We start from the raw sequence: 60,948 nt of genomic DNA, 5'->3' as shown, positions 1-60,948 counted from the left end.
GGGGGTGGGGTGAGGTAATTACCTTTTGACTTCTGTTACTATGTTCAGAAACTGCCTTTTCGATTGACTTGAACAGAAACTGCATTTCCAATAAGCACCATGGAAGTTAGCAAAATTTATTGAATCCCTTCTCGTCGATTCCCGCACAGGTTTCCGACTCAGTTGGTATCCACGTGGCTCATGTCCAGGAGTGAACATCTCTGCAGCAAATTGCACGGTTAAAGTAAAAGGCACGGAAAGTGGCATCTCGAACCGGCCCCGAGGTCAGAGCATGCTCACAATGTGATCTGTCGTTCTCGGATTGTAATGCGACCTCCGGTTTTAGGGTGGAGAACATTCTTTGGGACCCTTCTTCTGCAAAACAGACACAGTGACTGAATAAATGCTGCACGGTTTGATGTGGAACACGGCCTGCTCAGCTTTGTGCATTTTCCCTGTAGTCAGGTGTGTTTCGTGTTCCGTGTAAACGTGAAAGTCGTCCTGTTTCGAGCAATGTGTGAAATCATTTAGCAAAGCAAGAATCGAAATTGTAGTAATGTCTAGCAGCTCATGGTTATTTGACCGAAGTGTCCAAGTGTCTCTGCTGTCATGATCGCGTTCGCCTCCCGCGCGGAAAATCGCAAACAGCTCTGCTGTTCCAAAGCGATTTGTGCTTTTACTGGAACCGAATGGAGACTATTATTTCATCGCTGTTGTGAAACAAAGTCCTGCGGTGACTCGACTCGTCGTTATTTGGTTTTCTGTCCAATGGGAAAATCGTTCCAATGAATTTCGGTGTCATATGTTATTGAATTTCTCCCATTTCCTTCATTTCCGTCCTGGAGTCATCAGAAGGAAAAGGTAATCTAATCGAGACTGTGATTGGTGAAATTCACTTTTTATGGCCCGTTCTTATGATGTTCTTTCAATCTCTCTTTTCAGCATTGTCTGGAAAGTGGTGGTGCACTAACGCTGCAGTATGTTTGAAAGAGTAGTTTGGAATTGCCCTGTTTTTAGTTGTGAGATTACTTTATGACTCATGCCCTCGGACTGTGACACATTTAGCATTCATGCATCTCTCTGTCTGAAAATGCATTCGGCATGCCAGTTTTGTTTGTGTTCCGTGAAAAATGCTTTCTGTTTTGCGATTCGCTCAGCACATTACGAGTTAACAGGGTTTCTGAGGTAACTTCGAGCAGCAAAACTCCTCAATTGAGGTCTGGGAAAATTTCACGGAGTATGGTCAGTCGGGGCAAAATTAAGGAAGTTGTTCGTATCTGCAGTGTTTCACAATACTACCTTTCCCGTGAGCAGTCGAACAGACTAAACGATTGTGCCACAGACTGCGATGGAAAACTCCGCTAAAAAGTAATCCTTTACAGCCAGTGTTAGCAACAAGACGTTATGGGGGTACACGGCGTGGAAACAGATATTTAGGTGTATCTCATCCATGCTCACCACATAACCAAAATTAAACAAGTCCCGTTCCCCAGCATTTGGCCCCAATCCCTCTAAACCCATCCTGTCCCGAAACTCATCCGATTACCTTTGCAATTTTCTGAGTGTAATAGCCTCCTCCACTTCCTCTGGGAGCTCATTCCATTCACGCACAACCTTCTGTGTGGGAAATGTGCCTCAGGTCGTTTGTCAATTTCAGCCCACTCACCTTAAACCTATGCTCTCGAGTTTTCAACTCACCCCAATTTGGGTAAAACACAGAAATACTCAGTTTACAACCCTTCCATAAGATCATATCGCAGCCGTTACGCTGCAGGGAAAGTCGTCCCAGCTTATGCCACCTCGCCCTACGGTCCAAACATTGACGAAATCATTGTCTATATATTGTCATCAATCTCACGGCGACATCGGCTGGTTTCTGTAGTGTAGTGGTAATCACGTTCGCCTAACACGCGAAAGGTCCCCAGTTCGAAACTGGGCAGAAACTGCTTTGTTCGTCAACTGCAGCCTTTTACATGGACAAGAACGGAGCTTTCTTGCTTGCTTTCCCATCTGCAAACCTGCCTTCGAATTTGCTTGAAAGAATCTGCTCTCGTAGTGAAATGTAAGGCAACTCCATTTAATTACTGTGTAAAGCATTATAAAGTTTTTCTCCAACCTGGTTCTGATGCATATGCCATTCTGTTTGAGAGTGTCCTTGCCGCGTTCTGATCCTTCCACGAAAAGCAGTACCGCATTTGCATTCCTTGCGCAGGCGGCCCGGTTCAAAGGCAGGGAAGAAGCTGCTGCGCTGGTGTCACAGCGCACCACGGATTCCTGAACTTGTCTGTCTGTCAAATGTACCCCAGAGTCGTCTCTGAAAGGCCTCATTTGGAAGCTGTCTGTCGTTATTCAACGCGCGAGAGTTGGTACCAGATTCCTGAATCATATTTTGGGGCAGTTCGCACGTTAGTGGCTCATTCAATCAGCAACAGCAATGAAATAATTTACACTCTCAGAGGAACCTTTGAACTTGTGCTTTCATAGCGCCGCTAATATTAAGGTGCGCCCCGAGATCTAAGCCATGTTGGAACTGAAACGGAGGAATCGACAGAGAGGCTACAGAATGACATCGCATCCATTTGGTTTTCTTTAAATCACTGACGAGCAGGAAAATGTAAAAGGGGAGAGCGAGTGGGGAAGTGAGGCGGTTGCAGCTCTGGTAAAAGTCCTTCTTTGTGATTCACTCCGCAAACAGAGACTTGAAGGTGACTCAGAGGCGTGTGAGCTCTTCACATCGAGATCAAAAAGCACTCAAGGGCAGTTAGCACCTCTTCCGGAGTGGGGGTGGGGTGAGGTAATTACCTTTTGACTTCTGTTACTATGTTCAGAAACTGCCTTTTCGATTGACTTGAACAGAAACTGCATTTCCAATAAGCACCATGGAAGTTAGCCAAATTTATTGAATCGCTTCTCGTCGATTCCCGCACAGGTTTCCGACTCAGTTGGTATCCACGTGGCTCATGTCCAGGAGTGAACATCTCTGCAGCAAATTGCACGGTTAAAGTAAAAGGCACGGAAAGTGGCATCTCGAACCGGCCCCGAGGTCAGAGCATGCTCACAATGTGATCTGTCGTTCTCGGATTGTAATGCGACCTCCGGTTTTAGGGTGGAGAACATTCTTTGGGACCCTTCTTCTGCAAAACAGACACAGTGACTGAATAAATGCTGCACGGTTTGATGTGGAACACGGCCTGCTCAGCTTTGTGCATTTTCCCTGTAGTCAGGTGTGTTTCGTGTTCCGTGTAAACGTGAAAGTCGTCCTGTTTCGAGCAATGTGTGAAATCATTTAGCAAAGCAAGAATCGAAATTGTAGTAATGTCTAGCAGCTCATGGTTATTTGACCGAAGTGTCCAAGTGTCTCTGCTGTCATGATCGCGTTCGCCTCCCGCGCGGAAAATCGCAAACAGCTCTGCTGTTCCAAAGCGATTTGTGCTTTTACTGGAACCGAATGGAGACTATTATTTCATCGCTGTTGTGAAACAAAGTCCTGCGGTGACTCGACTCGTCGTTATTTGGTTTTCTGTCCAATGGGAAAATCGTTCCAATGAATTTCGGTGTCATATGTTATTGAATTTCTCCCATTTCCTTCATTTCCGTCCTGGAGTCATCAGAAGGAAAAGGTAATCTAATCGAGACTGTGAATGGTGAAATTCACTTTTTATGGCCCGTTCTTATGATGTTCTTTCTATCTCTCTTTTCAGCATTGTCTGGAAAGTGGTGGTGCACTAACGCTGCAGTATGTTTGAAAGAGTAGTTTGAAATTGCCCTGTTGGGAGTTGTGAGATTACTTTATGACTCATGCCCTCGGACTGTGACACATTTAGCATTCATGCATCTCTCTGTCTGAAAATGCATTCGGCATGCCAGTTTTGTTTGTGTTCCGTGAAAAATGCTTTCTGTTTTGCGATTCGCTCAGCACATTACGAGTTAACGGGGTTTCTGAGGTAACTTCGAGCAGCAAAACTCCTCAATTGAGGTCTGGGAAAATTTCACGGAGTATGGTCAGTCGGGGCAAAATTAAGGAAGTTGTTCGTATCTGCAGTGTTTCACAATACTACCTTTCCCGTGAGCAGTCGAACAGACTAAACGATTGTGCCACAGACTGCGATGGAAAACTCCGCTAAAAAGTAATCCTTTACAGCCAGTGTTAGCAACAAGACGTTATGGGGGTACACGGCGTGGAAACAGATATTTAGGTGTATCTCATCCATGCTCACCACATAACCAAAATTAAACAAGTCCCGTTCCCCAGCATTTGGCCCCAATCCCTCTAAACCCATCCTGTCCAGAAACTATCCGATTACCTTTGCAATTTTCTGAGTGTAATAGCCTTCTCCACTTCCTCTGGGAGCTCATTCCATACACGCACAACCTTCTGTGTGGGAAATGTGCCTCAGGTCGTTTGTCAATTTCAGCCCACTCACCTTAAACCTATGCTCTCGAGTTTTCAACTCACCCCAATTTGGGTAAAACACAGAAATACTCAGTTTACATCCCTTCCATAAGATCATATCGCAGCCGTTACGCTGCAGGGAAAGTCGTCCCAGCTTATTCCACCTCGCCCTACGGTCCAAACATTGACGAAATCATTGTCTATATATTGTCATCAATTTCACGTGTCTTTTTTATATCGTTTTCAAGATGTCAATTACGCTGGACAACAACGAGCGATTGGAAACAGAAAGGTGAAACAGAGAATGGCTTCAACTTTCAGTGCTGGATGCCACTGCGCCGCAGGGCGGTGACATCGGCTGGTTTCTGTAGCTTAGTGGTCATCGCGTTCGCCTAACACGCGAAAGGTCCCCAGTTCGAAACTGGGCAGAAACTGCTTTGTTCGTCAACTGCAGCCTTTTACATGGACAAGAACGGAGCTTTCTTGCTTGCTTTCCCACCTGCAAACCTGCCTTCGAATTTGCTTGAAAGAATCTGCTCTCGTAGGGAAATGTAAGGCAACTCCATTTAATTACTGTGTAAAGCATTATAAAGTTTTTATCCAAACTGGTTCTGATCATATGCCATTTTGTTTGAGAGTGTAGTTACCCCCTTCTGATCCTTCCACGAAAAGCAGTACCGCATTTGCATTCCTTGCGCAGGCGGCCCGGTTCAAAGGCAGGGAAGAAGCTGCTGCGCTGGTGTCACAGCGCACCACGGATTCCTGAACTTGTCTGTCTGTCAAATGTACCCCAAAGTCGTCTCTGAAAGGCCTCATTTGGAAGCTGTCTGTCGTTATTCAACGCGCGAGAGTTGGTACCAGATTCCTGAATCATATTTTGGGGCAGTTCGCACGTTAGTGGCTCATTCAATCAGCAACAGCAATGAAATAATTTACACTCTCAGAGGAACCTTTGAACTTGTGCTTTCATAGCGCCGCTAATATTAAGGTGCGCCCCGAGATCTAAGCCATGTTGGAACTGAAACGGAGGAATCGACAGAGAGGCTACAGAATGACATCGCATCCATTTGGTTTTCTTTAAATCACTGACGAGCAGGAAAATGTAAAAGGGGAGAGCGAGTGGGGAAGTGAGGCGGTTGCAGCTCTGGTAAAAGTCCTTCTTTGTGATTCACTCCGCAAACAGAGACTTGAAGGTGACTCAGAGGCGTGTGAGCTCTTCACATCGAGATCAAAAAGCACTCAAGGGCAGTTAGCACCTCTTCCGGAGTGGGGGTGGGGTGAGGTAATTACCTTTTGACTTCTGTTACTATGTTCAGAAACTGCCTTTTCGATTGACTTGAACAGAAACTGCATTTCCAATAAGCACCATGGAAGTTAGCAAAATTTATTGAATCGCTTCTCGTCGATTCCCGCACAGGCTTCCGACTCAGTTGGTATCCACGTGGCTCATGTCCAGGAGTGAACATCTCTGCAGCAAATTGCACGGTTAAAGTAAAAGGCACGGAAAGTGGCATCTCGAACCGGCCCCGAGGTCAGAGCATGCTCACAATGTGATCTGTCGTTCTCGGATTGTAATGCGACCTCCGGTTTTAGGGTGGAGAACATTCTTTGGGACCCTTTTTCTGCAAAACAGACACAGTGACTGAATAAATGCTGCACGGTTTGATGTGGAACACGGCCTGCTCAGCTTTGTGCATTTTCCCTGTAGTCAGGTGTGTTTCGTGTTCCGTGTAAACGTGAAAGTCGTCCTGTTTCGAGCAATGTGTGAAATCATTTAGCAAAGCAAGAATCGAAATTGTAGTAATGTCTAGCAGCTCATGGTTATTTGACCGAAGTGTCCAAGTGTCTCTGCTGTCATGATCGCGTTCGCCTCCCGCGCGGAAAATCGCAAACAGCTCTGCTGTTCCAAAGCGATTTGTGCTTTTACTGGAACCGAATGGAGACTATTATTTCATCGCTGTTGTGAAACAAAGTCCTGCGGTGACTCGACTCGTCGTTATTTGGTTTTCTGTCCAATGGGAAAATCGTTCCAATGAATTTCGGTGTCATATGTTATTGAATTTCTCCCATTTCCTTCATTTCCGTCCTGGAGACATCAGAAGGAAAAGGTAATCTAATCGAGACTGTGATTGGTGAAATTCACTTTTTATGGCCCGTTCTTATGATGTTCTTTCTATCTCTCTTTTCAGCATTGTCTGGAAAGTGGTGGTGCACTAACGCTGCAGTATGTTTGAAATTGCCCTGTTGTTAGTTGTGAGATTACTTTATGACTCATGCCCTCGGACTGTGACACATTTAGCATTCATGCATCTCTCTGTCTGAAAATGCATTCGGCATGCCAGTTTTGTTTGTGTTCCGTGAAAAATGCTTTCTGTTTTGCGATTCGCTCAGCACATTACGAGTTAACGGGGTTTCTGAGGTAACTTCGAGCAGCAAAACTCCTCAATTGAGGTCTGGGAAAATTTCACGGAGTATGGTCAGTCGGGGCAAAATTAAGGAAGTCGTTCGTTTCTGCAGTGTTTCACAATACTACCTTCCCCGTGAGCAGTCGAACAGACTGAACGATTGTGCCACAGACTGCGATGGAAAACTCCGCTAAAAAGTAATCCTTTAAAGCCAGTGTTAGCAACAAGACGTTATGGGGGTACACGGCGTGGAAACAGATATTTAGGTGTATCTCATCCATGCTCACCACATAACCAAAATTAAACAAGTCCCGTTCCCCAGCATTTGGCCCCAATCCCTCTAAACCCATCCTGTCCAGAAACTCATCCGATTACCTTTGCAATTGTCTGAGTGTAATAGCCTCCTCCACTTCCTCTGGGAGCTCATTCCATACACGCACAACCTTCTGTGTGGGAAATGTGCCTCAGGTCGTTTGTCAATTTCAGCCCACTCACCTTAAACCTATGCTCTCGAGTTTTCAACTCACCCCAATTTGGGTAAAACACAGAAATACTCAGTTTACAACCCTTCCATAAGATCATATCGCAGCCGTTACGCTGCAGGGAAAGTCGTCCCAGCTTATTCCACCTCGCCCTCCGGTCCAAACATTGACGAAATCATTGTCTATATATTGTCATCAATTTCACGTGTCTTTTTTTTATCGTTTTCAAGATGTCAATTACGCTGGACAACAACGAGCGATTGGAAACAGAAAGGTGAAACAGAGAATGGCTTCAACTTTCAGTGCTGGATGCCACTGCGCCACAGGGCGGTGACATCGGCTGGTTTCTGTAGCTTAGTGGTCATCGCGTTCGCCTAACACGCGAAAGGTCCCCAGTTCGAAACTGGGCAGAAACTGCTTTGTTCGTCAACTGCAGCCTTTTACATGGACAAGAACGGAGCTTTCTTGCTTGCTTTCCCACCTGCAAACCTGCCTTCGAATTTGCTTGAAAGAATCTGCTCTCGTAGTGAAATGTAAGGCAACTCCATTTAATTACTGTGTAAAGCATTATAAAGTTTTTCTCCAACCTGGTTCTGATGCATATGCCATTCTGTTTGAGAGTGTCCTTGCCGCGTTCTGATCCTTCTACGAAAAGCAGTACCGCATTTGCATTCCTTGCGCAGGCGGCCCGGTTCAAAGGCAGGGAAGAAGCTGCTGCGCTGGTGTCACAGCGCACCACGGATTCCTGAACTTGTCTGTCTGTCAAATGTACCCCAAAGTCGTCTCTGAAAGGCCTCATTTGGAAGCTGTCTGTCGTTATTCAACGCGCGAGAGTTGGTACCAGATTCCTGAATCATATTTTGGGGCAGTTCGCACGTTAGTGGCTCATTCAATCAGCAACAGCAATGAAATAATTTACACTCTCAGAGGAACCTTTGAACTTGTGCTTTCATAGCGCCGCTAATATTAAGGTGCGCCCCGAGATCTAAGCCATGTTGGAACTGAAACGGAGGAATCGACAGAGAGGCTACAGAATGACATCGCATCCATTTGGTTTTCTTTAAATCACTGACGAGCAGGAAAATGTAAAAGGGGAGAGCGAGTGGGGAAGTGAGGCGGTTGCAGCTCTGGTAAAAGTCCTTCTTTGTGATTCACTCCGCAAACAGAGACTTGAAGGTGACTCAGAGGCGTGTGAGCTCTTCACATCGAGATCAAAAAGCACTCAAGGGCAGTTAGCACCTCTTCCGGAGTGGGGGTGGGGTGAGGTCATTACCTTTTGACTTCTGTTACTATGTTCAGAAACTGCCTTTTCGATTGACTTGAACAGAAACTGCATTTCCAATAAGCACCATGGAAGTTAGCAAAATTTATTGAATCCCTTCTCGTCGATTCCCGCACAGGTTTCCGACTCAGTTGGTATCCACGTGGCTCATGTCCAGGAGTGAACATCTCTGCAGCAAATTGCACGGTTAAAGTAAAAGGCACGGAAAGTGGCATCTCGAACCGGCCCCGAGGTCAGAGCATGCTCACAATGTGATCTGTCGTTCTCGGATTGTAATGCGACCTCCGGTTTTAGGGTGGAGAACATTCTTTGGGACCCTTCTTCTGCAAAACAGACACAGTGACTGAATAAATGCTGCACGGTTTGATGTGGAACACGGCCTGCTCAGCTTTGTGCATTTTCCCTGTAGTCAGGTGTGTTTCGTGTTCCGTGTAAACGTGAAAGTCGTCCTGTTTCGAGCAATGTGTGAAATCATTTAGCAAAGCAAGAATCGAAATTGTAGTAATGTCTAGCAGCTCATGGTTATTTGACCGAAGTGTCCAAGTGTCTCTGCTGTCATGATCGCGTTCGCCTCCCGCGCGGAAAATCGCAAACAGCTCTGCTGTTCCAAAGCGATTTGTGCTTTTACTGGAACCGAATGGAGACTATTATTTCATCGCTGTTGTGAAACAAAGTCCTGCGGTGACTCGACTCGTCGTTATTTGGTTTTCTGTCCAATGGGAAAATCGTTCCAATGAATTTCGGTGTCATATGTTATTGAATTTCTCCCATTTCCTTCATTTCCGTCCTGGAGTCATCAGAAGGAAAAGGTAATCTAACCGAGACTGTGATTGGTGAAATTCACTTTTTATGGCCCGTTCTTATGATGTTCTTTCTATCTCTCTTTTCAGCATTGTCTGGAAAGTGGTGGTGCACTAACGCTGCAGTATGTTTGAAAGAGTAGTTTGGAATTGCCCTGTTTTTAGTTGTGAGATTACTTTATGACTCATGCCCTCGGACTGTGACACATTTAGCATTCATGCATCTCTCTGTCTGAAAATGCATTCGGCATGCCAGTTTTGTTTGTGTTCCGTGAAAAATGCTTTCTGTTTTGCGATTCGCTCAGCACATTACGAGTTAACAGGGTTTCTGAGGTAACTTCGAGCAGCAAAACTCCTCAATTGAGGTCTGGGAAAATTTCACGGAGTATGGTCAGTCGGGGCAAAATTAAGGAAGTTGTTCGTATCTGCAGTGTTTCACAATACTACCTTTCCCGTGAGCAGTCGAACAGACTAAACGATTGTGCCACAGACTGCGATGGAAAACTCCGCTAAAAAGTAATCCTTTACAGCCAGTGTTAGCAACAAGACGTTATGGGGGTACACGGCGTGGAAACAGATATTTAGGTGTATCTCATCCATGCTCACCACATAACCAAAATTAAACAAGTCCCGTTCCCCAGCATTTGGCCCCAATCCCTCTAAACCCATCCTGTCCAGAAACTCATCCGATTACCTTTGCAATTTTCTGAGTGTAATAGCCTCCTCCACTTCCTCTGGGAGCTCATTCCATTCACGCACAACCTTCTGTGTGGGAAATGTGCCTCAGGTCGTTTGTCAATTTCAGCCCACTCACCTTAAACCTATGCTCTCGAGTTTTCAACTCACCCCAATTTGGGTAAAACACAGAAATACTCAGTTTACAACCCTTCCATAAGATCATATCGCAGCCGTTACGCTGCAGGGAAAGTCGTCCCAGCTTATGCCACCTCGCCCTCCGGTCCAAACATTGACGAAATCATTGTCTATATATTGTCATCAATCTCACGGCGGCCGCGGCTGGTTTCGGTAGTGTAGTGGTCATCACGTTCGCCTAACACGCGAAAGGTCCCTAGTTCGAAACTGGGCAGAAACTGCTTTGTTCGTCAACTGCAGCCTTTTACATGGACAAGAACGGAGCTTTCTTGCTTGCTTTCCCATCTGCAAACCTGCCTTCGAATTTGCTTGAAAGAATCTGCTCTCGTAGTGAAATGTAAGGCAACTCCATTTAATTACTGTGTAAAGCATTATAAAGTTTTTCTCCAACCTGGTTCTGATCATATGCCATTCTGTTTGAGAGTGTCCTTGCCGCGTTCTGATCCTTCCACGAAAAGCAGTACCGCATTTGCATTCCTTGCGCAGGCGGCCCGGTTCAAAGGCAGGGAAGAAGCTGCTGCGCTGGTGTCACAGCGCACCACGGATTCCTGAACTTGTCTGTCTGTCAAATGTACCCCAAAGTCGTCTCTGAAAGGCCTCATTTGGAAGCTGTCTGTCGTTATTCAACGCGCGAGAGTTGGTACCAGATTCCTGAATCATATTTTGGGGCAGTTCGCACGTTAGTGGCTCATTCAATCAGCAACAGCAATGAAATAATTTACACTCTCAGAGGAACCTTTGAACTTGTGCTTTCATAGCGCCGCTAATATTAAGGTGCGCCCCGAGATCTAAGCCATGTTGGAACTGAAACGGAGGAATCGACAGAGAGGCTACAGAATGACATCGCATCCATTTGGTTTTCTTTAAATCACTGACGAGCAGGAAAATGTAAAAGGGGAGAGCGAGTGGGGAAGTGAGGCGGTTGCAGCTCTGGTAAAAGTCCTTCTTTGTGATTCACTCCGCAAACAGAGACTTGAAGGTGACTCAGAGGCGTGTGAGCTCTTCACATCGAGATCAAAAAGCACTCAAGGGCAGTTAGCACCTCTTCCGGAGTGGGGGTGGGGTGAGGTAATTACCTTTTGACTTCTGTTACTATGTTCAGAAACTGCCTTTTCGATTGACTTGAACAGAAACTGCATTTCCAATAAGCACCATGGAAGTTAGCAAAATTTATTGAATCCCTTCTCGTCGATTCCCGCACAGGTTTCCGACTCAGTTGGTATCCACGTGGCTCATGTCCAGGAGTGAACATCTCTGCAGCAAATTGCACGGTTAAAGTAAAAGGCACGGAAAGTGGCATCTCGAACCGGCCCCGAGGTCAGAGCATGCTCACAATGTGATCTGTCGTTCTCGGATTGTAATGCGACCTCCGGTTTTAGGGTGGAGAACATTCTTTGGGACCCTTCTTCTGCAAAACAGACACAGTGACTGAATAAATGCTGCACGGTTTGATGTGGAACACGGCCTGCTCAGCTTTGTGCATTTTCCCTGTAGTCAGGTGTGTTTCGTGTTCCGTGTAAACGTGAAAGTCGTCCTGTTTCGAGCAATGTGTGAAATCATTTAGCAAAGCAAGAATCGAAATTGTAGTAATGTCTAGCAGCTCATGGTTATTTGACCGAAGTGTCCAAGTGTCTCTGCTGTCATGATCGCGTTCGCCTCCCGCGCGGAAAATCGCAAACAGCTCTGCTGTTCCAAAGCGATTTGTGCTTTTACTGGAACCGAATGGAGACTATTATTTCATCGCTGTTGTGAAACAAAGTCCTGCGGTGACTCGACTCGTCGTTATTTGGTTTTCTGTCCAATGGGAAAATCGTTCCAATGAATTTCGGTGTCATATGTTATTGAATTTCTCCCATTTCCTTCATTTCCGTCCTGGAGTCATCAGAAGGAAAAGGTAATCTAATCGAGACTGTGATTGGTGAAATTCACTTTTTATGGCCCGTTCTTATGATGTTCTTTCTATCTCTCTTTTCAGCATTGTCTGGAAAGTGGTGGTGCACTAACGCTGCAGTATGTTTGAAAGAGTAGTTTGGAATTGCCCTGTTTTTAGTTGTGAGATTACTTTATGACTCATGCCCTCGGACTGTGACACATTTAGCATTCATGCATCTCTCTGTCTGAAAATGCATTCGGCATGCCAGTTTTGTTTGTGTTCCGTGAAAAATGCTTTCTGTTTTGCGATTCGCTCAGCACATTACGAGTTAACAGGGTTTCTGAGGTAACTTCGAGCAGCAAAACTCCTCAATTGAGGTCTGGGAAAATTTCACGGAGTATGGTCAGTCGGGGCAAAATTAAGGAAGTTGTTCGTATCTGCAGTGTTTCACAATACTACCTTTCCCGTGAGCAGTCGAACAGACTAAACGATTGTGCCACAGACTGCGATGGAAAACTCCGCTAAAAAGTAATCCTTTACAGCCAGTGTTAGCAACAAGACGTTATGGGGGTACACGGCGTGGAAACAGATATTTAGGTGTATCTCATCCATGCTCACCACATAACCAAAATTAAACAAGTCCCGTTCCCCAGCATTTGGCCCCAATCCCTCTAAACCCATCCTGTCCAGAAACTCATCCGATTACCTTTGCAATTTTCTGAGTGTAATAGCCTCCTCCACTTCCTCTGGGAGCTCATTCCATTCACGCACAACCTTCTGTGTGGGAAATGTGCCTCAGGTCGTTTGTCAATTTCAGCCCACTCACCTTAAACCTATGCTCTCGAGTTTTCAACTCACCCCAATTTGGGTAAAACACAGAAATACTCAGTTTACAACCCTTCCATAAGATCATATCGCAGCCGTTACGCTGCAGGGAAAGTCGTCCCAGCTTATGCCACCTCGCCCTACGGTCCAAACATTGACGAAATCATTGTCTATATATTGTCATCAATCTCACGGCGACATCGGCTGGTTTCTGTAGTGTAGTGGTAATCACGTTCGCCTAACACGCGAAAGGTCCCCAGTTCGAAACTGGGCAGAAACTGCTTTGTTCGTCAACTGCAGCCTTTTACATGGACAAGAACGGAGCTTTCTTGCTTGCTTTCCCATCTGCAAACCTGCCTTCGAATTTGCTTGAAAGAATCTGCTCTCGTAGTGAAATGTAAGGCAACTCCATTTAATTACTGTGTAAAGCATTATAAAGTTTTTCTCCAACCTGGTTCTGATGCATATGCCATTCTGTTTGAGAGTGTCCTTGCCGCGTTCTGATCCTTCCACGAAAAGCAGTACCGCATTTGCATTCCTTGCGCAGGCGGCCCGGTTCAAAGGCAGGGAAGAAGCTGCTGCGCTGGTGTCACAGCGCACCACGGATTCCTGAACTTGTCTGTCTGTCAAATGTACCCCAGAGTCGTCTCTGAAAGGCCTCATTTGGAAGCTGTCTGTCGTTATTCAACGCGCGAGAGTTGGTACCAGATTCCTGAATCATATTTTGGGGCAGTTCGCACGTTAGTGGCTCATTCAATCAGCAACAGCAATGAAATAATTTACACTCTCAGAGGAACCTTTGAACTTGTGCTTTCATAGCGCCGCTAATATTAAGGTGCGCCCCGAGATCTAAGCCATGTTGGAACTGAAACGGAGGAATCGACAGAGAGGCTACAGAATGACATCGCATCCATTTGGTTTTCTTTAAATCACTGACGAGCAGGAAAATGTAAAAGGGGAGAGCGAGTGGGGAAGTGAGGCGGTTGCAGCTCTGGTAAAAGTCCTTCTTTGTGATTCACTCCGCAAACAGAGACTTGAAGGTGACTCAGAGGCGTGTGAGCTCTTCACATCGAGATCAAAAAGCACTCAAGGGCAGTTAGCACCTCTTCCGGAGTGGGGGTGGGGTGAGGTAATTACCTTTTGACTTCTGTTACTATGTTCAGAAACTGCCTTTTCGATTGACTTGAACAGAAACTGCATTTCCAATAAGCACCATGGAAGTTAGCCAAATTTATTGAATCGCTTCTCGTCGATTCCCGCACAGGTTTCCGACTCAGTTGGTATCCACGTGGCTCATGTCCAGGAGTGAACATCTCTGCAGCAAATTGCACGGTTAAAGTAAAAGGCACGGAAAGTGGCATCTCGAACCGGCCCCGAGGTCAGAGCATGCTCACAATGTGATCTGTCGTTCTCGGATTGTAATGCGACCTCCGGTTTTAGGGTGGAGAACATTCTTTGGGACCCTTCTTCTGCAAAACAGACACAGTGACTGAATAAATGCTGCACGGTTTGATGTGGAACACGGCCTGCTCAGCTTTGTGCATTTTCCCTGTAGTCAGGTGTGTTTCGTGTTCCGTGTAAACGTGAAAGTCGTCCTGTTTCGAGCAATGTGTGAAATCATTTAGCAAAGCAAGAATCGAAATTGTAGTAATGTCTAGCAGCTCATGGTTATTTGACCGAAGTGTCCAAGTGTCTCTGCTGTCATGATCGCGTTCGCCTCCCGCGCGGAAAATCGCAAACAGCTCTGCTGTTCCAAAGCGATTTGTGCTTTTACTGGAACCGAATGGAGACTATTATTTCATCGCTGTTGTGAAACAAAGTCCTGCGGTGACTCGACTCGTCGTTATTTGGTTTTCTGTCCAATGGGAAAATCGTTCCAATGAATTTCGGTGTCATATGTTATTGAATTTCTCCCATTTCCTTCATTTCCGTCCTGGAGTCATCAGAAGGAAAAGGTAATCTAACCGAGACTGTGATTGGTGAAATTCACTTTTTATGGCCCGTTCTTATGATGTTCTTTCTATCTCTCTTTTCAGCATTGTCTGGAAAGTGGTGGTGCACTAACGCTGCAGTATGTTTGAAAGAGTAGTTTGGAATTGCCCTGTTTTTAGTTGTGAGATTACTTTATGACTCATGCCCTCGGACTGTGACACATTTAGCATTCATGCATCTCTCTGTCTGAAAATGCATTCGGCATGCCAGTTTTGTTTGTGTTCCGTGAAAAATGCTTTCTGTTTTGCGATTCGCTCAGCACATTACGAGTTAACAGGGTTTCTGAGGTAACTTCGAGCAGCAAAACTCCTCAATTGAGGTCTGGGAAAATTTCACGGAGTATGGTCAGTCGGGGCAAAATTAAGGAAGTTGTTCGTATCTGCAGTGTTTCACAATACTACCTTTCCCGTGAGCAGTCGAACAGACTAAACGATTGTGCCACAGACTGCGATGGAAAACTCCGCTAAAAAGTAATCCTTTACAGCCAGTGTTAGCAACAAGACGTTATGGGGGTACACGGCGTGGAAACAGATATTTAGGTGTATCTCATCCATGCTCACCACATAACCAAAATTAAACAAGTCCCGTTCCCCAGCATTTGGCCCCAATCCCTCTAAACCCATCCTGTCCAGAAACTCATCCGATTACCTTTGCAATTTTCTGAGTGTAATAGCCTCCTCCACTTCCTCTGGGAGCTCATTCCATTCACGCACAACCTTCTGTGTGGGAAATGTGCCTCAGGTCGTTTGTCAATTTCAGCCCACTCACCTTAAACCTATGCTCTCGAGTTTTCAACTCACCCCAATTTGGGTAAAACACAGAAATACTCAGTTTACAACCCTTCCATAAGATCATATCGCAGCCGTTACGCTGCAGGGAAAGTCGTCCCAGCTTATGCCACCTCGCCCTCCGGTCCAAACATTGACGAAATCATTGTCTATATATTGTCATCAATCTCACGGCGGCCGCGGCTGGTTTCGGTAGTGTAGTGGTCATCACGTTCGCCTAACACGCGAAAGGTCCCTAGTTCGAAACTGGGCAGAAACTGCTTTGTTCGTCAACTGCAGCCTTTTACATGGACAAGAACGGAGCTTTCTTGCTTGCTTTCCCATCTGCAAACCTGCCTTCGAATTTGCTTGAAAGAATCTGCTCTCGTAGTGAAATGTAAGGCAACTCCATTTAATTACTGTGTAAAGCATTATAAAGTTTTTCTCCAACCTGGTTCTGATCATATGCCATTCTGTTTGAGAGTGTCCTTGCCGCGTTCTGATCCTTCCACGAAAAGCAGTACCGCATTTGCATTCCTTGCGCAGGCGGCCCGGTTCAAAGGCAGGGAAGAAGCTGCTGCGCTGGTGTCACAGCGCACCACGGATTCCTGAACTTGTCTGTCTGTCAAATGTACCCCAAAGTCGTCTCTGAAAGGCCTCATTTGGAAGCTGTCTGTCGTTATTCAACGCGCGAGAGTTGGTACCAGATTCCTGAATCATATTTTGGGGCAGTTCGCACGTTAGTGGCTCATTCAATCAGCAACAGCAATGAAATAATTTACACTCTCAGAGGAACCTTTGAACTTGTGCTTTCATAGCGCCGCTAATATTAAGGTGCGCCCCGAGATCTAAGCCATGTTGGAACTGAAACGGAGGAATCGACAGAGAGGCTACAGAATGACATCGCATCCATTTGGTTTTCTTTAAATCACTGACGAGCAGGAAAATGTAAAAGGGGAGAGCGAGTGGGGAAGTGAGGCGGTTGCAGCTCTGGTAAAAGTCCTTCTTTGTGATTCACTCCGCAAACAGAGACTTGAAGGTGACTCAGAGGCGTGTGAGCTCTTCACATCGAGATCAAAAAGCACTCAAGGGCAGTTAGCACCTCTTCCGGAGTGGGGGTGGGGTGAGGTAATTACCTTTTGACTTCTGTTACTATGTTCAGAAACTGCCTTTTCGATTGACTTGAACAGAAACTGCATTTCCAATAAGCACCATGGAAGTTAGCAAAATTTATTGAATCCCTTCTCGTCGATTCCCGCACAGGTTTCCGACTCAGTTGGTATCCACGTGGCTCATGTCCAGGAGTGAACATCTCTGCAGCAAATTGCACGGTTAAAGTAAAAGGCACGGAAAGTGGCATCTCGAACCGGCCCCGAGGTCAGAGCATGCTCACAATGTGATCTGTCGTTCTCGGATTGTAATGCGACCTCCGGTTTTAGGGTGGAGAACATTCTTTGGGACCCTTCTTCTGCAAAACAGACACAGTGACTGAATAAATGCTGCACGGTTTGATGTGGAACACGGCCTGCTCAGCTTTGTGCATTTTCCCTGTAGTCAGGTGTGTTTCGTGTTCCGTGTAAACGTGAAAGTCGTCCTGTTTCGAGCAATGTGTGAAATCATTTAGCAAAGCAAGAATCGAAATTGTAGTAATGTCTAGCAGCTCATGGTTATTTGACCGAAGTGTCCAAGTGTCTCTGCTGTCATGATCGCGTTCGCCTCCCGCGCGGAAAATCGCAAACAGCTCTGCTGTTCCAAAGCGATTTGTGCTTTTACTGGAACCGAATGGAGACTATTATTTCATCGCTGTTGTGAAACAAAGTCCTGCGGTGACTCGACTCGTCGTTATTTGGTTTTCTGTCCAATGGGAAAATCGTTCCAATGAATTTCGGTGTCATATGTTATTGAATTTCTCCCATTTCCTTCATTTCCGTCCTGGAGTCATCAGAAGGAAAAGGTAATCTAATCGAGACTGTGATTGGTGAAATTCACTTTTTATGGCCCGTTCTTATGATGTTCTTTCTATCTCTCTTTTCAGCATTGTCTGGAAAGTGGTGGTGCACTAACGCTGCAGTATGTTTGAAAGAGTAGTTTGGAATTGCCCTGTTTTTAGTTGTGAGATTACTTTATGACTCATGCCCTCGGACTGTGACACATTTAGCATTCATGCATCTCTCTGTCTGAAAATGCATTCGGCATGCCAGTTTTGTTTGTGTTCCGTGAAAAATGCTTTCTGTTTTGCGATTCGCTCAGCACATTACGAGTTAACAGGGTTTCTGAGGTAACTTCGAGCAGCAAAACTCCTCAATTGAGGTCTGGGAAAATTTCACGGAGTATGGTCAGTCGGGGCAAAATTAAGGAAGTTGTTCGTATCTGCAGTGTTTCACAATACTACCTTTCCCGTGAGCAGTCGAACAGACTAAACGATTGTGCCACAGACTGCGATGGAAAACTCCGCTAAAAAGTAATCCTTTACAGCCAGTGTTAGCAACAAGACGTTATGGGGGTACACGGCGTGGAAACAGATATTTAGGTGTATCTCATCCATGCTCACCACATAACCAAAATTAAACAAGTCCCGTTCCCCAGCATTTGGCCCCAATCCCTCTAAACCCATCCTGTCCAGAAACTCATCCGATTACCTTTGCAATTTTCTGAGTGTAATAGCCTCCTCCACTTCCTCTGGGAGCTCATTCCATTCACGCACAACCTTCTGTGTGGGAAATGTGCCTCAGGTCGTTTGTCAATTTCAGCCCACTCACCTTAAACCTATGCTCTCGAGTTTTCAACTCACCCCAATTTGGGTAAAACACAGAAATACTCAGTTTACAACCCTTCCATAAGATCATATCGCAGCCGTTACGCTGCAGGGAAAGTCGTCCCAGCTTATGCCACCTCGCCCTACGGTCCAAACATTGACGAAATCATTGTCTATATATTGTCATCAATCTCACGGCGACATCGGCTGGTTTCTGTAGTGTAGTGGTAATCACGTTCGCCTAACACGCGAAAGGTCCCCAGTTCGAAACTGGGCAGAAACTGCTTTGTTCGTCAACTGCAGCCTTTTACATGGACAAGAACGGAGCTTTCTTGCTTGCTTTCCCATCTGCAAACCTGCCTTCGAATTTGCTTGAAAGAATCTGCTCTCGTAGTGAAATGTAAGGCAACTCCATTTAATTACTGTGTAAAGCATTATAAAGTTTTTCTCCAACCTGGTTCTGATGCATATGCCATTCTGTTTGAGAGTGTCCTTGCCGCGTTCTGATCCTTCCACGAAAAGCAGTACCGCATTTGCATTCCTTGCGCAGGCGGCCCGGTTCAAAGGCAGGGAAGAAGCTGCTGCGCTGGTGTCACAGCGCACCACGGATTCCTGAACTTGTCTGTCTGTCAAATGTACCCCAGAGTCGTCTCTGAAAGGCCTCATTTGGAAGCTGTCTGTCGTTATTCAACGCGCGAGAGTTGGTACCAGATTCCTGAATCATATTTTGGGGCAGTTCGCACGTTAGTGGCTCATTCAATCAGCAACAGCAATGAAATAATTTACACTCTCAGAGGAACCTTTGAACTTGTGCTTTCATAGCGCCGCTAATATTAAGGTGCGCCCCGAGATCTAAGCCATGTTGGAACTGAAACGGAGGAATCGACAGAGAGGCTACAGAATGACATCGCATCCATTTGGTTTTCTTTAAATCACTGACGAGCAGGAAAATGTAAAAGGGGAGAGCGAGTGGGGAAGTGAGGCGGTTGCAGCTCTGGTAAAAGTCCTTCTTTGTGATTCACTCCGCAAACAGAGACTTGAAGGTGACTCAGAGGCGTGTGAGCTCTTCACATCGAGATCAAAAAGCACTCAAGGGCAGTTAGCACCTCTTCCGGAGTGGGGGTGGGGTGAGGTAATTACCTTTTGACTTCTGTTACTATGTTCAGAAACTGCCTTTTCGATTGACTTGAACAGAAACTGCATTTCCAATAAGCACCATGGAAGTTAGCCAAATTTATTGAATCGCTTCTCGTCGATTCCCGCACAGGTTTCCGACTCAGTTGGTATCCACGTGGCTCATGTCCAGGAGTGAACATCTCTGCAGCAAATTGCACGGTTAAAGTAAAAGGCACGGAAAGTGGCATCTCGAACCGGCCCCGAGGTCAGAGCATGCTCACAATGTGATCTGTCGTTCTCGGATTGTAATGCGACCTCCGGTTTTAGGGTGGAGAACATTCTTTGGGACCCTTCTTCTGCAAAACAGACACAGTGACTGAATAAATGCTGCACGGTTTGATGTGGAACACGGCCTGCTCAGCTTTGTGCATTTTCCCTGTAGTCAGGTGTGTTTCGTGTTCCGTGTAAACGTGAAAGTCGTCCTGTTTCGAGCAATGTGTGAAATCATTTAGCAAAGCAAGAATCGAAATTGTAGTAATGTCTAGCAGCTCATGGTTATTTGACCGAAGTGTCCAAGTGTCTCTGCTGTCATGATCGCGTTCGCCTCCCGCGCGGAAAATCGCAAACAGCTCTGCTGTTCCAAAGCGATTTGTGCTTTTACTGGAACCGAATGGAGACTATTATTTCATCGCTGTTGTGAAACAAAGTCCTGCGGTGACTCGACTCGTCGTTATTTGGTTTTCTGTCCAATGGGAAAATCGTTCCAATGAATTTCGGTGTCATATGTTATTGAATTTCTCCCATTTCCTTCATTTCCGTCCTGGAGTCATCAGAAGGAAAAGGTAATCTAACCGAGACTGTGATTGGTGAAATTCACTTTTTATGGCCCGTTCTTATGATGTTCTTTCTATCTCTCTTTTCAGCATTGTCTGGAAAGTGGTGGTGCACTAACGCTGCAGTATGTTTGAAAGAGTAGTTTGGAATTGCCCTGTTTTTAGTTGTGAGATTACTTTATGACTCATGCCCTCGGACTGTGACACATTTAGCATTCATGCATCTCTCTGTCTGAAAATGCATTCGGCATGCCAGTTTTGTTTGTGTTCCGTGAAAAATGCTTTCTGTTTTGCGATTCGCTCAGCACATTACGAGTTAACAGGGTTTCTGAGGTAACTTCGAGCAGCAAAACTCCTCAATTGAGGTCTGGGAAAATTTCACGGAGTATGGTCAGTCGGGGCAAAATTAAGGAAGTTGTTCGTATCTGCAGTGTTTCACAATACTACCTTTCCCGTGAGCAGTCGAACAGACTAAACGATTGTGCCACAGACTGCGATGGAAAACTCCGCTAAAAAGTAATCCTTTACAGCCAGTGTTAGCAACAAGACGTTATGGGGGTACACGGCGTGGAAACAGATATTTAGGTGTATCTCATCCATGCTCACCACATAACCAAAATTAAACAAGTCCCGTTCCCCAGCATTTGGCCCCAATCCCTCTAAACCCATCCTGTCCAGAAACTCATCCGATTACCTTTGCAATTTTCTGAGTGTAATAGCCTCCTCCACTTCCTCTGGGAGCTCATTCCATTCACGCACAACCTTCTGTGTGGGAAATGTGCCTCAGGTCGTTTGTCAATTTCAGCCCACTCACCTTAAACCTATGCTCTCGAGTTTTCAACTCACCCCAATTTGGGTAAAACACAGAAATACTCAGTTTACAACCCTTCCATAAGATCATATCGCAGCCGTTACGCTGCAGGGAAAGTCGTCCCAGCTTATGCCACCTCGCCCTCCGGTCCAAACATTGACGAAATCATTGTCTATATATTGTCATCAATCTCACGGCGGCCGCGGCTGGTTTCGGTAGTGTAGTGGTCATCACGTTCGCCTAACACGCGAAAGGTCCCTAGTTCGAAACTGGGCAGAAACTGCTTTGTTCGTCAACTGCAGCCTTTTACATGGACAAGAACGGAGCTTTCTTGCTTGCTTTCCCATCTGCAAACCTGCCTTCGAATTTGCTTGAAAGAATCTGCTCTCGTAGTGAAATGTAAGGCAACTCCATTTAATTACTGTGTAAAGCATTATAAAGTTTTTCTCCAACCTGGTACTGATCATATGCCATTCTGTTTGAGAGTGTCCTTGCCGCGTTCTGATCCTTCCACGAAAAGCAGTACCGCATTTGCATTCCTTGCGCAGGCGGCCCGGTTCAAAGGCAGGGAAGAAGCTGCTGCGCTGGTGTCACAGCGCACCACGGATTCCTGAACTTGTCTGTCTGTCAAATGTACCCCAAAGTCGTCTCTGAAAGGCCTCATTTGGAAGCTGTCTGTCGTTATTCAACGCGCGAGAGTTGGTACCAGATTCCTGAATCATATTTTGGGGCAGTTCGCACGTTAGTGGCTCATTCAATCAGCAACAGCAATGAAATAATTTACACTCTCAGAGGAACCTTTGAACTTGTGCTTTCATAGCGCCGCTAATATTAAGGTGCGCCCCGAGATCTAAGCCATGTTGGAACTGAAACGGAGGAATCGACAGAGAGGCTACAGAATGACATCGCATCCATTTGGTTTTCTTTAAATCACTGACGAGCAGGAAAATGTAAAAGGGGAGAGCGAGTGGGGAAGTGAGGCGGTTGCAGCTCTGGTAAAAGTCCTTCTTTGTGATTCACTCCGCAAACAGAGACTTGAAGGTGACTCAGAGGCGTGTGAGCTCTTCACATCGAGATCAAAAAGCACTCAAGGGCAGTTAGCACCTCTTCCGGAGTGGGGGTGGGGTGAGGTAATTACCTTTTGACTTCTGTTACTATGTTCAGAAACTGCCTTTTCGATTGACTTGAACAGAAACTGCATTTCCAATAAGCACCATGGAAGTTAGCAAAATTTATTGAATCCCTTCTCGTCGATTCCCGCACAGGTTTCCGACTCAGTTGGTATCCACGTGGCTCATGTCCAGGAGTGAACATCTCTGCAGCAAATTGCACGGTTAAAGTAAAAGGCACGGAAAGTGGCATCTCGAACCGGCCCCGAGGTCAGAGCATGCTCACAATGTGATCTGTCGTTCTCGGATTGTAATGCGACCTCCGGTTTTAGGGTGGAGAACATTCTTTGGGACCCTTTTTCTGCAAAACAGACACAGTGACTGAATAAATGCTGCACGGTTTGATGTGGAACACGGCCTGCTCAGCTTTGTGCATTTTCCCTGTAGTCAGGTGTGTTTCGTGTTCCGTGTAAACGTGAAAGTCGTCCTGTTTCGAGCAATGTGTGAAATCATTTAGCAAAGCAAGAATCGAAATTGGAGTAATGTCTAGCAGCTCATGGTTATTTGACCGAAGTGTCCAAGTGTCTCTGCTGTCATGATCGCGTTCGCCTCCCGCGCGGAAAATCGCAAACAGCTCTGCTGTTCCAAAGCGATTTGTGCTTTTACTGGAACCGAATGGAGACTATTATTTCATCGCTGTTGTGAAACAAAGTCCTGCGGTGACTCGACTCGTCGTTATTTGGTTTTCTGTCCAATGGGAAAATCGTTCCAATGAATTTCGGTGTCATATGTTATTGAATTTCTCCCATTTCCTTCATTTCCGTCCTGGAGACATCAGAAGGTAAAGGTAATCTAATCGAGACTGTGATTGGTGAAATTCACTTTTTATGGCCCGTTCTTATGATGTTCTTTCTATCTCTCTTTTCAGCATTGTCTGGAAAGTGGTGGTGCACTAACGCTGCAGTACGTTTGAAATTGCCCTGTTGTTAGTTGTGAGATTACTTTATGACTCATGCCCTCGGACTGTGACACATTTAGCATTCATGCATCTCTCTGTCTGAAAATGCATTCGGCATGCCAGTTTTGTTTGTTTTCCTGTGAAAAATGCTTTCTGTTTTGCGATTCGCTCAGCACATTACGAGTTAACGGGGTTTCTGAGGTAACTTCGAGCAGCAAAACTCCTCAATTGAGGTCTGGGAAAATTTCACGGAGTATGGTCAGTCGGGGCAAAATTAAGGAAGTCGTTCGTTTCTGCAGTGTTTCACAATACTACCTTCCCCGTGAGCAGTCGAACAGACTGAACGATTGTGCCACAGACTGCGATGGAAAACTCCGCTAAAAAGTAATCCTTTAAAGCCAGTGTTAGCAACAAGACGTTATGGGGGTACACGGCGTGGAAACAGATATTTAGGTGTATCTCATCCATGCTCACCACATAACCAAAATTAAACAAGTCCCGTTCCCCAGCATTTGGCCCCAATCCCTCTAAACCCATCCTGTCCAGAAACTCATCCGATTACCTTTGCAATTGTCTGAGTGTAATAGCCTCCTCCACTTCCTCTGGGAGCTCATTCCATACACGCACAACCTTCTGTGTGGGAAATGTGCCTCAGGTCGTTTGTCAATTTCAGCCCACTCACCTTAAACCTATGCTCTCGAGTTTTCAACTCACCCCAATTTGGGTAAAACACAGAAATACTCAGTTTACAACCCTTCCATAAGATCATATCGCAGCCGTTACGCTGCAGGGAAAGTCGTCCCAGCTTATTCCACCTCGCCCTCCGGTCCAAACATTGACGAAATCATTGTCTATATATTGTCATCAATTTCACGTGTCTTTTTTTTATCGTTTTCAAGATGTCAATTACGCTGGACAACAACGAGCGATTGGAAACAGAAAGGTGAAACAGAGAATGGCTTCAACTTTCAGTGCTGGATGCCACTGCGCCACAGGGCGGTGACATCGGCTGGTTTCTGTAGCTTAGTGGTCATCGCGTTCGCCTAACACGCGAAAGGTCCCCAGTTCGAAACTGGGCAGAAACTGCTTTGTTCGTCAACTGCAGCCTTTTACATGGACAAGAACGGAGCTTTCTTGCTTGCTTTCCCACCTGCAAACCTGCCTTCGAATTTGCTTGAAAGAATCTGCTCTCGTAGTGAAATGTAAGGCAACTCCATTTAATTACTGTGTAAAGCATTATAAAGTTTTTCTCCAACCTGGTTCTGATGCATATGCCATTCTGTTTGAGAGTGTCCTTGCCGCGTTCTGATCCTTCTACGAAAAGCAGTACCGCATTTGCATTCCTTGCGCAGGCGGCCCGGTTCAAAGGCAGGGAAGAAGCTGCTGCGCTGGTGTCACAGCGCACCACGGATTCCTGAACTTGTCTGTCTGTCAAATGTACCCCAAAGTCGTCTCTGAAAGGCCTCATTTGGAAGCTGTCTGTCGTTATTCAACGCGCGAGAGTTGGTACCAGATTCCTGAATCATATTTTGGGGCAGTTCGCACGTTAGTGGCTCATTCAATCAGCAACAGCAATGAAATAATTTACACTCTCAGAGGAACCTTTGAACTTGTGCTTTCATAGCGCCGCTAATATTAAGGTGCGCCCCGAGATCTAAGCCATGTTGGAACTGAAACGGAGGAATCGACAGAGAGGCTACAGAATGACATCGCATCCATTTGGTTTTCTTTAAATCACTGACGAGCAGGAAAATGTAAAAGGGGAGAGCGAGTGGGGAAGTGAGGCGGTTGCAGCTCTGGTAAAAGTCCTTCTTTGTGATTCACTCCGCAAACAGAGACTTGAAGGTGACTCAGAGGCGTGTGAGCTCTTCACATCGAGATCAAAAAGCACTCAAGGGCAGTTAGCACCTCTTCCGGAGTGGGGGTGGGGTGAGGTCATTACCTTTTGACTTCTGTTACTATGTTCAGAAACTGCCTTTTCGATTGACTTGAACAGAAGCTGCATTTCCAATAAGCACCATGGAAGTTAGCAAAATTTATTGAATCCCTTCTCGTCGATTCCCGCACAGGTTTCCGACTCAGTTGGTATCCACGTGGCTCATGTCCAGGAGTGAACATCTCTGCAGCAAATTGCACGGTTAAAGTAAAAGGCACGGAAAGTGGCATCTCGAACCGGCCCCGAGGTCAGAGCATGCTCACAATGTGATCTGTCGTTCTCGGATTGTAATGCGACCTCCGGTTTTAGGGTGGAGAACATTCTTTGGGACCCTTCTTCTGCAAAACAGACACAGTGACTGAATAAATGCTGCACGGTTTGATGTGGAACACGGCCTGCTCAGCTTTGTGCATTTTCCCTGTAGTCAGGTGTGTTTCGTGTTCCGTGTAAACGTGAAAGTCGTCCTGTTTCGAGCAATGTGTGAAATCATTTAGCAAAGCAAGAATCGAAATTGTAGTAATGTCTAGCAGCTCATGGTTATTTGACCGAAGTGTCCAAGTGTCTCTGCTGTCATGATCGCGTTCGCCTCCCGCGCGGAAAATCGCAAACAGCTCTGCTGTTCCAAAGCGATTTGTGCTTTTACTGGAACCGAATGGAGACTATTATTTCATCGCTGTTGTGAAACAAAGTCCTGCGGTGACTCGACTCGTCGTTATTTGGTTTTCTGTCCAATGGGAAAATCGTTCCAATGAATTTCGGTGTCATATGTTATTGAATTTCTCCCATTTCCTTCATTTCCGTCCTGGAGTCATCAGAAGGAAAAGGTAATCTAACCGAGACTGTGATTGGTGAAATTCACTTTTTATGGCCCGTTCTTATGATGTTCTTTCTATCTCTCTTTTCAGCATTGTCTGGAAAGTGGTGGTGCACTAACGCTGCAGTATGTTTGAAAGAGTAGTTTGGAATTGCCCTGTTTTTAGTTGTGAGATTACTTTATGACTCATGCCCTCGGACTGTGACACATTTAGCATTCATGCATCTCTCTGTCTGAAAATGCATTCGGCATGCCAGTTTTGTTTGTGTTCCGTGAAAAATGCTTTCTGTTTTGCGATTCGCTCAGCACATTACGAGTTAACAGGGTTTCTGAGGTAACTTCGAGCAGCAAAACTCCTCAATTGAGGTCTGGGAAAATTTCACGGAGTATGGTCAGTCGGGGCAAAATTAAGGAAGTTGTTCGTATCTGCAGTGTTTCACAATACTACCTTTCCCGTGAGCAGTCGAACAGACTAAACGATTGTGCCACAGACTGCGATGGAAAACTCCGCTAAAAAGTAATCCTTTACAGCCAGTGTTAGCAACAAGACGTTATGGGGGTACACGGCGTGGAAACAGATATTTAGGTGTATCTCATCCATGCTCACCACATAACCAAAATTAAACAAGTCCCGTTCCCCAGCATTTGGCCCCAATCCCTCTAAACCCATCCTGTCCAGAAACTCATCCGATTACCTTTGCAATTTTCTGAGTGTAATAGCCTCCTCCACTTCCTCTGGGAGCTCATTCCATTCACGCACAACCTTCTGTGTGGGAAATGTGCCTCAGGTCGTTTGTCAATTTCAGCCCACTCACCTTAAACCTATGCTCTCGAGTTTTCAACTCACCCCAATTTGGGTAAAACACAGAAATACTCAGTTTACAACCCTTCCATAAGATCATATCGCAGCCGTTACGCTGCAGGGAAAGTCGTCCCAGCTTATGCCACCTCGCCCTACGGTCCAAACATTGACGAAATCATTGTCTATATATTGTCATCAATCTCACGGCGACATCGGCTGGTTTCTGTAGTGTAGTGGTCATCACGTTCGCCTAACACGCGAAAGGTCCCCAGTTCGAAACTGGGCAGAAACTGCTTTGTTCGTCAACTGCAGCCTTTTACATGGACAAGAACGGAGCTTTCTTGCTTGCTTTCCCATCTGCAAACCTGCCTTCGAATTTGCTTGAAAGAATCTGCTCTCGTAGTGAAATGTAAGGCAACTCCATTTAATTACTGTGTAAAGCATTATAAAGTTTTTCTCCAACCTGGTTCTGATGCATATGCCATTCTGTTTGAGAGTGTCCTTGCCGCGTTCTGATCCTTCCACGAAAAGCAGTACCGCATTTGCATTCCTTGCGCAGGCGGCCCGGTTCAAAGGCAGGGAAGAAGCTGCTGCGCTGGTGTCACAGCGCACCACGGATTCCTGAACTTGTCTGTCTGTCAAATGTACCCCAGAGTCGTCTCTGAAAGGCCTCATTTGGAAGCTGTCTGTCGTTATTCAACGCGCGAGAGTTGGTACCAGATTCCTGAATCATATTTTGGGGCAGTTCGCACGTTAGTGGCTCATTCAATCAGCAACAGCAATGAAATAATTTACACTCTCAGAGGAACCTTTGAACTTGTGCTTTCATAGCGCCGCTAATATTAAGGTGCGCCCCGAGATCTAAGCCATGTTGGAACTGAAACGGAGGAATCGACAGAGAGGCTACAGAATGACATCGCATCCATTTGGTTTTCTTTAAATCACTGACGAGCAGGAAAATGTAAAAGGGGAGAGCGAGTGGGGAAGTGAGGCGGTTGCAGCTCTGGTAAAAGTCCTTCTTTGTGATTCACTCCGCAAACAGAGACTTGAAGGTGACTCAGAGGCGTGTGAGCTCTTCACATCGAGATCAAAAAGCACTCAAGGGCAGTTAGCACCTCTTCCGGAGTGGGGGTGGGGTGAGGTCATTACCTTTTGACTTCTGTTACTATGTTCAGAAACTGCCTTTTCGATTGACTTGAACAGAAACTGCATTTCCAATAAGCACCATGGAAGTTAGCAAAATTTATTGAATCCCTTCTCGTCGATTCCCGCACAGGTTTCCGACTCAGTTGGTATCCACGTGGCTCATGTCCAGGAGTGAACATCTCTGCAGCAAATTGCACGGTTAAAGTAAAAGGCACGGAAAGTGGCATCTCGAACCGGCCCCGAGGTCAGAGCATGCTCACAATGTGATCTGTCGTTCTCGGATTGTAATGCGACCTCCGGTTTTAGGGTGGAGAACATTCTTTGGGACCCTTCTTCTGCAAAACAGACACAGTGACTGAATAAATGCTGCACGGTTTGATGTGGAACACGGCCTGCTCAGCTTTGTGCATTTTCCCTGTAGTCAGGTGTGTTTCGTGTTCCGTGTAAACGTGAAAGTCGTCCTGTTTCGAGCAATGTGTGAAATCATTTAGCAAAGCAAGAATCGAAATTGTAGTAATGTCTAGCAGCTCATGGTTATTTGACCGAAGTGTCCAAGTGTCTCTGCTGTCATGATCGCGTTCGCCTCCCGCGCGGAAAATCGCAAACAGCTCTGCTGTTCCAAAGCGATTTGTGCTTTTACTGGAACCGAATGGAGACTATTATTTCATCGCTGTTGTGAAACAAAGTCCTGCGGTGACTCGACTCGTCGTTATTTGGTTTTCTGTCCAATGGGAAAATCGTTCCAATGAATTTCGGTGTCATATGTTATTGAATTTCTCCCATTTCCTTCATTTCCGTCCTGGAGTCATCAGAAGGAAAAGGTAATCTAACCGAGACTGTGATTGGTGAAATTCACTTTTTATGGCCCGTTCTTATGATGTTCTTTCTATCTCTCTTTTCAGCATTGTCTGGAAAGTGGTGGTGCACTAACGCTGCAGTATGTTTGAAAGAGTAGTTTGGAATTGCCCTGTTTTTAGTTGTGAGATTACTTTATGACTCATGCCCTCGGACTGTGACACATTTAGCATTCATGCATCTCTCTGTCTGAAAATGCATTCGGCATGCCAGTTTTGTTTGTGTTCCGTGAAAAATGCTTTCTGTTTTGCGATTCGCTCAGCACATTACGAGTTAACAGGGTTTCTGAGGTAACTTCGAGCAGCAAAACTCCTCAATTGAGGTCTGGGAAAATTTCACGGAGTATGGTCAGTCGGGGCAAAATTAAGGAAGTTGTTCGTATCTGCAGTGTTTCACAATACTACCTTTCCCGTGAGCAGTCGAACAGACTAAACGATTGTGCCACAGACTGCGATGGAAAACTCCGCTAAAAAGTAATCCTTTACAGCCAGTGTTAGCAACAAGACGTTATGGGGGTACACGGCGTGGAAACAGATATTTAGGTGTATCTCATCCATGCTCACCACATAACCAAAATTAAACAAGTCCCGTTCCCCAGCATTTGGCCCCAATCCCTCTAAACCCATCCTGTCCAGAAACTCATCCGATTACCTTTGCAATTTTCTGAGTGTAATAGCCTCCTCCACTTCCTCTGGGAGCTCATTCCATTCACGCACAACCTTCTGTGTGGGAAATGTGCCTCAGGTCGTTTGTCAATTTCAGCCCACTCACCTTAAACCTATGCTCTCGAGTTTTCAACTCACCCCAATTTGGGTAAAACACAGAAATACTCAGTTTACAACCCTTCCATAAGATCATATCGCAGCCGTTACGCTGCAGGGAAAGTCGTCCCAGCTTATGCCACCTCGCCCTCCGGTCCAAACATTGACGAAATCATTGTCTATATATTGTCATCAATCTCACGGCGGCCGCGGCTGGTTTCGGTAGTGTAGTGGTCATCACGTTCGCCTAACACGCGAAAGGTCCCTAGTTCGAAACTGGGCAGAAACTGCTTTGTTCGTCAACTGCAGCCTTTTACATGGACAAGAACGGAGCTTTCTTGCTTGCTTTCCCATCTGCAAACCTGCCTTCGAATTTGCTTGAAAGAATCTGCTCTCGTAGTGAAATGTAAGGCAACTCCATTTAATTACTGTGTAAAGCATTATAAAGTTTTTCTCCAACCTGGTACTGATCATATGCCATTCTGTTTGAGAGTGTCCTTGCCGCGTTCTGATCCTTCCACGAAAAGCAGTACCGCATTTGCATTCCTTGCGCAGGCGGCCCGGTTCAAAGGCAGGGAAGAAGCTGCTGCGCTGGTGTCACAGCGCACCACGGATTCCTGAACTTGTCTGTCTGTCAAATGTACCCCAAAGTCGTCTCTGAAAGGCCTCATTTGGAAGCTGTCTGTCGTTATTCAACGCGCGAGAGTTGGTACCAGATTCCTGAATCATATTTTGGGGCAGTTCGCACGTTAGTGGCTCATTCAATCAGCAACAGCAATGAAATAATTTACACTCTCAGAGGAACCTTTGAACTTGTGCTTTCATAGCGCCGCTAATATTAAGGTGCGCCCCGAGATCTAAGCCATGTTGGAACTGAAACGGAGGAATCGACAGAGAGGCTACAGAATGACATCGCATCCATTTGGTTTTCTTTAAATCACTGACGAGCAGGAAAATGTAAAAGGGGAGAGCGAGTGGGGAAGTGAGGCGGTTGCAGCTCTGGTAAAAGTCCTTCTTTGTGATTCACTCCGCAAACAGAGACTTGAAGGTGACTCAGAGGCGTGTGAGCTCTTCACATCGAGATCAAAAAGCACTCAAGGGCAGTTAGCACCTCTTCCGGAGTGGGGGTGGGGTGAGGTAATTACCTTTTGACTTCTGTTACTATGTTCAGAAACTGCCTTTTCGATTGACTTGAACAGAAACTGCATTTCCAATAAGCACCATGGAAGTTAGCAAAATTTATTGAATCCCTTCTCGTCGATTCCCGCACAGGTTTCCGACTCAGTTGGTATCCACGTGGCTCATGTCCAGGAGTGAACATCTCTGCAGCAAATTGCACGGTTAAAGTAAAAGGCACGGAAAGTGGCATCTCGAACCGGCCCCGAGGTCAGAGCATGCTCACAATGTGATCTGTCGTTCTCGGATTGTAATGCGACCTCCGGTTTTAGGGTGGAGAACATTCTTTGGGACCCTTCTTCTGCAAAACAGACACAGTGACTGAATAAATGCTGCACGGTTTGATGTGGAACACGGCCTGCTCAGCTTTGTGCATTTTCCCTGTAGTCAGGTGTGTTTCGTGTTCCGTGTAAACGTGAAAGTCGTCCTGTTTCGAGCAATGTGTGAAATCATTTAGCAAAGCAAGAATCGAAATTGTAGTAATGTCTAGCAGCTCATGGTTATTTGACCGAAGTGTCCAAGTGTCTCTGCTGTCATGATCGCGTTCGCCTCCCGCGCGGAAAATCGCAAACAGCTCTGCTGTTCCAAAGCGATTTGTGCTTTTACTGGAACCGAATGGAGACTATTATTTCATCGCTGTTGTGAAACAAAGTCCTGCGGTGACTCGACTCGTCGTTATTTGGTTTTCTGTCCAATGGGAAAATCGTTCCAATGAATTTCGGTGTCATATGTTATTGAATTTCTCCCATTTCCTTCATTTCCGTCCTGGAGTCATCAGAAGGAAAAGGTAATCTAATCGAGACTGTGATTGGTGAAATTCACTTTTTATGGCCCGTTCTTATGATGTTCTTTCTATCTCTCTTTTCAGCATTGTCTGGAAAGTGGTGGTGCACTAACGCTGCAGTATGTTTGAAAGAGTAGTTTGGAATTGCCCTGTTTTTAGTTGTGAGATTACTTTATGACTCATGCCCTCGGACTGTGACACATTTAGCATTCATGCATCTCTCTGTCTGAAAATGCATTCGGCATGCCAGTTTTGTTTGTGTTCCGTGAAAAATGCTTTCTGTTTTGCGATTCGCTCAGCACATTACGAGTTAACAGGGTTTCTGAGGTAACTTCGAGCAGCAAAACTCCTCAATTGAGGTCTGGGAAAATTTCACGGAGTATGGTCAGTCGGGGCAAAATTAAGGAAGTTGTTCGTATCTGCAGTGTTTCACAATACTACCTTTCCCGTGAGCAGTCGAACAGACGAAACGATTGTGCCACAGACTGCGATGGAAAACTCCGCTAAAAAGTAATCCTTTACAGCCAGTGTTAGCAACAAGACGTTATGGGGGTACACGGCGTGGAAACAGATATTTAGGTGTATCTCATCCATGCTCACCACATAACCAAAATTAAACAAGTCCCGTTCCCCAGCATTTGGCCCCAATCCCTCTAAACCCATCCTGTCCAGAAACTCATCCGATTACCTTTGCAATTTTCTGAGTGTAATAGCCTCCTCCACTTCCTCTGGGAGCTCATTCCATTCACGCACAACCTTCTGTGTGGGAAATGTGCCTCAGGTCGTTTGTCAATTTCAGCCCACTCACCTTAAACCTATGCTCTCGAGTTTTCAACTCACCCCAATTTGGGTAAAACACAGAAATACTCAGTTTACAACCCTTCCATAAGATCATATCGCAGCCGTTACGCTGCAGGGAAAGTCGTCCCAGCTTATGCCACCTCGCCCTACGGTCCAAACATTGACGAAATCATTGTCTATATATTGTCATCAATCTCACGGCGACATCGGCTGGTTTCTGTAGTGTAGTGGTAATCACGTTCGCCTAACACGCGAAAGGTCCCCAGTTCGAAACTGGGCAGAAACTGCTTTGTTCGTCAACTGCAGCCTTTTACATGGACAAGAACGGAGCTTTCTTGCTTGCTTTCCCATCTGCAAACCTGCCTTCGAATTTGCTTGAAAGAATCTGCTCTCGTAGTGAAATGTAAGGCAACTCCATTTAATTACTGTGTAAAGCATTATAAAGTTTTTCTCCAACCTGGTTCTGATGCATATGCCATTCTGTTTGAGAGTGTCCTTGCCGCGTTCTGATCCTTCCACGAAAAGCAGTACCGCATTTGCATTCCTTGCGCAGGCGGCCCGGTTCAAAGGCAGGGAAGAAGCTGCTGCGCTGGTGTCACAGCGCACCACGGATTCCTGAACTTGTCTGTCTGTCAAATGTACCCCAGAGTCGTCTCTGAAAGGCCTCATTTGGAAGCTGTCTGTCGTTATTCAACGCGCGAGAGTTGGTACCAGATTCCTGAATCATATTTTGGGGCAGTTCGCACGTTAGTGGCTCATTCAATCAGCAACAGCAATGAAATAATTTACACTCTCAGAGGAACCTTTGAACTTGTGCTTTCATAGCGCCGCTAATATTAAGGTGCGCCCCGAGATCTAAGCCATGTTGGAACTGAAACGGAGGAATCGACAGAGAGGCTACAGAATGACATCGCATCCATTTGGTTTTCTTTAAATCACTGACGAGCAGGAAAATGTAAAAGGGGAGAGCGAGTGGGGAAGTGAGGCGGTTGCAGCTCTGGTAAAAGTCCTTCTTTGTGATTCACTCCGCAAACAGAGACTTGAAGGTGACTCAGAGGCGTGTGAGCTCTTCACATCGAGATCAAAAAGCACTCAAGGGCAGTTAGCACCTCTTCCGGAGTGGGGGTGGGGTGAGGTAATTACCTTTTGACTTCTGTTACTATGTTCAGAAACTGCCTTTTCGATTGACTTGAACAGAAACTGCATTTCCAATAAGCACCATGGAAGTTAGCCAAATTTATTGAATCGCTTCTCGTCGATTCCCGCACAGGTTTCCGACTCAGTTGGTATCCACGTGGCTCATGTCCAGGAGTGAACATCTCTGCAGCAAATTGCACGGTTAAAGTAAAAGGCACGGAAAGTGGCATCTCGAACCGGCCCCGAGGTCAGAGCATGCTCACAATGTGATCTGTCGTTCTCGGATTGTAATGCGACCTCCGGTTTTAGGGTGGAGAACATTCTTTGGGACCCTTCTTCTGCAAAACAGACACAGTGACTGAATAAATGCTGCACGGTTTGATGTGGAACACGGCCTGCTCAGCTTTGTGCATTTTCCCTGTAGTCAGGTGTGTTTCGTGTTCCGTGTAAACGTGAAAGTCGTCCTGTTTCGAGCAATGTGTGAAATCATTTAGCAAAGCAAGAATCGAAATTGTAGTAATGTCTAGCAGCTCATGGTTATTTGACCGAAGTGTCCAAGTGTCTCTGCTGTCATGATCGCGTTCGCCTCCCGCGCGGAAAATCGCAAACAGCTCTGCTGTTCCAAAGCGATTTGTGCTTTTACTGGAACCGAATGGAGACTATTATTTCATCGCTGTTGTGAAACAAAGTCCTGCGGTGACTCGACTCGTCGTTATTTGGTTTTCTGTCCAATGGGAAAATCGTTCCAATGAATTTCGGTGTCATATGTTATTGAATTTCTCCCATTTCCTTCATTTCCGTCCTGGAGTCATCAGAAGGAAAAGGTAATCTAATCGAGACTGTGAATGGTGAAATTCACTTTTTATGGCCCGTTCTTATGATGTTCTTTCTATCTCTCTTTTCAGCATTGTCTGGAAAGTGGTGGTGCACTAACGCTGCAGTATGTTTGAAAGAGTAGTTTGAAATTGCCCTGTTGGGAGTTGTGAGATTACTTTATGACTCATGCCCTCGGACTGTGACACATTTAGCATTCATGCATCTCTCTGTCTGAAAATGCATTCGGCATGCCAGTTTTGTTTGTGTTCCGTGAAAAATGCTTTCTGTTTTGCGATTCGCTCAGCACATTACGAGTTAACGGGGTTTCTGAGGTAACTTCGAGCAGCAAAACTCCTCAATTGAGGTCTGGGAAAATTTCACGGAGTATGGTCAGTCGGGGCAAAATTAAGGAAGTTGTTCGTATCTGCAGTGTTTCACAATACTACCTTTCCCGTGAGCAGTCGAACAGACTAAACGATTGTGCCACAGACTGCGATGGAAAACTCCGCTAAAAAGTAATCCTTTACAGCCAGTGTTAGCAACAAGACGTTATGGGGGTACACGGCGTGGAAACAGATATTTAGGTGTATCTCATCCATGCTCACCACATAACCAAAATTAAACAAGTCCCGTTCCCCAGCATTTGGCCCCAATCCCTCTAAACCCATCCTGTCCAGAAACTATCCGATTACCTTTGCAATTTTCTGAGTGTAATAGCCTTCTCCACTTCCTCTGGGAGCTCATTCCATACACGCACAACCTTCTGTGTGGGAAATGTGCCTCAGGTCGTTTGTCAATTTCAGCCCACTCACCTTAAACCTATGCTCTCGAGTTTTCAACTCACCCCAATTTGGGTAAAACACAGAAATACTCAGTTTACATCCCTTCCATAAGATCATATCGCAGCCGTTACGCTGCAGGGAAAGTCGTCCCAGCTTATTCCACCTCGCCCTACGGTCCAAACATTGACGAAATCATTGTCTATATATTGTCATCAATTTCACGGCGACATCGGCTGGTTTCTGTAGCTTAGTGGTCATCACGTTCGCCTAACACGCGAAAGGTCCCTAGTTCGAAACTGGCCAGAAACTGCTTTGTTCGTCAACTGCAGCCTTTTACATGGACAAGAACGGAGCTTTCTTGCTTGCTTTCCCATCTGCAAACCTGCCTTCGAATTTGCTTGAAAGAATCTGCTCTCGTAGTGAAATGTAAGGCAACTCCATTTAATTACTGTGTAAAGCATTATAAAGTTTTTCTCCAACCTGGTTCTGATGCATATGCCATTCTGTTTGAGAGTGTCCTTGCCGCGTTCTGATCCTTCCACGAAAAGCAGTACCGCATTTGCATTCCTTGCGCAGGCGGCCCGGTTCAAAGGCAGGGAAGAAGCTGCTGCGCTGGTGTCACAGCGCACCACGGATTCCTGAACTTGTCTGTCTGTCAAATGTACCCCAAAGTCGTCTCTGAAAGGCCTCATTTAGAAGCTGTCTGTCGTTATTCAACGCGCGAGAGTTGGTACCAGATTCCTGAATCATATTTTGGGGCAGTCGCACGTTAGTGGCTCATTCAATCAGCAACAGCAATGAAATAATTTACACTCTCAGAGGAACCTTTGAACTTGTGCTTTCATAGCGCCGCTAATATTAAGGTGCGCCCCGAGATCTAAGCCATGTTGGAACTGAAACGGAGGAATCGACAGAGAGGCTACAGAATGACATCGCATCCATTTGGTTTTCTTTAAATCACTGACGAGCAGGAAAATGTAAAAGGGGAGAGCGAGTGGGGAAGTGAGGCGGTTGCAGCTCTGGTAAAAGTCCTTCTTTGTGATTCACTCCGCAAACAGAGACTTGAAGGTGACTCAGAGGCGTGTGAGCTCTTCACATCGAGATCAAAAAGCACTCAAGGGCAGTTAGCACCTCTTCCGGAGTGGGGGTGGGGTGAGGTCATTACCTTTTGACTTCTGTTACTATGTTCAGAAACTGCCTTTTCGATTGACTTGAACAGAAACTGCATTTCCAATAAGCACCATGGAAGTTAGCAAAATTTATTGAATCCCTTCTCGTCGATTCCCGCACAGGTTTCCGACTCAGTTGGTATCCACGTGGCTCATGTCCAGGAGTGAACATCTCTGCAGCAAATTGCACGGTTAAAGTAAAAGGCACGGAAAGTGGCATCTCGAACCGGCCCCGAGGTCAGAGCATGCTCACAATGTGATGTGTCGTTCTCGGATTGTAATGCGACCTCCGGTTTTAGGGTGGAGAACATTCTTTGGGACCCTTCTTCTGCAAAACAGACACAGTGACTGAATAAATGCTGCACGGTTTGATGTGGAACACGGCCTGCTCAGCTTTGTGCATTTTCCCTGTAGTCAGGTGTCTTTCGTGTTCCGTGTAAACGTGAAAGTCGTCCTGTTTCGAGCAATGTGTGAAATCATTTAGCAAAGCAAGAATCGAAATTGTAGTAATGTCTAGCAGCTCATGGTTATTTGACCGAAGTGTCCAAGTGTCTCTGCTGTCATGATCGCGTTCGCCTCCCGCGCGGAAAATCGCAAACAGCTCTGCTGTTCCAAAGCGATTTGTGCTTTTACTGGAACCGAATGGAGACTATTATTTCATCGCTGTTGTGAAACAAAGTCCTGCGGTGACTCGACTCGTCGTTATTTGGTTTTCTGTCCAATGGGAAAATCGTTCCAATGAATTTCGGTGTCATATGTTATTGAATTTCTCCCATTTCCTTCATTTCCGTCCTGGAGTCATCAGAAGGAAAAGGTAATCTAATCGAGACTGTGATTGGTGAAATTCACTTTTTATGGCCCGTTCTTATGATGTTCTTTCTATCTCTCTTTTCAGCATTGTCTGGAAAGTGGTGGTGCACTAACGCTGCAGTATGTTTGAAAGAGTAGTTTGGAATTGCCCTGTTTTTAGTTGTGAGATTACTTTATGACTCATGCCCTCGGACTGTGACACATTTAGCATTCATGCATCTCTCTGTCTGAAAATGCATTCGGCATGCCAGTTTTGTTTGTGTTCCGTGAAAAATGCTTTCTGTTTTGCGATTCGCTCAGCACATTACGAGTTAACAGGGTTTCTGAGGTAACTTCGAGCAGCAAAACTCCTCAATTGAGGTCTGGGAAAATTTCACGGAGTATGGTCAGTCGGGGCAAAATTAAGGAAGTTGTTCGTATCTGCAGTGTTTCACAATACTACCTTTCCCGTGAGCAGTCGAACAGACTAAACGATTGTGCCACAGACTGCGATGGAAAACTCCGCTAAAAAGTAATCCTTTACAGCCAGTGTTAGCAACAAGACGTTATGGGGGTACACGGCGTGGAAACAGATATTTAGGTGTATCTCATCCATGCTCACCACATAACCAAAATTAAACAAGTCCCGTTCCCCAGCATTTGGCCCCAATCCCTCTAAACCCATCCTGTCCAGAAACTCATCCGATTACCTTTGCAATTTTCTGAGTGTAATAGCCTCCTCCACTTCCTCTGGGAGCTCATTCCATTCACGCACAACCTTCTGTGTGGGAAATGTGCCTCAGGTCGTTTGTCAATTTCAGCCCACTCACCTTAAACCTATGCTCTCGAGTTTTCAACTCACCCCAATTTGGGTAAAACACAGAAATACTCAGTTTACAACCCTTCCATAAGATCATATCGCAGCCGTTACGCTGCAGGGAAAGTCGTCCCAGCTTATGCCACCTCGCCCTACGGTCCAAACATTGACGAAATCATTGTCTATATATTGTCATCAATCTCACGGCGACATCGGCTGGTTTCTGTAGTGTAGTGGTAATCACGTTCGCCTAACACGCGAAAGGTCCCCAGTTCGAAACTGGGCAGAAACTGCTTTGTTCGTCAACTGCAGCCTTTTACATGGACAAGAACGGAGCTTTCTTGCTTGCTTTCCCATCTGCAAACCTGCCTTCGAATTTGCTTGAAAGAATCTGCTCTCGTAGTGAAATGTAAGGCAACTCCATTTAATTACTGTGTAAAGCATTATAAAGTTTTTCTCCAACCTGGTTCTGATGCATATGCCATTCTGTTTGAGAGTGTCCTTGCCGCGTTCTGATCCTTCCACGAAAAGCAGTACCGCATTTGCATTCCTTGCGCAGGCGGCCCGGTTCAAAGGCAGGGAAGAAGCTGCTGCGCTGGTGTCACAGCGCACCACGGATTCCTGAACTTGTCTGTCTGTCAAATGTACCCCAGAGTCGTCTCTGAAAGGCCTCATTTGGAAGCTGTCTGTCGTTATTCAACGCGCGAGAGTTGGTACCAGATTCCTGAATCATATTTTGGGGCAGTTCGCACGTTAGTGGCTCATTCAATCAGCAACAGCAATGAAATAATTTACACTCTCAGAGGAACCTTTGAACTTGTGCTTTCATAGCGCCGCTAATATTAAGGTGCGCCCCGAGATCTAAGCCATGTTGGAACTGAAACGGAGGAATCGACAGAGAGGCTACAGAATGACATCGCATCCATTTGGTTTTCTTTAAATCACTGACGAGCAGGAAAATGTAAAAGGGGAGAGCGAGTGGGGAAGTGAGGCGGTTGCAGCTCTGGTAAAAGTCCTTCTTTGTGATTCACTCCGCAAACAGAGACTTGAAGGTGACTCAGAGGCGTGTGAGCTCTTCACATCGAGATCAAAAAGCACTCAAGGGCAGTTAGCACCTCTTCCGGAGTGGGGGTGGGGTGAGGTAATTACCTTTTGACTTCTGTTACTATGTTCAGAAACTGCCTTTTCGATTGACTTGAACAGAAACTGCATTTCCAATAAGCACCATGGAAGTTAGCCAAATTTATTGAATCGCTTCTCGTCGATTCCCGCACAGGTTTCCGACTCAGTTGGTATCCACGTGGCTCATGTCCAGGAGTGAACATCTCTGCAGCAAATTGCACGGTTAAAGTAAAAGGCACGGAAAGTGGCATCTCGAACCGGCCCCGAGGTCAGAGCATGCTCACAATGTGATCTGTCGTTCTCGGATTGTAATGCGACCTCCGGTTTTAGGGTGGAGAACATTCTTTGGGACCCTTCTTCTGCAAAACAGACACAGTGACTGAATAAATGCTGCACGGTTTGATGTGGAACACGGCCTGCTCAGCTTTGTGCATTTTCCCTGTAGTCAGGTGTGTTTCGTGTTCCGTGTAAACGTGAAAGTCGTCCTGTTTCGAGCAATGTGTGAAATCATTTAGCAAAGCAAGAATCGAAATTGTAGTAATGTCTAGCAGCTCATGGTTATTTGACCGAAGTGTCCAAGTGTCTCTGCTGTCATGATCGCGTTCGCCTCCCGCGCGGAAAATCGCAAACAGCTCTGCTGTTCCAAAGCGATTTGTGCTTTTACTGGAACCGAATGGAGACTATTATTTCATCGCTGTTGTGAAACAAAGTCCTGCGGTGACTCGACTCGTCGTTATTTGGTTTTCTGTCCAATGGGAAAATCGTTCCAATGAATTTCGGTGTCATATGTTATTGAATTTCTCCCATTTCCTTCATTTCCGTCCTGGAGTCATCAGAAGGAAAAGGTAATCTAATCGAGACTGTGATTGGTGAAATTCACTTTTTATGGCCCGTTCTTATGATGTTCTTTCTATCTCTCTTTTCAGCATTGTCTGGAAAGTGGTGGTGCACTAACGCTGCAGTATGTTTGAAAGAGTAGTTTGGAATTGCCCTGTTTTTAGTTGTGAGATTACTTTATGACTCATGCCCTCGGACTGTGACACATTTAGCATTCATGCATCTCTCTGTCTGAAAATGCATTCGGCATGCCAGTTTTGTTTGTGTTCCGTGAAAAATGCTTTCTGTTTTGCGATTCGCTCAGCACATTACGAGTTAACAGGGTTTCTGAGGTAACTTCGAGCAGCAAAACTCCTCAATTGAGGTCTGGGAAAATTTCACGGAGTATGGTCAGTCGGGGCAAAATTAAGGAAGTTGTTCGTATCTGCAGTGTTTCACAATACTACCTTTCCCGTGAGCAGTCGAACAGACTAAACGATTGTGCCACAGACTGCGATGGAAAACTCCGCTAAAAAGTAATCCTTTACAGCCAGTGTTAGCAACAAGACGTTATGGGGGTACACGGCGTGGAAACAGATATTTAGGTGTATCTCATCCATGCTCACCACATAACCAAAATTAAACAAGTCCCGTTCCCCAGCATTTGGCCCCAATCCCTCTAAACCCATCCTGTCCAGAAACTCATCCGATTACCTTTGCAATTTTCTGAGTGTAATAGCCTCCTCCACTTCCTCTGGGAGCTCATTCCATTCACGCACAACCTTCTGTGTGGGAAATGTGCCTCAGGTCGTTTGTCAATTTCAGCCCACTCACCTTAAACCTATGCTCTCGAGTTTTCAACTCACCCCAATTTGGGTAAAACACAGAAATACTCAGTTTACAACCCTTCCATAAGATCATATCGCAGCCGTTACGCTGCAGGGAAAGTCGTCCCAGCTTATGCCACCTCGCCCTACGGTCCAAACATTGACGAAATCATTGTCTATATATTGTCATCAATCTCACGGCGACATCGGCTGGTTTCTGTAGTGTAGTGGTAATCACGTTCGCCTAACACGCGAAAGGTCCCCAGTTCGAAACTGGGCAGAAACTGCTTTGTTCGTCAACTGCAGCCTTTTACATGGACAAGAACGGAGCTTTCTTGCTTGCTTTCCCATCTGCAAACCTGCCTTCGAATTTGCTTGAAAGAATCTGCTCTCGTAGTGAAATGTAAGGCAACTCCATTTAATTACTGTGTAAAGCATTATAAAGTTTTTCTCCAACCTGGTTCTGATGCATATGCCATTCTGTTTGAGAGTGTCCTTGCCGCGTTCTGATCCTTCCACGAAAAGCAGTACCGCATTTGCATTCCTTGCGCAGGCGGCCCGGTTCAAAGGCAGGGAAGAAGCTGCTGCGCTGGTGTCACAGCGCACCACGGATTCCTGAACTTGTCTGTCTGTCAAATGTACCCCAGAGTCGTCTCTGAAAGGCCTCATTTGGAAGCTGTCTGTCGTTATTCAACGCGCGAGAGTTGGTACCAGATTCCTGAATCATATTTTGGGGCAGTTCGCACGTTAGTGGCTCATTCAATCAGCAACAGCAATGAAATAATTTACACTCTCAGAGGAACCTTTGAACTTGTGCTTTCATAGCGCCGCTAATATTAAGGTGCGCCCCGAGATCTAAGCCATGTTGGAACTGAAACGGAGGAATCGACAGAGAGGCTACAGAATGACATCGCATCCATTTGGTTTTCTTTAAATCACTGACGAGCAGGAAAATGTAAAAGGGGAGAGCGAGTGGGGAAGTGAGGCGGTTGCAGCTCTGGTAAAAGTCCTTCTTTGTGATTCACTCCGCAAACAGAGACTTGAAGGTGACTCAGAGGCGTGTGAGCTCTTCACATCGAGATCAAAAAGCACTCAAGGGCAGTTAGCACCTCTTCCGGAGTGGGGGTGGGGTGAGGTAATTACCTTTTGACTTCTGTTACTATGTTCAGAAACTGCCTTTTCGATTGACTTGAACAGAAACTGCATTTCCAATAAGCACCATGGAAGTTAGCCAAATTTATTGAATCGCTTCTCGTCGATTCCCGCACAGGTTTCCGACTCAGTTGGTATCCACGTGGCTCATGTCCAGGAGTGAACATCTCTGCAGCAAATTGCACGGTTAAAGTAAAAGGCACGGAAAGTGGCATCTCGAACCGGCCCCGAGGTCAGAGCATGCTCACAATGTGATCTGTCGTTCTCGGATTGTAATGCGACCTCCGGTTTTAGGGTGGAGAACATTCTTTGGGACCCTTCTTCTGCAAAACAGACACAGTGACTGAATAAATGCTGCACGGTTTGATGTGGAACACGGCCTGCTCAGCTTTGTGCATTTTCCCTGTAGTCAGGTGTGTTTCGTGTTCCGTGTAAACGTGAAAGTCGTCCTGTTTCGAGCAATGTGTGAAATCATTTAGCAAAGCAAGAATCGAAATTGTAGTAATGTCTAGCAGCTCATGGTTATTTGACCGAAGTGTCCAAGTGTCTCTGCTGTCATGATCGCGTTCGCCTCCCGCGCGGAAAATCGCAAACAGCTCTGCTGTTCCAAAGCGATTTGTGCTTTTACTGGAACCGAATGGAGACTATTATTTCATCGCTGTTGTGAAACAAAGTCCTGCGGTGACTCGACTCGTCGTTATTTGGTTTTCTGTCCAATGGGAAAATCGTTCCAATGAATTTCGGTGTCATATGTTATTGAATTTCTCCCATTTCCTTCATTTCCGTCCTGGAGTCATCAGAAGGAAAAGGTAATCTAACCGAGACTGTGATTGGTGAAATTCACTTTTTATGGCCCGTTCTTATGATGTTCTTTCTATCTCTCTTTTCAGCATTGTCTGGAAAGTGGTGGTGCACTAACGCTGCAGTATGTTTGAAAGAGTAGTTTGGAATTGCCCTGTTTTTAGTTGTGAGATTACTTTATGACTCATGCCCTCGGACTGTGACACATTTAGCATTCATGCATCTCTCTGTCTGAAAATGCATTCGGCATGCCAGTTTTGTTTGTGTTCCGTGAAAAATGCTTTCTGTTTTGCGATTCGCTCAGCACATTACGAGTTAACAGGGTTTCTGAGGTAACTTCGAGCAGCAAAACTCCTCAATTGAGGTCTGGGAAAATTTCACGGAGTATGGTCAGTCGGGGCAAAATTAAGGAAGTTGTTCGTATCTGCAGTGTTTCACAATACTACCTTTCCCGTGAGCAGTCGAACAGACTAAACGATTGTGCCACAGACTGCGATGGAAAACTCCGCTAAAAAGTAATCCTTTACAGCCAGTGTTAGCAACAAGACGTTATGGGGGTACACGGCGTGGAAACAGATATTTAGGTGTATCTCATCCATGCTCACCACATAACCAAAATTAAACAAGTCCCGTTCCCCAGCATTTGGCCCCAATCCCTCTAAACCCATCCTGTCCAGAAACTCATCCGATTACCTTTGCAATTTTCTGAGTGTAATAGCCTCCTCCACTTCCTCTGGGAGCTCATTCCATTCACGCACAACCTTCTGTGTGGGAAATGTGCCTCAGGTCGTTTGTCAATTTCAGCCCACTCACCTTAAACCTATGCTCTCGAGTTTTCAACTCACCCCAATTTGGGTAAAACACAGAAATACTCAGTTTACAACCCTTCCATAAGATCATATCGCAGCCGTTACGCTGCAGGGAAAGTCGTCCCAGCTTATGCCACCTCGCCCTACGGTCCAAACATTGACGAAATCATTGTCTATATATTGTCATCAATCTCACGGCGACATCGGCTGGTTTCTGTAGTGTAGTGGTCATCACGTTCGCCTAACTCGCGAAAGGTCCCCAGTTCGAAACTGGGCAGAAACTGCTTTGTTCGTCAACTGCAGCCTTTTACATGGACAAGAACGGAGCTTTCTTGCTTGCTTTCCCATCTGCAAACCTGCCTTCGAATTTGCTTGAAAGAATCTGCTCTCGTAGTGAAATGTAAGGCAACTCCATTTAATTACTGTGTAAAGCATTATAAAGTTTTTCTCCAACCTGGTTCTGATGCATATGCCATTCTGTTTGAGAGTGTCCTTGCCGCGTTCTGATCCTTCCACGAAAAGCAGTACCGCATTTGCATTCCTTGCGCAGGCGGCCCGGTTCAAAGGCAGGGAAGAAGCTGCTGCGCTGGTGTCACAGCGCACCACGGATTCCTGAACTTGTCTGTCTGTCAAATGTACCCCAAAGTCGTCTCTGAAAGGCCTCATTTGGAAGCTGTCTGTCGTTATTCAACGCGCGAGAGTTGGTACCAGATTCCTGAATCATATTTTGGGGCAGTTCGCACGTTAGTGGCTCATTCAATCAGCAACAGCAATGAAATAATTTACACTCTCAGAGGAACCTTTGAACTTGTGCTTTCATAGCGCCGCTAATATTAAGGTGCGCCCCGAGATCTAAGCCATGTTGGAACTGAAACGGAGGAATCGACAGAGAGGCTACAGAATGACATCGCATCCATTTGGTTTTCTTTAAATCACTGACGAGCAGGAAAATGTAAAAGGGGAGAGCGAGTGGGGAAGTGAGGCGGTTGCAGCTCTGGTAAAAGTCCTTCTTTGTGATTCACTCCGCAAACAGAGACTTGAAGGTGACTCAGAGGCGTGTGAGCTCTTCACATCGAGATCAAAAAGCACTCAAGGGCAGTTAGCACCTCTTCCGGAGTGGGGGTGGGGTGAGGTAATTACCTTTTGACTTCTGTTACTATGTTCAGAAACTGCCTTTTCGATTGACTTGAACAGAAACTGCATTTCCAATAAGCACCATGGAAGTTAGCCAAATTTATTGAATCGCTTCTCGTCGATTCCCGCACAGGTTTCCGACTCAGTTGGTATCCACGTGGCTCATGTCCAGGAGTGAACATCTCTGCAGCAAATTGCACGGTTAAAGTAAAAGGCACGGAAAGTGGCATCTCGAACCGGCCCCGAGGTCAGAGCATGCTCACAATGTGATCTGTCGTTCTCGGATTGTAATGCGACCTCCGGTTTTAGGGTGGAGAACATTCTTTGGGACCCTTCTTCTGCAAAACAGACACAGTGACTGAATAAATGCTGCACGGTTTGATGTGGAACACGGCCTGCTCAGCTTTGTGCATTTTCCCTGTAGTCAGGTGTGTTTCGTGTTCCGTGTAAACGTGAAAGTCGTCCTGTTTCGAGCAATGTGTGAAATCATTTAGCAAAGCAAGAATCGAAATTGTAGTAATGTCTAGCAGCTCATGGTTATTTGACCGAAGTGTCCAAGTGTCTCTGCTGTCATGATCGCGTTCGCCTCCCGCGCGGAAAATCGCAAACAGCTCTGCTGTTCCAAAGCGATTTGTGCTTTTACTGGAACCGAATGGAGACTATTATTTCATCGCTGTTGTGAAACAAAGTCCTGCGGTGACTCGACTCGTCGTTATTTGGTTTTCTGTCCAATGGGAAAATCGTTCCAATGAATTTCGGTGTCATATGTTATTGAATTTCTCCCATTTCCTTCATTTCCGTCCTGGAGTCATCAGAAGGAAAAGGTAATCTAATCGAGACTGTGATTGGTGAAATTCACTTTTTATGGCCCGTTCTTATGATGTTCTTTCTATCTCTCTTTTCAGCATTGTCTGGAAAGTGGTGGTGCACTAACGCTGCAGTATGTTTGAAAGAGTAGTTTGGAATTGCCCTGTTTTTAGTTGTGAGATTACTTTATGACTCATGCCCTCGGACTGTGACACATTTAGCATTCATGCATCTCTCTGTCTGAAAATGCATTCGGCATGCCAGTTTTGTTTGTGTTCCGTGAAAAATGCTTTCTGTTTTGCGATTCGCTCAGCACATTACGAGTTAACAGGGTTTCTGAGGTAACTTCGAGCAGCAAAACTCCTCAATTGAGGTCTGGGAAAATTTCACGGAGTATGGTCAGTCGGGGCAAAATTAAGGAAGTTGTTCGTATCTGCAGTGTTTCACAATACTACCTTTCCCGTGAGCAGTCGAACAGACTAAACGATTGTGCCACAGACTGCGATGGAAAACTCCGCTAAAAAGTAATCCTTTACAGCCAGTGTTAGCAACAAGACGTTATGGGGGTACACGGCGTGGAAACAGATATTTAGGTGTATCTCATCCATGCTCACCACATAACCAAAATTAAACAAGTCCCGTTCCCCAGCATTTGGCCCCAATCCCTCTAAACCCATCCTGTCCAGAAACTATCCGATTACCTTTGCAATTTTCTGAGTGTAATAGCCTTCTCCACTTCCTCTGGGAGCTCATTCCATACACGCACAACCTTCTGTGTGGGAAATGTGCCTCAGGTCGTTTGTCAATTTCAGCCCACTCACCTTAAACCTATGCTCTCGAGTTTTCAACTCACCCCAATTTGGGTAAAACACAGAAATACTCAGTTTACATCCCTTCCATAAGATCATATCGCAGCCGTTACGCTGCAGGGAAAGTCGTCCCAGCTTATTCCACCTCGCCCTACGGTCCAAACATTGACGAAATCATTGTCTATATATTGTCATCAATTTCACGGCGACATCGGCTGGTTTCTGTAGCTTAGTGGTCATCACGTTCGCCTAACACGCGAAAGGTCCCTAGTTCGAAACTGGCCAGAAACTGCTTTGTTCGTCAACTGCAGCCTTTTACATGGACAAGAACGGAGCTTTCTTGCTTGCTTTCCCATCTGCAAACCTGCCTTCGAATTTGCTTGAAAGAATCTGCTCTCGTAGTGAAATGTAAGGCAACTCCATTTAATTACTGTGTAAAGCATTATAAAGTTTTTCTCCAACCTGGTTCTGATGCATATGCCATTCTGTTTGAGAGTGTCCTTGCCGCGTTCTGATCCTTCCACGAAAAGCAGTACCGCATTTGCATTCCTTGCGCAGGCGGCCCGGTTCAAAGGCAGGGAAGAAGCTGCTGCGCTGGTGTCACAGCGCACCACGGATTCCTGAACTTGTCTGTCTGTCAAATGTACCCCAAAGTCGTCTCTGAAAGGCCTCATTTGGAAGCTGTCTGTCGTTATTCAACGCGCGAGAGTTGGTACCAGATTCCTGAATCATATTTTGGGGCAGTTCGCACGTTAGTGGCTCATTCAATCAGCAACAGCAATGAAATAATTTACACTCTCAGAGGAACCTTTGAACTTGTGCTTTCATAGCGCCGCTAATATTAAGGTGCGCCCCGAGATCTAAGCCATGTTGGAACTGAAACGGAGGAATCGACAGAGAGGCTACAGAATGACATCGCATCCATTTGGTTTTCTTTAAATCACTGACGAGCAGGAAAATGTAAAAGGGGAGAGCGAGTGGGGAAGTGAGGCGGTTGCAGCTCTGGTAAAAGTCCTTCTTTGTGATTCACTCCGCAAACAGAGACTTGAAGGTGACTCAGAGGCGTGTGAGCTCTTCACATCGAGATCAAAAAGCACTCAAGGGCAGTTAGCACCTCTTCCGGAGTGGGGGTGGGGTGAGGTAATTACCTTTTGACTTCTGTTACTATGTTCAGAAACTGCCTTTTCGATTGACTTGAACAGAAACTGCATTTCCAATAAGCACCATGGAAGTTAGCCAAATTTATTGAATCGCTTCTCGTCGATTCCCGCACAGGTTTCCGACTCAGTTGGTATCCACGTGGCTCATGTCCAGGAGTGAACATCTCTGCAGCAAATTGCACGGTTAAAGTAAAAGGCACGGAAAGTGGCATCTCGAACCGGCCCCGAGGTCAGAGCATGCTCACAATGTGATGTGTCGTTCTCGGATTGTAATGCGACCTCCGGTTTTAGGGTGGAGAACATTCTTTGGGACCCTTCTTCTGCAAAACAGACACAGTGACTGAATAAATGCTGCACGGTTTGATGTGGAACACGGCCTGCTCAGCTTTGTGCATTTTCCCTGTAGTCAGGTGTGTTTCGTGTTCCGTGTAAACGTGAAAGTCGTCCTGTTTCGAGCAATGTGTGAAATCATTTAGCAAAGCAAGAATCGAAATTGTAGTAATGTCTAGCAGCTCATGGTTATTTGACCGAAGTGTCCAAGTGTCTCTGCTGTCATGATCGCGTTCGCCTCCCGCGCGGAAAATCGCAAACAGCTCTGCTGTTCCAAAGCGATTTGTGCTTTTACTGGAACCGAATGGAGACTATTATTTCATCGCTGTTGTGAAACAAAGTCCTGCGGTGACTCGACTCGTCGTTATTTGGTTTTCTGTCCAATGGGAAAATCGTTCCAATGAATTTCGGTGTCATATGTTATTGAATTTCTCCCATTTCCTTCATTTCCGTCCTGGAGTCATCAGAAGGAAAAGGTAATCTAATCGAGACTGTGATTGGTGAAATTCACTTTTTATGGCCCGTTCTTATGATGTTCTTTCTATCTCTCTTTTCAGCATTGTCTGGAAAGTGGTGGTGCACTAACGCTGCAGTATGTTTGAAAGAGTAGTTTGGAATTGCCCTGTTTTTAGTTGTGAGATTACTTTATGACTCATGCCCTCGGACTGTGACACATTTAGCATTCATGCATCTCTCTGTCTGAAAATGCATTCGGCATGCCAGTTTTGTTTGTGTTCCGTGAAAAATGCTTTCTGTTTTGCGATTCGCTCAGCACATTACGAGTTAACAGGGTTTCTGAGGTAACTTCGAGCAGCAAAACTCCTCAATTGAGGTCTGGGAAAATTTCACGGAGTATGGTCAGTCGGGGCAAAATTAAGGAAGTTGTTCGTATCTGCAGTGTTTCACAATACTACCTTTCCCGTGAGCAGTCGAACAGACTAAACGATTGTGCCACAGACTGCGATGGAAAACTCCGCTAAAAAGTAATCCTTTACAGCCAGTGTTAGCAACAAGACGTTATGGGGGTACACGGCGTGGAAACAGATATTTAGGTGTATCTCATCCATGCTCACCACATAACCAAAATTAAACAAGTCCCGTTCCCCAGCATTTGGCCCCAATCCCTCTAAACCCATCCTGTCCAGAAACTATCCGATTACCTTTGCAATTTTCTGAGCGTAATAGCCTTCTCCACTTCCTCTGGGAGCTCATTCCATACACGCACAACCTTCTGTGTGGGAAATGTGCCTCAGGTCGTTTGTCAATTTCAGCCCACTCACCTTAAACCTATGCTCTCGAGTTTTCAACTCACCCCAATTTGGGTAAAACACAGAAATACTCAGTTTACATCCCTTCCATAAGATCATATCGCAGCCGTTACGCTGCAGGGAAAGTCGTCCCAGCTTATTCCACCTCGCCCTACGGTCCAAACATTGACGAAATCATTGTCTATATATTGTCATCAATTTCACGGCGACATCGGCTGGTTTCTGTAGCTTAGTGGTCATCACGTTCGCCTAACACGCGAAAGGTCCCTAGTTCGAAACTGGGCAGAAACTGCTTTGTTCGTCAACTGCAGCCTTTTACATGGACAAGAACGGAGCTTTCTTGCTTGCTTTCCCATCTGCAAACCTGCCTTCGAATTTGCTTGAAAGAATCTGCTCTCGTAGTGAAATGTAAGGCAACTCCATTTAATTACTGTGTAAAGCATTATAAAGTTTTTCTCCAACCTGGTTCTGATGCATATGCCATTCTGTTTGAGAGTGTCCTTGCCGCGTTCTGATCCTTCCACGAAAAGCAGTACCGCATTTGCATTCCTTGCGCAGGCGGCCCGGTTCAAAGGCAGGGAAGAAGCTGCTGCGCTGGTGTCACAGCGCACCACGGATTCCTGAACTTGTCTGTCTGTCAAATGTACCCCAAAGTCGTCTCTGAAAGGCCTCATTTGGAAGCTGTCTGTCGTTATTCAACGCGCGAGAGTTGGTACCAGATTCCTGAATCATATTTTGGGGCAGTTCGCACGTTAGTGGCTCATTCAATCAGCAACAGCAATGAAATAATTTACACTCTCAGAGGAACCTTTGAACTTGTGCTTTCATAGCGCCGCTAATATTAAGGTGCGCCCCGAGATCTAAGCCATGTTGGAACTGAAACGGAGGAATCGACAGAGAGGCTACAGAATGACATCGCATCCATTTGGTTTTCTTTAAATCACTGACGAGCAGGAAAATGTAAAAGGGGAGAGCGAGTGGGGAAGTGAGGCGGTTGCAGCTCTGGTAAAAGTCCTTCTTTGTGATTCACTCCGCAAACAGAGACTTGAAGGTGACTCAGAGGCGTGTGAGCTCTTCACATCGAGATCAAAAAGCACTCAAGGGCAGTTAGCACCTCTTCCGGAGTGGGGGTGGGGTGAGGTAATTACCTTTTGACTTCTGTTACTATGTTCAGAAACTGCCTTTTCGATTGACTTGAACAGAAACTGCATTTCCAATAAGCACCATGGAAGTTAGCCAAATTTATTGAATCGCTTCTCGTCGATTCCCGCACAGGTTTCCGACTCAGTTGGTATCCACGTGGCTCATGTCCAGGAGTGAACATCTCTGCAGCAAATTGCACGGTTAAAGTAAAAGGCACGGAAAGTGGCATCTCGAACCGGCCCCGAGGTCAGAGCATGCTCACAATGTGATGTGTCGTTCTCGGATTGTAATGCGACCTCCGGTTTTAGGGTGGAGAACATTCTTTGGGACCCTTCTTCTGCAAAACAGACACAGTGACTGAATAAATGCTGCACGGTTTGATGTGGAACACGGCCTGCTCAGCTTTGTGCATTTTCCCTGTAGTCAGGTGTGTTTCGTGTTCCGTGTAAACGTGAAAGTCGTCCTGTTTCGAGCAATGTGTGAAATCATTTAGCAAAGCAAGAATCGAAATTGTAGTAATGTCTAGCAGCTCATGGTTATTTGACCGAAGTGTCCAAGTGTCTCTGCTGTCATGATCGCGTTCGCCTCCCGCGCGGAAAATCGCAAACAGCTCTGCTGTTCCAAAGCGATTTGTGCTTTTACTGGAACCGAATGGAGACTATTATTTCATCGCTGTTGTGAAACAAAGTCCTGCGGTGACTCGACTCGTCGTTATTTGGTTTTCTGTCCAATGGGAAAATCGTTCCAATGAATTTCGGTGTCATATGTTATTGAATTTCTCCCATTTCCTTCATTTCCGTCCTGGAGTCATCAGAAGGAAAAGGTAATCTAATCGAGACTGTGATTGGTGAAATTCACTTTTTATGGCCCGTTCTTATGATGTTCTTTCTATCTCTCTTTTCAGCATTGTCTGGAAAGTGGTGGTGCACTAACGCTGCAGTATGTTTGAAAGAGTAGTTTGGAATTGCCCTGTTTTTAGTTGTGAGATTACTTTATGACTCATGCCCTCGGACTGTGACACATTTAGCATTCATGCATCTCTCTGTCTGAAAATGCATTCGGCATGCCAGTTTTGTTTGTGTTCCGTGAAAAATGCTTTCTGTTTTGCGATTCGCTCAGCACATTACGAGTTAACAGGGTTTCTGAGGTAACTTCGAGCAGCAAAACTCCTCAATTGAGGTCTGGGAAAATTTCACGGAGTATGGTCAGTCGGGGCAAAATTAAGGAAGTTGTTCGTATCTGCAGTGTTTCACAATACTACCTTTCCCGTGAGCAGTCGAACAGACTAAACGATTGTGCCACAGACTGCGATGGAAAACTCCGCTAAAAAGTAATCCTTTACAGCCAGTGTTAGCAACAAGACGTTATGGGGGTACACGGCGTGGAAACAGATATTTAGGTGTATCTCATCCATGCTCACCACATAACCAAAATTAAACAAGTCCCGTTCCCCAGCATTTGGCCCCAATCCCTCTAAACCCATCCTGTCCAGAAACTCATCCGATTACCTTTGCAATTTTCTGAGTGTAATAGCCTCCTCCACTTCCTCTGGGAGCTCATTCCATTCACGCACAACCTTCTGTGTGGGAAATGTGCCTCAGGTCGTTTGTCAATTTCAGCCCACTCACCTTAAACCTATGCTCTCGAGTTTTCAACTCACCCCAATTTGGGTAAAACACAGAAATACTCAGTTTACAACCCTTCCATAAGATCATATCGCAGCCGTTACGCTGCAGGGAAAGTCGTCCCAGCTTATGCCACCTCGCCCTACGGTCCAAACATTGAAGAAATCATTGTCTATATATTGTCATCAATCTCACGGCGACATCGGCTGGTTTCTGTAGTGTAGTGGTCATCACGTTCGCCTAACTCGCGAAAGGTCCCCAGTTCGAAACTGGGCAGAAACTGCTTTGTTCGTCAACTGCAGCCTTTTACATGGACAAGAACGGAGCTTTCTTGCTTGCTTTCCCATCTGCAAACCTGCCTTCGAATTTGCTTGAAAGAATCTGCTCTCGTAGTGAAATGTAAGGCAACTCCATTTAATTACTGTGTAAAGCATTATAAAGTTTTTCTCCAACCTGGTTCTGATGCATATGCCATTCTGTTTGAGAGTGTCCTTGCCGCGTTCTGATCCTTCCACGAAAAGCAGTACCGCATTTGCATTCCTTGCGCAGGCGGCCCGGTTCAAAGGCAGGGAAGAAGCTGCTGCGCTGGTGTCACAGCGCACCACGGATTCCTGAACTTGTCTGTCTGTCAAATGTACCCCAAAGTCGTCTCTGAAAGGCCTCATTTGGAAGCTGTCTGTCGTTATTCAACGCGCGAGAGTTGGTACCAGATTCCTGAATCATATTTTGGGGCAGTTCGCACGTTAGTGGCTCATTCAATCAGCAACAGCAATGAAATAATTTACACTCTCAGAGGAACCTTTGAACTTGTGCTTTCATAGCGCCGCTAATATTAAGGTGCGCCCCGAGATCTAAGCCATGTTGGAACTGAAACGGAGGAATCGACAGAGAGGCTACAGAATGACATCGCATCCATTTGGTTTTCTTTAAATCACTGACGAGCAGGAAAATGTAAAAGGGGAGAGCGAGTGGGGAAGTGAGGCGGTTGCAGCTCTGGTAAAAGTCCTTCTTTGTGATTCACTCCGCAAACAGAGACTTGAAGGTGACTCAGAGGCGTGTGAGCTCTTCACATCGAGATCAAAAAGCACTCAAGGGCAGTTAGCACCTCTTCCGGAGTGGGGGTGGGGTGAGGTAATTACCTTTTGACTTCTGTTACTATGTTCAGAAACTGCCTTTTCGATTGACTTGAACAGAAACTGCATTTCCAATAAGCACCATGGAAGTTAGCCAAATTTATTGAATCGCTTCTCGTCGATTCCCGCACAGGTTTCCGACTCAGTTGGTATCCACGTGGCTCATGTCCAGGAGTGAACATCTCTGCAGCAAATTGCACGGTTAAAGTAAAAGGCACGGAAAGTGGCATCTCGAACCGGCCCCGAGGTCAGAGCATGCTCACAATGTGATCTGTCGTTCTCGGATTGTAATGCGACCTCCGGTTTTAGGGTGGAGAACATTCTTTGGGACCCTTCTTCTGCAAAACAGACACAGTGACTGAATAAATGCTGCACGGTTTGATGTGGAACACGGCCTGCTCAGCTTTGTGCATTTTCCCTGTAGTCAGGTGTGTTTCGTGTTCCGTGTAAACGTGAAAGTCGTCCTGTTTCGAGCAATGTGTGAAATCATTTAGCAAAGCAAGAATCGAAATTGTAGTAATGTCTAGCAGCTCATGGTTATTTGACCGAAGTGTCCAAGTGTCTCTGCTGTCATGATCGCGTTCGCCTCCCGCGCGGAAAATCGCAAACAGCTCTGCTGTTCCAAAGCGATTTGTGCTTTTACTGGAACCGAATGGAGACTATTATTTCATCGCTGTTGTGAAACAAAGTCCTGCGGTGACTCGACTCGTCGTTATTTGGTTTTCTGTCCAATGGGAAAATCGTTCCAATGAATTTCGGTGTCATATGTTATTGAATTTCTCCCATTTCCTTCATTTCCGTCCTGGAGTCATCAGAAGGAAAAGGTAATCTAATCGAGACTGTGATTGGTGAAATTCACTTTTTATGGCCCGTTCTTATGATGTTCTTTCTATCTCTCTTTTCAGCATTGTCTGGAAAGTGGTGGTGCACTAACGCTGCAGTATGTTTGAAAGAGTAGTTTGGAATTGCCCTGTTTTTAGTTGTGAGATTACTTTATGACTCATGCCCTCGGACTGTGACACATTTAGCATTCATGCATCTCTCTGTCTGAAAATGCATTCGGCATGCCAGTTTTGTTTGTGTTCCGTGAAAAATGCTTTCTGTTTTGCGATTCGCTCAGCACATTACGAGTTAACAGGGTTTCTGAGGTAACTTCGAGCAGCAAAACTCCTCAATTGAGGTCTGGGAAAATTTCACGGAGTATGGTCAGTCGGGGCAAAATTAAGGAAGTTGTTCGTATCTGCAGTGTTTCACAATACTACCTTTCCCGTGAGCAGTCGAACAGACTAAACGATTGTGCCACAGACTGCGATGGAAAACTCCGCTAAAAAGTAATCCTTTACAGCCAGTGTTAGCAACAAGACGTTATGGGGGTACACGGCGTGGAAACAGATATTTAGGTGTATCTCATCCATGCTCACCACATAACCAAAATTAAACAAGTCCCGTTCCCCAGCATTTGGCCCCAATCCCTCTAAACCCATCCTGTCCAGAAACTCATCCGATTACCTTTGCAATTTTCTGAGTGTAATAGCCTCCTCCACTTCCTCTGGGAGCTCATTCCATTCACGCACAACCTTCTGTGTGGGAAATGTGCCTCAGGTCGTTTGTCAATTTCAGCCCACTCACCTTAAACCTATGCTCTCGAGTTTTCAACTCACCCCAATTTGGGTAAAACACAGAAATACTCAGTTTACAACCCTTCCATAAGATCATATCGCAGCCGTTACGCTGCAGGGAAAGTCGTCCCAGCTTATGCCACCTCGCCCTACGGTCCAAACATTGACGAAATCATTGTCTATATATTGTCATCAATCTCACGGCGACATCGGCTGGTTTCTGTAGTGTAGTGGTAATCACGTTCGCCTAACACGCGAAAGGTCCCCAGTTCGAAACTGGGCAGAAACTGCTTTGTTCGTCAACTGCAGCCTTTTACATGGACAAGAACGGAGCTTTCTTGCTTGCTTTCCCATCTGCAAACCTGCCTTCGAATTTGCTTGAAAGAATCTGCTCTCGTAGTGAAATGTAAGGCAACTCCATTTAATTACTGTGTAAAGCATTATAAAGTTTTTCTCCAACCTGGTTCTGATGCATATGCCATTCTGTTTGAGAGTGTCCTTGCCGCGTTCTGATCCTTCCACGAAAAGCAGTACCGCATTTGCATTCCTTGCGCAGGCGGCCCGGTTCAAAGGCAGGGAAGAAGCTGCTGCGCTGGTGTCACAGCGCACCACGGATTCCTGAACTTGTCTGTCTGTCAAATGTACCCCAGAGTCGTCTCTGAAAGGCCTCATTTGGAAGCTGTCTGTCGTTATTCAACGCGCGAGAGTTGGTACCAGATTCCTGAATCATATTTTGGGGCAGTTCGCACGTTAGTGGCTCATTCAATCAGCAACAGCAATGAAATAATTTACACTCTCAGAGGAACCTTTGAACTTGTGCTTTCATAGCGCCGCTAATATTAAGGTGCGCCCCGAGATCTAAGCCATGTTGGAACTGAAACGGAGGAATCGACAGAGAGGCTACAGAATGACATCGCATCCATTTGGTTTTCTTTAAATCACTGACGAGCAGGAAAATGTAAAAGGGGAGAGCGAGTGGGGAAGTGAGGCGGTTGCAGCTCTGGTAAAAGTCCTTCTTTGTGATTCACTCCGCAAACAGAGACTTGAAGGTGACTCAGAGGCGTGTGAGCTCTTCACATCGAGATCAAAAAGCACTCAAGGGCAGTTAGCACCTCTTCCGGAGTGGGGGTGGGGTGAGGTAATTACCTTTTGACTTCTGTTACTATGTTCAGAAACTGCCTTTTCGATTGACTTGAACAGAAACTGCATTTCCAATAAGCACCATGGAAGTTAGCCAAATTTATTGAATCGCTTCTCGTCGATTCCCGCACAGGTTTCCGACTCAGTTGGTATCCACGTGGCTCATGTCCAGGAGTGAACATCTCTGCAGCAAATTGCACGGTTAAAGTAAAAGGCACGGAAAGTGGCATCTCGAACCGGCCCCGAGGTCAGAGCATGCTCACAATGTGATCTGTCGTTCTCGGATTGTAATGCGACCTCCGGTTTTAGGGTGGAGAACATTCTTTGGGACCCTTCTTCTGCAAAACAGACACAGTGACTGAATAAATGCTGCACGGTTTGATGTGGAACACGGCCTGCTCAGCTTTGTGCATTTTCCCTGTAGTCAGGTGTGTTTCGTGTTCCGTGTAAACGTGAAAGTCGTCCTGTTTCGAGCAATGTGTGAAATCATTTAGCAAAGCAAGAATCGAAATTGTAGTAATGTCTAGCAGCTCATGGTTATTTGACCGAAGTGTCCAAGTGTCTCTGCTGTCATGATCGCGTTCGCCTCCCGCGCGGAAAATCGCAAACAGCTCTGCTGTTCCAAAGCGATTTGTGCTTTTACTGGAACCGAATGGAGACTATTATTTCATCGCTGTTGTGAAACAAAGTCCTGCGGTGACTCGACTCGTCGTTATTTGGTTTTCTGTCCAATGGGAAAATCGTTCCAATGAATTTCGGTGTCATATGTTATTGAATTTCTCCCATTTCCTTCATTTCCGTCCTGGAGTCATCAGAAGGAAAAGGTAATCTAACCGAGACTGTGATTGGTGAAATTCACTTTTTATGGCCCGTTCTTATGATGTTCTTTCTATCTCTCTTTTCAGCATTGTCTGGAAAGTGGTGGTGCACTAACGCTGCAGTATGTTTGAAAGAGTAGTTTGGAATTGCCCTGTTTTTAGTTGTGAGATTACTTTATGACTCATGCCCTCGGACTGTGACACATTTAGCATTCATGCATCTCTCTGTCTGAAAATGCATTCGGCATGCCAGTTTTGTTTGTGTTCCGTGAAAAATGCTTTCTGTTTTGCGATTCGCTCAGCACATTACGAGTTAACAGGGTTTCTGAGGTAACTTCGAGCAGCAAAACTCCTCAATTGAGGTCTGGGAAAATTTCACGGAGTATGGTCAGTCGGGGCAAAATTAAGGAAGTTGTTCGTATCTGCAGTGTTTCACAATACTACCTTTCCCGTGAGCAGTCGAACAGACTAAACGATTGTGCCACAGACTGCGATGGAAAACTCCGCTAAAAAGTAATCCTTTACAGCCAGTGTTAGCAACAAGACGTTATGGGGGTACACGGCGTGGAAACAGATATTTAGGTGTATCTCATCCATGCTCACCACATAACCAAAATTAAACAAGTCCCGTTCCCCAGCATTTGGCCCCAATCCCTCTAAACCCATCCTGTCCAGAAACTCATCCGATTACCTTTGCAATTTTCTGAGTGTAATAGCCTCCTCCACTTCCTCTGGGAGCTCATTCCATTCACGCACAACCTTCTGTGTGGGAAATGTGCCTCAGGTCGTTTGTCAATTTCAGCCCACTCACCTTAAACCTATGCTCTCGAGTTTTCAACTCACCCCAATTTGGGTAAAACACAGAAATACTCAGTTTACAACCCTTCCATAAGATCATATCGCAGCCGTTACGCTGCAGGGAAAGTCGTCCCAGCTTATGCCACCTCGCCCTACGGTCCAAACATTGACGAAATCATTGTCTATATATTGTCATCAATCTCACGGCGACATCGGCTGGTTTCTGTAGTGTAGTGGTCATCACGTTCGCCTAACTCGCGAAAGGTCCCCAGTTCGAAACTGGGCAGAAACTGCTTTGTTCGTCAACTGCAGCCTTTTACATGGACAAGAACGGAGCTTTCTTGCTTGCTTTCCCATCTGCAAACCTGCCTTCGAATTTGCTTGAAAGAATCTGCTCTCGTAGTGAAATGTAAGGCAACTCCATTTAATTACTGTGTAAAGCATTATAAAGTTTTTCTCCAACCTGGTTCTGATGCATATGCCATTCTGTTTGAGAGTGTCCTTGCCGCGTTCTGATCCTTCCACGAAAAGCAGTACCGCATTTGCATTCCTTGCGCAGGCGGCCCGGTTCAAAGGCAGGGAAGAAGCTGCTGCGCTGGTGTCACAGCGCACCACGGATTCCTGAACTTGTCTGTCTGTCAAATGTACCCCAAAGTCGTCTCTGAAAGGCCTCATTTGGAAGCTGTCTGTCGTTATTCAACGCGCGAGAGTTGGTACCAGATTCCTGAATCATATTTTGGGGCAGTTCGCACGTTAGTGGCTCATTCAATCAGCAACAGCAATGAAATAATTTACACTCTCAGAGGAACCTTTGAACTTGTGCTTTCATAGCGCCGCTAATATTAAGGTGCGCCCCGAGATCTAAGCCATGTTGGAACTGAAACGGAGGAATCGACAGAGAGGCTACAGAATGACATCGCATCCATTTGGTTTTCTTTAAATCACTGACGAGCAGGAAAATGTAAAAGGGGAGAGCGAGTGGGGAAGTGAGGCGGTTGCAGCTCTGGTAAAAGTCCTTCTTTGTGATTCACTCCGCAAACAGAGACTTGAAGGTGACTCAGAGGCGTGTGAGCTCTTCACATCGAGATCAAAAAGCACTCAAGGGCAGTTAGCACCTCTTCCGGAGTGGGGGTGGGGTGAGGTAATTACCTTTTGACTTCTGTTACTATGTTCAGAAACTGCCTTTTCGATTGACTTGAACAGAAACTGCATTTCCAATAAGCACCATGGAAGTTAGCCAAATTTATTGAATCGCTTCTCGTCGATTCCCGCACAGGTTTCCGACTCAGTTGGTATCCACGTGGCTCATGTCCAGGAGTGAACATCTCTGCAGCAAATTGCACGGTTAAAGTAAAAGGCACGGAAAGTGGCATCTCGAACCGGCCCCGAGGTCAGAGCATGCTCACAATGTGATCTGTCGTTCTCGGATTGTAATGCGACCTCCGGTTTTAGGGTGGAGAACATTCTTTGGGACCCTTCTTCTGCAAAACAGACACAGTGACTGAATAAATGCTGCACGGTTTGATGTGGAACACGGCCTGCTCAGCTTTGTGCATTTTCCCTGTAGTCAGGTGTGTTTCGTGTTCCGTGTAAACGTGAAAGTCGTCCTGTTTCGAGCAATGTGTGAAATCATTTAGCAAAGCAAGAATCGAAATTGTAGTAATGTCTAGCAGCTCATGGTTATTTGACCGAAGTGTCCAAGTGTCTCTGCTGTCATGATCGCGTTCGCCTCCCGCGCGGAAAATCGCAAACAGCTCTGCTGTTCCAAAGCGATTTGTGCTTTTACTGGAACCGAATGGAGACTATTATTTCATCGCTGTTGTGAAACAAAGTCCTGCGGTGACTCGACTCGTCGTTATTTGGTTTTCTGTCCAATGGGAAAATCGTTCCAATGAATTTCGGTGTCATATGTTATTGAATTTCTCCCATTTCCTTCATTTCCGTCCTGGAGTCATCAGAAGGAAAAGGTAATCTAACCGAGACTGTGATTGGTGAAATTCACTTTTTATGGCCCGTTCTTATGATGTTCTTTCTATCTCTCTTTTCAGCATTGTCTGGAAAGTGGTGGTGCACTAACGCTGCAGTATGTTTGAAAGAGTAGTTTGGAATTGCCCTGTTTTTAGTTGTGAGATTACTTTATGACTCATGCCCTCGGACTGTGACACATTTAGCATTCATGCATCTCTCTGTCTGAAAATGCATTCGGCATGCCAGTTTTGTTTGTGTTCCGTGAAAAATGCTTTCTGTTTTGCGATTCGCTCAGCACATTACGAGTTAACAGGGTTTCTGAGGTAACTTCGAGCAGCAAAACTCCTCAATTGAGGTCTGGGAAAATTTCACGGAGTATGGTCAGTCGGGGCAAAATTAAGGAAGTTGTTCGTATCTGCAGTGTTTCACAATACTACCTTTCCCGTGAGCAGTCGAACAGACTAAACGATTGTGCCACAGACTGCGATGGAAAACTCCGCTAAAAAGTAATCCTTTACAGCCAGTGTTAGCAACAAGACGTTATGGGGGTACACGGCGTGGAAACAGATATTTAGGTGTATCTCATCCATGCTCACCACATAACCAAAATTAAACAAGTCCCGTTCCCCAGCATTTGGCCCCAATCCCTCTAAACCCATCCTGTCCAGAAACTCATCCGATTACCTTTGCAATTTTCTGAGTGTAATAGCCTCCTCCACTTCCTCTGGGAGCTCATTCCATTCACGCACAACCTTCTGTGTGGGAAATGTGCCTCAGGTCGTTTGTCAATTTCAGCCCACTCACCTTAAACCTATGCTCTCGAGTTTTCAACTCACCCCAATTTGGGTAAAACACAGAAATACTCAGTTTACAACCCTTCCATAAGATCATATCGCAGCCGTTACGCTGCAGGGAAAGTCGTCCCAGCTTATGCCACCTCGCCCTACGGTCCAAACATTGACGAAATCATTGTCTATATATTGTCATCAATCTCACGGCGACATCGGCTGGTTTCTGTAGTGTAGTGGTCATCACGTTCGCCTAACTCGCGAAAGGTCCCCAGTTCGAAACTGGGCAGAAACTGCTTTGTTCGTCAACTGCAGCCTTTTACATGGACAAGAACGGAGCTTTCTTGCTTGCTTTCCCATCTGCAAACCTGCCTTCGAATTTGCTTGAAAGAATCTGCTCTCGTAGTGAAATGTAAGGCAACTCCATTTAATTACTGTGTAAAGCATTATAAAGTTTTTCTCCAACCTGGTTCTGATGCATATGCCATTCTGTTTGAGAGTGTCCTTGCCGCGTTCTGATCCTTCCACGAAAAGCAGTACCGCATTTGCATTCCTTGCGCAGGCGGCCCGGTTCAAAGGCAGGGAAGAAGCTGCTGCGCTGGTGTCACAGCGCACCACGGATTCCTGAACTTGTCTGTCTGTCAAATGTACCCCAAAGTCGTCTCTGAAAGGCCTCATTTGGAAGCTGTCTGTCGTTATTCAACGCGCGAGAGTTGGTACCAGATTCCTGAATCATATTTTGGGGCAGTTCGCACGTTAGTGGCTCATTCAATCAGCAACAGCAATGAAATAATTTACACTCTCAGAGGAACCTTTGAACTTGTGCTTTCATAGCGCCGCTAATATTAAGGTGCGCCCCGAGATCTAAGCCATGTTGGAACTGAAACGGAGGAATCGACAGAGAGGCTACAGAATGACATCGCATCCATTTGGTTTTCTTTAAATCACTGACGAGCAGGAAAATGTAAAAGGGGAGAGCGAGTGGGGAAGTGAGGCGGTTGCAGCTCTGGTAAAAGTCCTTCTTTGTGATTCACTCCGCAAAC

At 45.8% G+C, this 60,948-nt stretch overlaps 8 non-coding genes across 8 annotated transcripts; all 8 read left to right on the top strand.

Annotated features, from left to right (window-relative positions):
• Positions 1 to 1,851: 1,851 nt before the first annotated feature.
• Positions 1,852 to 1,924, top strand: trnav-aac (transfer RNA valine (anticodon AAC)). The gene has a single exon. It is a non-coding gene; the product is annotated as a tRNA-Val (tRNA).
• An 11,195-nt stretch (positions 1,925 to 13,119) lies between these two features.
• Positions 13,120 to 13,192, top strand: trnav-aac (transfer RNA valine (anticodon AAC)). Its single transcript has one exon. It is a non-coding gene; the product is annotated as a tRNA-Val (tRNA).
• Positions 13,193 to 18,636: 5,444 nt separating this feature from the next.
• trnav-aac (transfer RNA valine (anticodon AAC)) lies at positions 18,637 to 18,709 on the top strand. The gene has a single exon. It is a non-coding gene; the product is annotated as a tRNA-Val (tRNA).
• An 8,315-nt stretch (positions 18,710 to 27,024) lies between these two features.
• trnav-aac (transfer RNA valine (anticodon AAC)) lies at positions 27,025 to 27,097 on the top strand. The gene has a single exon. It is a non-coding gene; the product is annotated as a tRNA-Val (tRNA).
• Positions 27,098 to 32,541: 5,444 nt separating this feature from the next.
• On the top strand, positions 32,542 to 32,614 carry trnav-aac (transfer RNA valine (anticodon AAC)). Its single transcript has one exon. It is a non-coding gene; the product is annotated as a tRNA-Val (tRNA).
• Positions 32,615 to 38,057: 5,443 nt separating this feature from the next.
• trnav-aac (transfer RNA valine (anticodon AAC)) lies at positions 38,058 to 38,130 on the top strand. The gene has a single exon. It is a non-coding gene; the product is annotated as a tRNA-Val (tRNA).
• Positions 38,131 to 40,816: 2,686 nt separating this feature from the next.
• Positions 40,817 to 40,889, top strand: trnav-aac (transfer RNA valine (anticodon AAC)). Its single transcript has one exon. It is a non-coding gene; the product is annotated as a tRNA-Val (tRNA).
• A 13,720-nt stretch (positions 40,890 to 54,609) lies between these two features.
• trnav-aac (transfer RNA valine (anticodon AAC)) lies at positions 54,610 to 54,682 on the top strand. The gene has a single exon. It is a non-coding gene; the product is annotated as a tRNA-Val (tRNA).
• The last annotated feature ends 6,266 nt before the right edge of the window (positions 54,683 to 60,948 follow it).

The sequence above is a fragment of the Chiloscyllium punctatum genome, chromosome 12 (genome assembly GCF_047496795.1).
Source record: "Chiloscyllium punctatum isolate Juve2018m chromosome 12, sChiPun1.3, whole genome shotgun sequence".
Classification (NCBI taxonomy): domain Eukaryota; kingdom Metazoa; phylum Chordata; class Chondrichthyes; order Orectolobiformes; family Hemiscylliidae; genus Chiloscyllium; species Chiloscyllium punctatum.
This window is presented reverse-complemented; position numbering and strand designations above follow the sequence as displayed.